This window comes from Triticum urartu, chromosome 3A (genome assembly GCF_056163025.1).
Source record: "Triticum urartu cultivar PI428250 chromosome 3A, HENAU_Tu73, whole genome shotgun sequence".
In the NCBI taxonomy this organism is placed as follows: Eukaryota; Viridiplantae; Streptophyta; class Magnoliopsida; order Poales; family Poaceae; genus Triticum; species Triticum urartu.
The window spans coordinates 519,962,822-520,034,910 of NC_141875.1; the positions used below are offsets into that span (position 1 = coordinate 519,962,822).

The window sequence follows — 72,089 nt, forward strand, 5'->3', positions numbered from 1 at the left end:
CCATGGGTTGAACTTTGGGGTGACTGGCTCTACCGCGTATACGTCCCTTAACGCGCGCTTCCGCTCCCTTTTTGGGACGTGGGTGGCGTATATCATGTTCACCGTCCGCACCTGTGGGGGGAAAACCTTCTGTCCATTGTTTTTCGGCGGCCGGGGCTCCTCGTTGTCGTCGCTATGCAGCCCCTTGTCTTCATTGTCGGCGCTTAACTTGCCTGCCTGCTTGAACACCCAACAATCCCTGTTGGTGTGATTGGCCGGCTTTTCGGGGGTTCCATGTATTTGGCACAAGCGGTCGAGTATTCGGTCCAAGCTGGACGGGCCCCTAGGATTCCTTTTGAATGGCTTTTTCCGCTGACCGGATTTAGAGCCTCTGAATCCGGCATTAACTGCCGTATTCTCAGCATTGTCACCGTTAATGCGGCGCTTCTGCTTGTTGCGATGCGACCTACCACTAATGTCCCTGGTGTCCGAACAACCAGGGTTCTTGGTCATATTGTTGCTACGAGCAAGCCAGTTGTCTTCTCCCGCGCAAAAGCGGGTCATGAGTGTCGTGAGTGCTGCCATAGATTTCGGCTTTTCCTGTCCAAGGTGCCGGGCCAGCCACTCGTCACGGATATTGTGCTTGAAGGCTGCTAGGGCCTCAGCGTTCGGACAGTCGACTATTTGATTTTTCTTTGTTAGGAACCGTGTCCAGAATTGCCTGGCCGATTCCTCTGGCTGCTAAATTACGTGACTTAGGTCATCGGCGTCTGGGGGTCTCAGATAAGTGCCCTGGAAATTGTCGAGGAATGCGGCTTCCAGGTCCTCCCAACAACTGATTGATCCTGTTGGCAAGCTGTTGAGCCAATGCCGAGCTGGTCCTTTAAGCTTGAGTGGGAGGTATTTGATGGCGTGAAAATCATTGCCGCGGGCCATGTGGATATGAAGGAGATAATCCTCGATCCATACCGCACGGTCTGTTGTGCCATCATATGATTCGATGTTTACGGGTTTGAAACCCTCGGGGATTTGATGATCCATTATTTCGTCTGTAAAGCACAGTGGGTGTGCGGCGCCTCTGTACTGGGCGATATCATGACGTAGCTCCAATGAGTTTTGTCTACTGTGTTCGGCCCTGCTGAATTTGTGGCCGGCGTGACGGTTACCGTCTCGAGCCATGGGGTGCCCACGCGATCCGTAGATCGATCGTGTTTGCCTTGCCTTGTCCTCCAACATGTCTCGTAAGTCCGATGCATATTCCCGTGCCTTGGTACAGGGTGCGGCTTGAGTGGAGGGCCGAGAGGCCTCTCTGTCGCGGCCACGAGGTGGCCGTTCGGCCGCATCAAGTGCTTCCTCCTCTAATTGGGGTAGCAACCTGCGCTTTGGGTAACTCTTGGAGGGGCGTTCGAGTTTATGCTCTACGGCCGCAAGGACTTCGGTCCATCTGTCAACCAGCAAATCTTGATCAGCTCGGAGTTGTTGCTATTTTTCTTGAGGCTTCTTGCCGTGGCCATAAGCCTGCGTTGGAAACGCTTTTGCTCAACGGGATCCTCTGGCACGACGAATTCGTCGTCATCGAGGCTTGCCTCGTCTTCGGAGGGAGGCATATAATTATCGTCCTTGACCTCTCTGTCTGCCGCTCTCTCATGAGGGCTGGTTTCTCCATCCTCCTGTGCTAAACCTTGCTAGAGGGAGTTTTCTCCGGCACTCTCCGGAGTATTATTATCTCCCGTGCTGGAATCACCATTTTTGTGTTGGCGGGAATTTGAGCGGCGCCGCTGACGCCGGTGCTTGGGCTGTTTCTTGGAGGGGTCATCCTCCGCTGTTCCATCGCCCTCTCCCTCTTTTGGGGTGTCCACCATGTATATGTCATATGACGAGGTGGCTTTCCAGGGCCTAGTAGGCGCTGGTTCTTCATCATCTCCTTCATTGGCGTCCATACCGTCGATGTCTTCGGAGTCGAAGTCGAGCATGTCGGTTAAGTCGTCGAAGTGGCTACAAAGTGGGTGGTGGGTGGGTTTTGAATTTCTTCATTGTCCGTACCCCAACCTTGCTGACCGTAGTCCGGTCAGGGCTCTCCTGATAAAGAGAGAGACTTCAGTGACTTTAGGATATCGCCGAAAGGCGAGTGCTGAAAGACGTCCGCGGCCGTGAACTCCATGATCGGCGCCCAATCGGATTCGATTGGCAGGGGCGCGGAGGGTTCGGAGTCGGGAGAAGAATACGGCTCCGTGGAGTCACGAGTCTCGCAGAGTACGGGGCTGGTGTTCGGCTCAACTGAGGTGGCGTCCAACCGCCCATCCTCGATCGGCGCGGTTGGCTCCGGACTAAGGGTCGGAGCCGATGCGGGTGCGGCCTCCAGGGCACTGTTCGGCGGCAGAGCTAGATCATGCTCGTCGTGACAGTGCGGCGCGCTTGGCGGTGGTTCGAATCCGCCGAAGATCAAGTCCCCGCGGATGTCAGCCATGTAGTTTAAATTTCCGAACCTGACCTGACGGCCAGGGGCGTAGCTTTCGATCTGCTCTAGATGGCCAAGTGATTTGGCCCGCAGTGCGAAGCCGCCAAAGACGAAGATCTGTCCGGGGAGGAAGGCCTCACCCTGGACTGCATCGCCATCGATGATCGTAGGAGCCATCGGGCCTGACGGCGACGGCACAGAGGAACTCTCAATGAAAGCACCAATGTCGGTATCAAAACCGGCGGATCTCGGGTAGGGGGTCCCGAACTGTGCGTCTAGGCCGGATGGTAACAGGAGGCAAGGGACACGAAGTTTTACCCAGGTTCGGGCCCTCTCGATGGAGGTAAAACCCTACGTCCTACTTGATTAATATTGATGATATGGGTAGTACAAGAGTAGATCTACCACGAGATCAGAGAGGCTAAACCCTAGAAGCTAGCCTATGGTATGATTGTTGATGTGTATGTTGTCCTACGGACTAAAACCCTCTAGTTTATATAGACATCGGATAGGGTTAGGGTTACATAGAGTCAGTTACAATGGTAGGAGATCTTCATATCCGTATCGCCAAGCTTGCCTTCCACGCCAAGGAAAGTCCCTTCCGGACGTGGGACGGAGTCTTCAATCTTGTATCTTCATAGTCCGGGAGTCCGGCTGAAGGTATAGTTCGGCTATCCGAACACCCCCTAATCCAGGACTCCCTCACCCCCCCCCCCCTCATAATTTTCCTACATTGGTCGTTTGACTCGTAGGATAGAATGCTATAGGATTTTTTTTCTTATGTAATCATGTTTTAATTGGAAATCTAGCATCCACTCCAACTTTTGTTTCACTTCCTTTGTTCCTATGAAGAGAGTACTTGCTCTAAATGATGTGCCGTTGCAAGAGCTGCCTATATTAATTAACCATGCTCTAAAAAGGTGGACCAGCTTTGGCTATAGTAGTACTGTACTAGGTTACTAGGTGACCTTGCGCTTGGCTCTTCTCCTCTTCCGGAAGTCGAACAATAATGATGGTACTACAGTAGTACTTCTGGCAATCTGACACCAAATGAATCGCTGCACCTCCACCGCTTGTAATCAAAAGTTTCTCCTCGTGCTGCGAGCCACCGCGCACACCTTGGCAAGGGAGAAGGCGTAGTAACCAAGCTTCTCGTTGTTCTACGAGTTGAGGGACACATCAAAGTTATTTATTAGTACTCTCTTCAAAAAGGGCCGACCATGTCCATGGCTACCATCCCGTGCTCTGTCATTGAGTACGTGCACTATTCACGTGCCATCAAGGAGAAAAAATATTGCATAGTAGTATTAGGTGCCATCTAAGTGCACGACTCACTTACGCATTGCATATCTCCATTTACTTGCATGACACGCCACCTTGATGCTAGATGTCCCGCGTGTCATGGAGGCATATAGTATGATTTTGTAAAATGGAGGCATATAGATGTCCCGCATGTCAGAAAAAGGATGAACAAAGCTCATGTCTTAGACGAAAGAGTGGAAGAACATAGATTCTCGATGACCAAGAAGGAGCAACAAACCTCGGGGTGGAGCGTCTGCACTCATAATATTTTATATTATTTAGCGATATAAAATCAACCAAATCTCTCCACGTTCCTATACCATTCTATAGTATGAGAATAACTTTGAACATAAGCCATTGATTCACTCTATCCAATGGTCATAGTTGGAAAATCCAAACAAAACCAAGCATTGGATCAACTCTTTTTTTGAGATCAACTCTTTTAGCACTTAGATTGTTGCCGCCTGCCCACCTAGCCCACCTATATATCCGCTCACGTGTGATGACCACAGGAGCTATCCACTCAGATTGTATGTTAAAAAATAAAGGTCGATAACTAATGTGGCACCTCGGGCCAACGCGACCAGATCGCATTTTGCACAAGAAATTACACACCATGTTCCGTTGACATGTGGTCTCGTCCCAACATGTCAGTGAGACGAAGGTGAGTCCTTTTGTACAATTTCCGAAAGGACGTGTTGGTCGGGGTGCCTTTTCATGTACCATGGCAAACTGGCAACCGTCCACCGAGTCTTCGCCTTTCCCTCTCAATTTGGAATTGTTGTCGCACGCTCTTCCTCCCTCCTCCATTTGCCTTCACCCTTCCTTCTGTCATTGTTCGATCGCCTTCTCCATGGAGGGAACAAGCCAGAAACGACCCCGCTATTTTTGCCCCGATCTGAAAGATGATGTGGTGCGGGAACTCATTGATCGATGCGACGTCATCACCTCAGCTAGCATGGCGTTCAAGACCATTCTCGACTCAACTAATAACATCATTACAAGGAACCCAAGGGTCCAGGAGCGGTTTGATCTCCCTTATCTTCTTCGCTATAAGCTTGTTCGCATGGGCGCAGACGACAGAGGCATCGCCTTGTGCAAGTTGATGCCGCTTGATAATGATACGTGTGATGTCAAGATGTCATCGCTTCAGGGTAAGGCCTGGGCTGGTGCAAATGGAGATTGGGTTGTTTATATTGGGTACAATTGCGAGTGCGAACATGTGAATGTGTACACTCGTCAGTGGATTCCACTTCCAAAAATCTCAGAGTGCCCTGAGGTTGAGCACACAGATGATCTACGTACATTCAAATACGATCATGGTGATTGAGGGAGTCCTGGATTCCGGGGGTATCCGGACAGCCGGACTATATCCTTTGGCCGGACTATTGGACTATGAAGATACAAGATTGAAGACTTCGTCCCGTGTCCGGATGGGACTCTCCTTGGCGTGGAAGGCAAGCTTGGCAGTACGGATATGTAGATCTCCTTCCTTGTAACCGACTCTGTGTAACCCTAGCCCCCTCCGGTGTCTATATAAACCGGAGGGTTTATTCCGTAGGATGGACAACAACAATCATACCATAGGCTAGCTTCTAGGGTTTAGCCTCTTCGATCTTGTGGTAGATCAACTCTTGTACTACTCATATTATCAAGAACAATCAAGCAGGACATAGGGTATTACCTCCATCCAGAGGGCCCGAACCTGGGTAAACATTATGTCCCATGCCTCCTGTTACCATCCGCCTAGACGCATAGTTCGAGACCCCCTACCCGAGATCCGCCGGTTTTGACACCGACATTGGTGCTTTGATTGAGAGTTCCTCTGTGTCTTCATAATTAGGCTTGATGGCTCCTTCGATCATCAATAGCGATGCAATCCAGGGTGAGCCTTTTCTCCCTGGACAGATCTTTGTATTCGGTGGCTTCACACTGCGGGCCAACTTGCTTGGCCATCTGGAGCAGATCGAGAGTTACGCCCCTGGCCACCAGGTCAGGTTTGGAAGCTTAAACTACACAGCCGACATCTGCGGAGACTTGATCTTCGACGGATTCGAGCCCTTGCCGAGTGCGCCGCACATTCACGATGAGCATGATTTAGCTCCACCATCGGACAGTGTTCGGGAAATCGCACCGGCGACCGCTCCGACCCTCAATTCGGAGCCAGTTGCGCCATCCAAGGACGGGTGGATAGACCCCGCCACGGAGACCGCATCTTCAGCGGTGATTGAGCCAAATACCGACCTTACCCTTCATGGGAGCCGTGACGCCGAACTGTCGGATTCTTCCCCGGTCACGGACTCCGAACCGCCTGCGCCCGTGCCTATCAAATCCGACTAGGCGCCGATCATGGAGTTTACCTCCGCGGATATCTTTCAGCACTCGCCGTTTGGCGACATACTGAACTCATTAAGGTCTCTCTCCTTGTCAGGAGAGTCCTGGCCGAACTATGTCCGGCAGGATCGGGATGCGGATGACGAAGAAATTCGCCGCCCACCCACCCACCACCCACTTAGTAGCCACTGTCGACAATTTGACTGACATGCTCGACTTCGACTCCGAAGACATCGACGGTATGGACGACGATGCAAGAGACGAACAAGAACCACTGCCCACATGGCACTGGACAGCCACCTCATCATATGATATATATATATATGGTGGACACACCCAAACAAGGCAATGGCGACGGGACATCGGAGGATGACCCTTCCAAGAAGCAACCCAAGCGCCGACGTCAGCGGCTCCGCTCTAAGTCTCGCCAAGGCAAAAGCGGTGATACCGGCACAGGAGATAATAGCACTCCGGACAGTGCCGAAGATGACAACAATCCCCTCCATCAAGATTTAGCGAAGGGGGACGGAGAAGCCAGCCCTCCCGAGAGAGCGGTAGATGGAGAGGTGGAGGATGATAATTACACGACTCCCTCCGAAGACGAGGCAAGCCTCGACGATGACGAATTTGTCGTCCCTAAGGATCCCATCGAGCAAGAGCGCTTCAAGCGCCGGCTTATAGCCACGGCAAATAGCCTTAAGAAAAAGCAATAGCAGCTTCAAGCTGATCAAGATTTGCTAGCTGACAGATGGACTGAAGTCCTTGCGGCCGAGGAATATGAACTCGAACGCCCCTCCAAGAGTTACCCAAAGCACAGGTTGCTACCCCGACTAGAGGAGGAAGCATTAAAACCTACATCTCCTGCATATGACGCGGCTGATCGGCCACCTCGTGGCCATGACAGAGAGGCATTTCAGCGAAAAGCTCAGCCCGCACCCCGACGCCACTCAAATAAAAATGTCAAGGCACGGGGAAATGTGCTAGACCTACGAGATGTATTGGAGGACAAAGCAAAACACGCAAGATCGATCTACGGATCACGAGGGCGCGCCACTACGCGAGACGATAACCGTCACGCCGGATACAGTAAAAGTAAATCCGGCCGGGCCGAACACAGCGGACAAGACTCATTCGAGCTGTGTCGTGATATAGTCCAGTACAGAGGCGCCGCACACCCCCTATGCTTCACAGACGAAGTAATGGATCACCAAATCCCAGAGGGTTTCAAACCCGTAAATATCGAATCATACGACGGCATGACAGATCCTGCGGTATGGATCGAGGACTTCCTCCTGCACATCCACATGGCCCGCGGTGACGATCTACACGCCATCAGATACCTCCCACTCAAACTCAAAGGACCAGCTCGGCATTGGCTCAACAGCCTGCCAGCAGAATCCATTGGCTGTTGGGAAGATCTAGAAGCCGCATTCCTTGATAACTTCCAGGGCACTTATGTGCGACCACCAGATGCCGATGACTTGAGCCACATAATTCAGCAGCCAGAGGAATCGGCCAGGCAATTCTGGACACGGTTCCTGACAAAGAAAAATCAAATCGTCGACTGTCCGGATGCAGAGGCCCTAGCAGCTTTTAAGCACAACATCCGCGATGAGTGGCTCGCCCGGCACCTTGTCCAGGAAAAGCCAAAATCTATGGCAGCCCTCACGACACTCATGACCCGCTTTTGCGCGGGAGAGGACAGCTGGCTGGCTCACAGCAACAACATATCAAAGAACCATGGTACTTCAGATACAAAGGATAGCAATGGCAGGTCACGTCACAACAAACACAAGCGCCGCATCAATAGCGACAATACCGAGGATACGGTAGTCAATGCTGGATTCAGAGGCTCTAAACCCGGTCAGCGGAAAAATCCATTCAAAAGAAGCACTCCGGGCCCGTCCAGTCTGGACCGTATACTCGATCGCTCGTGTCAAATACACGGCACCCCCGACAAGCCAGCCAACCACACCAACAGGGATTGTTGGGTGTTTAAGCAGGCCGGCAAGTTAAATGCCGAAAACAAAGATAAGGGGTTACATAGCGATGACGAGGAGGAGCCCCGGCCGCCGAACACTGGAGGAGAGAAGAAGTTCCCCCCACAAGTGCGGACGGTGAACATGATATACGCAACCCACATCCCCAAGAGGGAGCGGAAGCGTGCACTAAGGGACGTATATGCATTGGACCCAGTCGCCCCAAAGTTCAACCCATGGTCCTCCTGTTCGATCACCTTCGATCGTAGGGACCACCCCACTAGTATCCGTCATGGCGGATTCGCCACACTGGTCCTAGACCCAATCATCGACGTATTTCACCTCACTCGAGTCCTTATGGACGGCGGCAGCAGCCTGAACCTACTTTATCAGGACACAGTGCGCAAAATGGGTATAGACCCCTCAAGGATCAAACCCACAAAAATGACCTTCAAAGGCGTCATACCAGGTGTAGAGGCCCATTGCACAGGCTCAGTCACACTGGAAGTGGTCTTCGGATCCCCGGATAACTTCCGAAGCGAGGAGTTAATCTTTGATATAGTCCCGTTCCGCAGTGGCTATCACGCACTGCTCGGGCGAACCGCATTTGCGAGATTCAATGCGGTACCGCATTATGCATACCTCAAGCTCAAGATGCCAGGACCTCAGGGGGGTCATCACAGTCAATGGAAACACAGAGCACTCTCTCCGCACAAAGGAGCACACTGCAACCCTCACAGCAGAAGCACAAAGCAGCCTCTTCAGGCAATCCACCAGTTCGGTGATTAAACACCCGGACACCGTTAAGCGTGCCCGGAGTAATCTGCAACAAGACCGCCTGCCACGTTCCGAGCTCGCATAGCAATGCGGCCCCCACCCCAGTCTCAGCCAAACGGTGAAATCCGTTCCACGCATACATAATTACGCATTGAAAGTACCATGGGCATAGGTGGGGGGGCACGACTACGGCACGCCCCAAAACGCGGCTCAACCGCACTAGGGGCTTCCCGCTTTGTTATTTTTTTTCTCTCTTTCAGGACTTTACTCTCTGGAAATCCCGTCCGGCAGTACGATTGCCAGACACACGATACAACAACCAAGGAGGCAGAAAGCTACGTCGCCCCATGGAACTCCCAGGTGGTCTCTGATAACGAGTGAAATACCTGCTTTAAATACCATTCCTCAGCTTGCCCTTGGATGGGACATGTCAAATAGTCCTACTTTTTGCTTATCGCACTACTTGTATCATTCTGCTTCGACGCACCTTTTTGAATAAACAATGCATAGCACTAGACTATTACCGCATTCTCTATTCCTTATATATATATATATATATGTTCATTCATGACATTCAGCACCCGTACACTCTGGCACGGCTAATACGCCAGGGGCTTAAGCGTACCCCATAATACGGTGTGAGAAGTCCGAACACTTTCGACAGTGCGGCACCCCAAACTTATAGCATTATATGCATCAGCTCCGAATCATGTCTTGGGTCAATAGTTGGGTTTGCCCGGCTCCCATGTTTTGGTACCTTACGTTCCGCTATATCGGCTAAGGTAGCACTGGGAGAACTACTGCGATTGTGCCCCGGTTCATCTGGGCAAGCACCTCAGTAGAGAAAGCTAAAACTGGCTGTCATGATAAGGCGAGAGCTGGTCGTTGTTCGAGAGGTCTTGAGTCCCTAAAGACTTATGCCGCTTAGGGCGAGGAGTCGGCTTTGTCCGGCTTAGGCGTTTATAGCGCCCCGAATTCAGCCTTCCGAATACTAGGGGCTTCGCCAAAATTTAAAATTGTAGACTTCTATGGCTAAGTGAGAGTGATAAAGCATTATAGTCCGATTGCCTTGTTCGTTGCGCTGAGCACCTCCCTCAAAGGACCCAACAATGGGAAAAAGAGTGCTCAGATTTATCCCGAACACCCCAGCACTCGTGGCATGGGGGCAGAAGCCGACGACTGGCCATCTCTGAGATTTGATAAACAGCCGCACAGAAGGTAATATTTTAAATTCAAACAAGCCTTGCATAGCGCACATGAACAAGTTTTCATAACACGGGATCACACGAGCAAGTTCATTCAAAAATTACATCCTTCGCACACTCGTCCGCCACAAGACGGGCACCCTTCAGGACACCCTCATAATATATTTCAGGGTGGCGATGCTCCTTGCCCTACGGCGGCCCCTCCTTCACCAGCTTCTCGGCGTCCATCTTGGCCCAGTGCACCTTCGCACGGGCAAAAGCCCGGCGCGCACCTTCGATGCAGACGGACCGCTTTATGACTTCCAGCCGTGGGCAGGCATCCACAAGCCGCCTCACCAGGCCGAAGTAGCTGTTGGGAAGGGAGTCGCCAGGCCACATCCGGACTATAAGGCCCCTCATGGCCTGTTCGGCCGCCTTGTGCAGCTCGACCAGTTGCTTCAGCTGGTCGCTCACAGGTATCAGGTGTTCGGTCCCAGTATACTAAGACCAGAACAAATTCTCCGTCAAGCTTCCCTCCTCGGCCTGGTAGTACTTTGCGGCATTCGACACGCTGCAGGGCAAATTTGCGAATGCTCCTGGAGAGCTCCATACTCGGGTAAGTAACAAGTAATTTACTTTCACATGCTTGCTTTGCATAATGAATGCCTTACCCGCCGCTATCTTCCTCATCGCCTCAATTTCCTGGAGGGTCTTTTGGGCTGCAACCTTGGCATGCTTTGTGCTCTCAAGGGCCGCGGCAATCTCGGACTCTCGCGTCTTTGAGCCAAGATCCAAAGTCTCGTGCTTCTTCACGAGAGCCTCGAGCTCTTGCTGCACCTCGCCCACCCGTGCCTCTTGTTTTTCCCGCTCGGTGCGCTCCTTGGATGCTTTGTTTTCGGCCTCAGGGTCGCCACTTCGGTTGTCACTTCAGGGTCACCACTTGGCCGCTTTGTTTTCGGCCTCAGGATCACACGAGCAGGATCACATGCTTCAGGGTCGCCACTTCGGTTGTGGCCCTGGCACATCCATGATGATCCTATCATTTTGCAACCACATCGTTATATATATAGACAAGGTATTACTTACCTTTGTTCTCCTCGAGCTGCCTCTTGGCAAGGCCGAGCTCTTTCTCGGACCGCTCGAGGTTCTGCTTTAGTGCGGCGACCTCCGCAGTCAGTGCGGCAGAGGTCAGCAGCGAAGCCTGCATACGCATATAGACATACTTGTATTAGACTCCTGCAGATATTATTTGATCCTCTATTCGGCTTTTCTTTGTGAACACCAAACAGAGCATCAGGGGCTACTGTCTATGCGGTAATATTTTCGTATATTTTAAACACTTACCTCAAAGCCTGTTAGAAGGCTGGCACAGGCTTCAGTCAGTCCGCTCTTAGCGGACTGAACCTTCTTGATAACCGCACTCATAATAGTGCGGTGCTCTTCGTCGATGGAAGCGCCGCGAAGCACTCCTAGCAGGTTGTCCGGTGCCTCTGGATGGACAGAGGTCACTGGCACGGGTGGCTTGCCCCTCTTGGAAGGGGGCCGCCTGCCGAAGTCCGGAACCACTGGAGGTTCCGGCGCGGTGTTCGGCTGAGGGCCGAACTTGGAGCCCTGGGGAGTCTTGCTCCCTTTGCGCCTGGAGTCCGGAAGGTCGCCTTGAGGCGCCTCCGAGACTATCTCCCCCCGGCTCGGTGCCGCTTGAGACAATACCTCGACATTGTCCATAGGGCGAGGAGAGGAGGCGGTTGGAAGTATTCATATCCGACGAGTCCAAGGAACCGTCCGACGAGGATACATCGATACGGGCTCGGGGCGGACTGCATGATCATATTCGACGTTACGAGAAGCAGTGCAATAAAAGTATGCTATGAGTTACTCTGGTATCCGAATACTTACGACTTCGCCAGGGGCTTGGCCCTGAGTAACCACTCGTCTTCACTGTCGGCGGCGGTGGTGGAACAGTCCGGAAGGAGAGTCCTTCCCTTCTTGGACCCTTCAGCCTCCCCGGTTGGGGCGGCCTTCCTTTTCTTGTCTCCCCCAGCTGGAGGGGGAGAACCTTCATTTTCCTCCTCGTTTTCATGGGAGGAGTGTGTCTCGGAGTTATCGGACGATGAGTCCGATACCACCTGGCGCCGGGAACTCTTTCGGGTTCCCGTGGCCTTCTTCTTGATCTTCTCCGGCACCTCATAAGGAGCCGGAGTCCGCATCTCCGTTAGGAGAGCGTCTGCAGGGTCTTCGGGCAGAGGAGCCGGACAGTCAATCTGCTCCGATGTCTCCACCCAGTCCTGTCAAAGGCATGGGAGCTCAGACCCCGCACATGGTTAAGCTATGGGAAATAAATACCCTACCAGATGTACAGAACTTACCGGATTTGCAGGGCGCTTCGCTCTTAGCCCGCGGTCCTCGGTAAGGGGAGGGGGGACCTCGGCACCCTTAAACAGCACCTTCCAGACGTCCTTATGTGTCGTGTCGAAGAGCTCGCGTAGAGTCTGGTGCTGGGCTGGGTCGAACTCCCATAAGTTGAAAGCCCGTTGTTGACACGGGAGGATCCGGCGGAAGAGCATGACCTGGACTATGTTGACAAGCTTGAGTTTCTTGCCTACCATGTTCCGGATACACTTATGGAGTCCGTCCAGCTCCACCGATGAGCCCCAAGACAGGCCCTTCTCCTTCCAGGAAGTGAGCCGCGTGGGGATTCCAGATTGAAACTCAGGGGCCGCTACCCAGTTGGTGTCGCGCGGCTCGGTGATGTGGAACCACCCCGATTGCCACCCCTTTATGGTCTCCACGTAGGAGCCTTCGAGCCATGTAACGTTGGGCATTTTTCCCACCATGGCTCCGCTGCATTCCGCTTGTTGGCCGCCTACTACCTTCGGTTTGACATTAAAGGTCTTCAGCCACAGGCCGAAGTGGGGACAGATGCGGAGGAAAGCCTCGCACACGACGATGAACGCCGAGGTGTTGAGGATGAAATTCGGGGCCAGATCATGGAAGTCTAGCCTGTAATAGAACATAAGGCCGCGGACGAATGGATGGAGGGGAAACCCCAGTCCGTGGACGAAGTGGGTGAGGAAAACCACCCTTTCGTGAGGTTCTGGGGTAGGGACGATCTGCCCCGCGGCTGGCAGCCGGTGCGCGATATCCGCGGCTAAGTATCCAGCCCCGCGCAGCTTTTTGATGTCTCCCTCCATGACGGAGGAGACCATCCACTTGCCTCCCACTCCGAACATGTTTGGAGAGGGTTGAGGAGAAGGATGTGGACTTGGGCGCTGGAGCTCAAGTGCACGAGAATGGATGAGCAAGGAAGAAGAAGGCGTGGGTAGAAAAAGGTGAACCCTTATCCCTTTATAAGGGCAGACTAAACTATGCGCCCCCACCAGCCTGGTAAAACTCGCTTATCCCCCAAGCGCCGTAATTGAAGGCGCGGTTGGGTTACCCACGTCCATATTGATGGGAATCCCGTAATAAGGGGACACGATCTCTGCTTCGACAAGACGTGCCAAGGAAGCCGCCTCGCGAAACACGCTGAGGTTGGTTGTGAAAAGCGATTCGAATGGTGACCTGGCTGTGGTGTGATGTGACACTGCGAAATGCGTCGGCGGATTAGATTTGTGAAAATATTATTCTCTCTATGGTTGTATGTGGAACTTGTTTTGCAGAGCCGGGCATGATCCTCGTGTTCAAAATCTTCTATGAAGTATTCGAAGGAGGAACCCGCCTTGCAATGTCGAAGACAATCTGCGTGCCGGACTCATCGTCATTGAAGCCTGGTTCAGGGGCTACTGAGGGAGTCCTGGATTCCGGGGGCATCCGGACAGCCGGACTATCTCCTTTGGTCGGACTGTTGGACTATGAAGATACAAGATTGAAGACTTTGTCCCGTGTCCGGATGGGACTCTCTTTAGCGTGGAAGGCAAGCTTGGCAGTACGGATATGTAGATCTCCTTCCTTGTAACCGACTCTGTGTAACCCTAGCCCCCTCCGGTGTCTATATAAACCGGAGGGTTTAGTCCGTAGGACGGACAACAACAATCATACCATAGGCTAGCTTCTAGGGTTTAGCCTCTTCGATCTCGTGGTAGATCAACTCTTGTACTACTCATATTATCAAGAACAATCAAGCAGGACGTAGGGTATTACCTCCATCAAGAGGGCCCGAACCTGGGTAAACATCGTGTCCCCTGCCTCCTGTTACCATCCTCCTAGACGCACAGTTCGGGACCCCCTACCCAAGATCCGCCGGTTTTGACACCGACAGTGATTGTCGTCTACGGAAGATAGAAATTTGTCGAGTTCCCAACTGCTCTTGGAATTACAAGAACTATCAAGTTGTTGCTATCTTCGACAAGCTTGTTGCCGTCCTTTGTGGTTCAATTGGATGGATATTGCTCAAAAATCAGTTTCTATACACGGATGTGTACTGTGATGCAATTCAATACGAGGGTCTTGTGTTTGCTGCCACCACTCGTGGCACTGTTTTTGCATGGGATCCTCGTAGTTTTGGTACGTTTGTCTTTCGCCGTAATTATAATTGTTTCATCAACATGCATGCGGGTTAGCAAGTTTCCCTTTACTAATTAACCTTCTTCTTGTGTTTCCAAGGTCCTATGAACATTCCACCAGCTATACTTGAAAAAAATTATAACCAAGGGGGAGATGATGATGGTGATGATCACGAGCATGAGGATGAGCAGGGCCCATATGCTCACTGGCGGCAGGCAACTAATTCCGATGGATCACCCCTTCTTGTCTGTATACAGCCCACTACTGATGTTACTATTGAGGGAGCAGGTGTTGTCTCCCATGGTCGCACTCTCCGGACCTATTCCAACACCCGTTGCATGGTATTCGGGATGGATACTAGTGTGCTAGTGCCAACACCTTCTCCCTGGTACAGTATTGATAATCTTGGAGAAAACTCGCTCTTCCTTGGAAAAAAACTATCCAATGATGGTGAAAGGCGGTCCAACTGTTGTTGACACAACCATTTATGAGAAGCAAATCTATACGTCGGACATTGCGGTGGTTCCCTACCCTGGTCGTGATATAGTAGGCTGCTTCAGCCTGGATGCTCAATCCTGCGTTGGTCTCGAGATTGACAGTAGCTGGCTCTTCCCAAAGAATCACTTGTGGTTTAAAGCAAGCGTTTCCAACCCCGAGGTTTGGTTGAGTTGAAGTTCTTTTCATTGCTTGTTATTTGTTGTGTGATGAAAACTTTAGTATTTATAATGTATCCTCATTGTCATTGTGGGTTGATGACCTGTTGTATGTAATAAAATGATATGCCTGTGATAAACTTACTAAATTTATGAATGGCTTTCGAGTCGCTTCTCTGAGTGGGTGATGTGACAAGGCAAATCAACAATAGTACACTATTTGTACTAGCTTCACATGTTGCACTATCTCTACGTCTACGTACGTAATACAACAAGTTTTAAACTTGAGACCAGCCACCCATCCTCACAAGGAACACTTTTTAACCTAGCACAAACTCCAGGAAATTTGGCCACAGTGTGAGGTGGGCCATATGTTAATGTGTTCGTTGTACGTAACCAGCACCTCGAATCCTCGATACTACTACTAGTACTATAAGTAGTAGGAGTAGTAGGGTGGCATGGGCCAGAACAAGCATTCACGTCCAGGAGTACGACACACACCACCAGCACGACTTCCATCTGACACCATATTTCTTGGAGTCCATGATACAACAATCTCTTCAACCTCGTCGTTTATCTAACTCAGCCATCGCGCGGCGGGCGAGGTGGGGGTTTGTCATTAGTCGGTTTCCTCAGCTGCGGTCCAACTTGTAAGGCCAACTCCAATGCACGACCCCAAATGGACATCCATTTTGCCCGGATTCTGTCTGTTTCGATAGGGCAATGGGGTCGTGTCCGGGCCATTTCTCGGATGCAGTGGCCGTGCGCCGAATGCGCGGATGCATCCCGACCGTGTACATTTTTCTTTGCAAACACATATCTTTTTTTCATCATTGATTTTTTTGGTACATGGAAATACATCACCAAAATTTTGACTAGAAAAGCAAGACCAAAGAAAACAAGAACCACAAGAATACACTTTAGAAGATATCCAACTTCCATAATTGCTCCTGTAAGTTGGATTAGTGCCTTCTCGATGCATTCATTGTTGATCTGCGGAGGCTTGATCTTGCGTGCTTCTTTCATCTTCGAGTGTAAAGAAGTAGATGTGTCTAGCCTCTATTATATCAACAACTGCACTAGTCTCATCTCTAGCCTCTATGCTAGCTAAAAGTGCTAGAACATCTACTAAATTGCGCTCTATCAATATATCGTTGTACTCTTCTTCCCAATACCAAAACTTGCATCCATTCTACACAATAAAATTTTAAGTTAGCACAACTAGTCTAATCCGAGAGCACAACCGAAGATTTGGTCGAGTTCTTCCTCCTTTTGCCGACACGTGGGGCATCCATCATCCAAGTCGTGTCATGCAAGAAAATAAAGTGGTAGTTTCAGCCACGTGATGTGCATCTTGGGTTAAACTATACATAGAATCTTACTACTCTTGAGTAACTCTAAAAGCGGCCACCGAAGATCTTTATTGGATTTGTTTTTCATCACCAGCACGTCGAGGTGAAAGATGTGTAGGTTCAGTGGGTCCTCTTGCGTTTTCACTGACATGTGGGACCGCATATGAGCAAACAGACAATGGGCTCCGCGCGTCTGCTAGCTGGCTGAGAAGAGAGATAGAGGAGGGCTAAGCACGGACTCTAGGAAATTTGTTCTCCATAACCAGCACCTCGATATAGTGGGGTGGCATGGGCCATAACTAGCATTCATGTCTAGCAGTACGGCACATGCCACCCACACGAGTCCCATCCGACACCAATTTTCTTGGAGTCCGTGCTACAACCATCTCTTCTCCCTCCTGTTTTCCCAGCCATCACGCGGTGGGCGGGGTGGGGGTTTGCCGATAGTTGGTTTGCTCAACTGTGGTCCCACTTGTAAGTGAAAATGCAACACAGCACGCATTCCCCCTTGAGTGTCGAACCAACCATGTGGGGGTGCGACGCGAACACGGCAAGCTTTTCCTTTCGAACTTGTAACTTGTAAAATTTGGTTCTGCTCCATGGCACGACAGATAGATAGAAATAATGATTTTCCCTAGAGTAATGAGAAGTTTGGTTCTGACGCGGTTCATGCATGGAGTGCATACGAAAATTATGAAGTTGATGCAAAAGGTAAGATAATTACTAGTGGTACCATATACTACTACATGGATTTGACAGAAAGATAAAGATACATACGGATCCATCAACGACATCCTCACGCCCTAGTGCACCGGGTCACCAACCGACGTGTGAGGAGCAGCGGTGTTGGCGGCAAGCTCAGCATGCTTCTGAACAATGTCGTCCAAGGTTGCCCTGCGGTCTAAGAAGGCCAGCGTCCTATCGTCCTCCTCTTGCATGTAGTAGTCCTTGTGGACGAGTTGCGCGTAGATGTGGGTGATTATGTCGATGGTGTCTTGCTGCGCCAGGCGCTGCGCGGCGAGCGCGACCTCGAGGTGGACATTCTCCGGCGCGGCGGCGGGCAGTCGCAGGGCCACCAGTGCGTCTAAGAGGTTGTCACCATAGAGGCCATTGAGGGTGGCAGGCATCGCAGAGCCTGGGCACGTGGGCTGAGGCGTACGTCAAGGTCGTCCACGAGCTTCTTGACGACGGAGAACTTGTCGAGGAAGCCGACGAGGACCTCGTCGAACAAGGAGACAAAGATGTCGTCCAAGCGGCCCCTTGCCCTGGCGGCCTCGAGCACTACCTGGAGACGTTCCATGGTGCCAGGCCGCAGGCCGGCGTCGTGGACCCTCTGGCACAGCCGGCTGATGCTGGCGCTCATCGCCTCCATGGGTCTAGCTCCTAGTCAACTGATCTTGCGATTAGAGTGATCACTCTTGCCCTTGGGTGCGTAGGTGCGTAGGATTTCGTAGATTGGACTGGCGGGAGCCTTTATATGAGAAGTGCAGACTGCGTTGAATTCACGTGCGTGTTGGCCATCTACTCCTCGCCCCTCTACTGCACCTGCCTTTGGCTGTATGACAGGTTGGCCATCCACCCGTTGGGCCCATGTGTCATACACCCAAAGGCAGGTGCAGTAAGTCAATGAAGCTGCGTCCCCCTCCGTGCCGGTGCAGTATAGTCATCTCACCGGACCTCTAGTTGGGGCCAAACGAGAGAACTTTGATGTTTACTGGTTTATTGGTCCCCTCTGCATTTTGCGCCAAGTTTTGACCTTTGATTTAACTAATAAAATGTTAATGCATGTAACCAAAAATGTTGTGTAAGTCACCTTACGAAAACCAAATAATCCCAAAACACTTAGGCACGGTACATAAACCCCTCCTCGTTTCTTATTTCGTGACATATCAACCAATGAGAGATGTGGGCCATGCATGCTTTCAATGACTTGAGACTACCAAACATCACATGCGGTGGTTAGTTCATTGCATGTAATCCTATTAATAGCAAAAAGACATTAAGTTATCTCACCGATATGAATAAAACAATACACCATGTATTTAACAGAGGGAGTAGTACATTTTTTGTGACATGCATTACTAGATATTGCTAGTCAAATACTAAATCCAGATGGACGTGGTAGTACTACTAAATCCAGACGATGGTGCTAGTACTAGTAGTAGTACTACCAATGCAGTAGCACTGTACTACCCGTTGGTCAAATTATTACGTGCTACTCCTCACAGTGAAGTGACAAGACCCTACGCCAGAGATGACACCTGAATATAGGCGTTGTGTTCTGCATACCATAGTCAGCCTCACCGTCTACAGTCACTATCATCATGCTGTAGACCTAGCCTGCTAACAACTTGCCGTGTTCGACATAATTTCCCGTGCGTAGATGCCCGTGCATTGCACGGAACACCAAGATTGGAGGTGTGATACGTCCATTTTGCATCATGCTTTCATATCGATATTTATTGCATTATGGGCTGTTATTACACATTATGTCACAATACTTATGCCTATTCTCTCTTATTTTACAACGTTTACATAAAGAGGGAGAATGCCGGCAATTGGGACTCTGGGCTGGAAAAAGAGCAAATATTAGAGACCTATTCTGCACAGCTCCAAAAATCCTGAAACTTCACGGAAGTTATTTTCAGAATATATAAAAAATACTGAGCGCAAGAAGTACCAGGGGGGGCACTCACCAGCCACGAGGGTGGGGGGCGCGCCCTACCCCCGCCCCCCTGCCTCGTGGGTCCCCTGGTGGCCCTCCGATGCCCATCTTCTACTATATGGACTCTTTCGTTGAGGAAAAAAATGATAAGCAATCTTTCGGGACGAGACTCCGCCGCCACGAGGCGAAACCAATCTAGGGCTCTGGCGGAGCTATTCTGCCGGGGAAACTTCCCTCCGGGATGGGGAAATCATCACCATCATCATCACCAACGATCCTCTCATCGGGAGGGGGCCAATCTCCATCAACATCTTCACCAGCACCATCTCCTCTCAAACCCTAGTTCATCTCTTGTATCCAATTCTTGTCTCTAAGTCTGGGATTGGTACATGTAGGTTGCTAGTAGTGTTGATTACTCCTTGTAGTTGATGCTAGCCGGTTTATTTGGTGGAAGATCATATGTTCAGATCCTATATGCATATTAATACCCCTCTGATTATGAACATGCATATGCTTTGTGAGTAGTTACGTTTGTTCCTGAGGACATGGGAGAAGTCTTGCTATTAGTAGTCATGTGAATTTGGTATTCGTTCGATATTTTGATGAGATGTATGTTGTCTCTCCTCTAGTGGTGTTATGTGAACGTCGACTATAAGACACTTCACCATTATTTGGGCCTATAGGAAGACATTGGGAAGTAATAAGTAGATGATGGGTTGCTAGAGTGACAGAAGCTTAAACCCTAGTTTATGCGTTGCTTCGTAAGGGGCTGATTTGGATCCATATGTTTCATGCTATGGTTAGGTTTACCTTAATACTTTTGTTGTAGTTGCGGATGCTTGCAATAGAGGTTAATCATAAGTGGGATGCTTGTCCAATTAAGGACAGTACCCAAGCATTGGTCCACCCACATACCAAATTATCAAAGTACCGAACGCGAATCATATGAACGTGATGAAAACTAGCTTGACGATAATTTCCATGTGTCCTCGGGAGCACTTTTCTCTATATAAGAGTTTGTCTAGACTTGTCCTTTGCTACAAAAAGGATTGGGCCACCTTGCTGCACTTTATTTACTTTTTTTACTTGTTGCTCGTTACAAATTATCTTATCACAAAACTATCTATTACCTATAATTTCAGTGCTTGCAGAGAATACCTTGCTGAAAACCGCTTATCATTTCCTTCTGCTCCTCGTTGGGTTCGACACTCTTACTTATCGAAAGGACTACGATAGATCCCCTATACTTGTGGGTCATCAAGACTCTTTTCTGGCGCCGTTGCCAGGGAGTGAAGCGCCTTTGGTAGGTGGAATTTGGTAAGGAAAAATTTATATAGTGTGCTAAAATTTACTGTCACTTGTTACTATGGAAAGTAATCCTCTGAGGGGCTTGTTCGGGGTATCTTCACCTCGACCATTAGAGCAAAGAGATGCTCCTCAACCTACTGAACCTACTAAAAATGAAAATGTTTACTTTGAAATTCCTTCGGGTATGATAGAAAAACTGCTAGCTAATCCTTTTGCAGGAGATGGAACATTACATCCTGATGAGCACCTAATATATGTGGATGAAGTTTGTGGATTATTTAAGCTTGCAGGTATGCCCGATGATGTTATCAAGAAGAAGGTCTTCCCTTTATCTTTGGAGGGAGATGTATTGACATGGTATAGGCTATGTGATGATATGGGATCATGTAACTACAAACGATTGAAATTGAAATTTCATCAGAAGTTTTATCCTATGCATCTTGTTCATTGTGATCGTAATTGTATATATAATTTTTGGCCTCGCGAAGGAGAAAGCATCGCTCAAGCTTGGGGGAGGCTTAAATCAATGTTATATCCATGCCTCAATCATGAGCTCTCAAGAGAAATGATTATTCAAAATTTTTATGCTCGACTTTCTGATAACAATCGCACCATGCTCGATACTTCCTATGCTGGCTCTTTTATGATGAAGACTATTGAATTCAAATGAGATTTATTGAAAAGAATTAAACGCAACTCTGAAGATTGGGATCTCGACGAAGGTAAGGAGTCAGGTATGACACCTAAGTTTGATTGTGTTAAATCTTTTATGGGTACCGATGTTTTCCGTAAATTTAGCACTAAATATAGACTTGACTCTGAGATAGTAGCTTCTTTCCGTGAATCTTTTGCTACCCATGTTGATCTCCCTAAGGAGAAGTGGTTTAAATATCATCCTCCCATAGAAGTAAAAGTAGATGCACCTATTAAAGTTGAAGAAAAGACTATCACTTATAATGGTCCTATTGTCCCTACTGCTTATGTTGAGAAACCACCTTTTCCTGTTAGGATAAAAGATCATGCTAAAGCTTCAACTGTGGTTCGTAAAAGAAATATTAGAACATATACACCTCCTGAGCAAGTTAAAGTTGAACCTAATATTGCTATTGTTAAGGATCTCTTGGCTGATAATATTGATAGGCATGTTATTTATTTCTGTGATGAAACTGCTAGAATTGCAAAACCTTGTGCTAAAGATAAACATAGACATGTGGTAGGCATGCCTGTTATTTCTGTTAAAATAGGAGATCATTGATGGCTTGTGTGATATGGGTCCTAGTGCTAGTGCAATACCTATTGACTTATACAAAGAAATTATGCATGATATTGCATCAACTCTCTACAAATTTCTTCTCTTATTAGATGCTGGTATTTGGACTGAAGAAAATACTGAACTTAGGAGTACTCACCAATTGTGCAGAGCTACTGCAGTATGTATCCAACACCCTTTTAAGAGTCACCACATTCTGGTATTAGCTCTCATAAGAATAAGAGGATCATCGGCAAATAATAAATAAGATATTGACGGGTCATTCCTGCATACTTTTATTCCTTCTATACCTCCCACTTTCTCCTTATAAGCGAGTATACTAGACAGGCCTTCAGAACAAAGTAAAAACAGGTAGGCGATAAGGGATCTCCCCGTCTCAAACCTCAAGTGGGGAAAAACTCATCAGTCTCAATGTTATTAAATCTAACTATGTAGCTTACTGAATACACACGATCATAATAAGCTCTATCCACTGCAGGTGAAAGCCCATCTTTACCATCATTTCTCTCAAGAACCCCATTTAACTCTACCATAAGTTTTCATCATATCCAACTTGACCGGGCAGAAGCCATTAGTGCCCTGAGTCTTCTTTTTAATGGCATGAAAGCACTCATAGGTCATCAACACCTTATCAGTTATTAATCTGCTTGGCCGTTAACATGAAGTATGCACTGTGTTTAGCTTTTCAGTCGGCATGACAGTACAGGAGGTTCTGGGTGCAGTCATAATCGATCAAACTGTACATAGCAAAAAGAAAATGGGAGGAGGCCTAGTGCCAACTGATTGTCAAACTGGCGCCAGCCGCAGAAAAGAGGATCTTTCGCTGCCATTGCTGTGGCCAGTGTCTTGCTCGGCATGGGACTGACCACCAACCAAACCAAACTGAACGCACTCACGCCTCACCGAGGCAGCCGACCACGCAGTTAGTCGCCGAGCGTCACGAACCATCGCCGAGTAACCGAGAGATCCTCCTCCATATCTCTGTCCCACACAAGACCGTGGCTGTGGTGTGCGGCCACCGTCGATCCGCGCCCCACCTACAGACTATACTAAGCACGCCGTTAATTGCCCAAGGCAACACCCGGCTAGGGGCAGAGAGATCTGGAGAGTTAAAAATAAAGGAACCTACAAGATCATGGTGTATCGGCCCCGATTCGCGTCGCCATCGCTGGGTGCGAATGGCCACGTCGGAGTTTCAAATACCTGCACCGCTTTCCGCAACCACAGTGACACGACGGACATCCGAATCGGCCCCGCGCACTGGAGCGAGCTCGCGAGCTCGCTCGCCTGGGTGCACCGCTAAGGCACGCACGCACGCTCCGTCCCGCCCACGCCTGAAACCTATAAAACCCAGCCAACTGCGCCATCATTTCTCACCAGCTCCATCGCAAGGGACAATACTACCACTCTAGCCACTTACTACTGGAGCTACCAGGCGCCACCCCACCCACCAACCAACGACAAGGAGCGCGCCGCGAGCGCACGCCGGAGCGAGCATGTCGATGTCGGTGTCCATGTCCGGGAAGGCGAGCGACCCCGGTTCCGCCTGGTTCGGCGGCGGCAGAAGGAGCCCGCAACCGGGGCCGACACACAACGTGCGGCTCATCGCCATGGCCGTCGCCGCCTTCGTCTCCGTGCTCGGCCTCTCCCTGCTCCTGCACCTCTACATCTGCCGCGTCCGCCGCAGGAACCGCAGGCAAGCGGAGGCCGACGCGGCCGCGCTGGAGGCCGGCTCGGCGGCCCCCAAGCCGGCCAAGGTCGGGCTGGACCCGTCGGCCATCGCGGCGCTGCCGACCGCGGCGTACAAGGAGACGGGCGAGCCGGGCAGCGGCGCAAGCGAGTGCACCATCTGCCTCGGCGCCATGCAGGAGGGCGAGGCGGTGCGCGTGCTGCCGGCCTGCGCGCACGTGTTCCACGTCCCCTGCGTCGACACGTGGCTCGCGTCCAGCTCGTCGTGCCCGGTCTGCCGTGCCCTGGTGGAGCCGCCACCGTCGCCGGCCGCGCCAGCCTGGGTGCAGGAGAAGCAGGGCCTGGAGAAGGAGTGTGCTGCAAGTGGGAGCTCGGCGCCGCCGTGTGGGCTCGGCGCGTCGCTGATGAGGATGCTGAACAGGGAGAGGCCGCTGGCGCGGAGGCTGACGCAGGGTGACCACGCGCACCCGATGGAAATGCATGTCGAGGACCTGGAGAGTCAGCACCCCCAGCAGCAACACTCTGTGGATACCAATTAGTGTTTTTTTTTTCGTTTTGTTTTTTCTTTTGGGTTCTCGCCATTCGCTGCTCGATTGCAAATCTTGCATTCGGGTGGCCGATTCAGAGGTGTGAAATATGGAAATACACCCCTGAAGTGTCCTATGTTTTAATTAGGCACTGGTGCTTGTTTATGTGCTTGGAGCTCACCCCATATCTCTCCTATTTGTGCAAAGAAGGGATCATGGATATATAAATAGAGCTCTGTTTTCTCTGGCCATATCGCTTGTTCCCTTGATGATTTTGTTATGACCGGTTGCGCGTTTGAACGAAGGACAAGCTGTGCACATGTGCATAAGCCATGGTACAACGGACAACCCCAACAAGAATGCTTGAATGAAGGGAAAAAGAATTCAAATTTATATGGAGATTACCGGTTTATTTTGTGAGAACCGTTTCGGTACCATGTTCTATGTACGACGGTGTCTTGTGCTTGCTTAGGGATAATAGGCAATGGCATTCTTTTCTTTCTTCTTTTTACGAGAATACGCAATGGCATTCTAACCACACGGAGTGTGTGGTAACTGGTAAGCAACTTCTGAATGAAAATTAAGTTACGATGATTTAGGTCTTTAGCTCTACACTTTAGAAAAAGGTACATAATTCAGAAACGGATGGCATTCTATTTATTCACTTTTTCAATCATTGTGAAAATGAGCCTATATAAATTTACTGTGCGGGGGCTGAACATTTGCACCGATTTCTCCCGTAAAAAAACGCTAGAAAGCAACACGGTACAATTGCATGACCACGATTGCACTCATATAGCTCCCACGTAAGACCCGTAAAGCAATTCGGCCATGGAGGGACACCAGAAAAAGTTGTGCCCGGTCATTTTAGGTAGATAAAGACATAGGAAGCGGGCGATGTTACAACACGAATGTAAGCAAGCACTACTGGTGGAAGATACGCATCTGCACGCGGACCGGTCGCCGTGGGGATTCCGGTAAAACCATTTCATAATTCCGGCGTCGTCACTCCAGTCTTCTTGCTCGGTGCGATGTCAAGTGCTTCTGGTAAGTGGGAACGAGTGGGCCGGTGCAGTGCAATCGCACATGTGTGCTATTGGTAGGGGTCCTCGTTAAATAAGCACAGGAGTCAAACACCAGCCAGCTTCAACGTGAGAAATCAGTCAGAAAATATAATTGTGTAACCAAGTACGCTCCTCCTTTCCAGCATATATACGCCGACGTAGCTATCAGGCATAAAGACTTCTTATTCCATTGCACCCATGCGTAGGTTCTCGGCTCCTTTACGTCTGCTAGAAGGAAGAGCGAGAAAAGCAGGCAGTGGGAAGTGGTGTTCCGACTCAAAAGTCGAGTAAAGGCTTCTTCTCCGACTCAAAAGTTGGCAGCGGTGACTCGGAAAGTCGCCGCCTACGTCCGCCGTACCGGGCGACAAGAAAATACGACAACTGTTGAGCAGTGCCGACTGGTGGGCTCCCTCGTCCACCGAAGCAATTCGGCGCGAGTTCCATATGGTTCGAATAAGATATTTTAAGATCCTTTGTTTTTTTTGACAGTGGTATGATCTTTTACAGGTCTGAAAAAGGAAGATCTGTTTGCTGGAGCGAGGTTCACATGTGAAGGTTCACTTCACCCTACTTGGGTACTCAATGACCGGTGATCATATAGTAGATTCATAGGGACTAAACAAAATTTAGGCATCATCAGGGTAGTAGCAGAGAACCTTATCCTGTTATCCATCATGTAAAACGGACGATGCGATTAATCTGGACCGATGGAGTGGCACTAGTTTTAGAAGGAACAGATTCGTCAACTCTACACATCATAAAGCAGGATAAGGTTCGCCAGATTCGTCAACCAGAAACCAACCCTAGGATGACAGCGTCGAGGAAAATGATACACGCTATGACTAGGTTTACTCATTCTCGCTTACCTTTCCGCCGTCAAAAGGTTCTTCGTTATCCAGAGGTGGTTGAATTGTGGATAAACTTCCCCTCCCCTTTCCTCTCTCTCTCCAGACGAACAGCTCGAGAAATCGCAACCGAGGAAGCGGGCAAGAGCATGGCTGATCGGCCACAGGCATCGCGAACTGAGAAAAAGGTATGGTAGTAGTAGCGCGCCAAACAAATGTGTAACGGAGAAATTCAAAAGCCTTTGACGTTGGACACGCACTGTGCCACGGTTTCCGCCTACCTGACAGCTACGACTCAGGGCAAGGCAAGACGCAGATCGATCGTTTCGGTGGCTAAAACAGTCATGGATCTGCTTTTACTTACTTCAGGAGGCGTGCTTTATATCCAGGGAGATTGCAGCACGGTGGCTGTCGAGCTAGCCCAACACCCCGAGTTACCGAGAAGAGATGGTGCTCCCCGTAGTTCAGGGTGGGGTAATAATGTTCTGGATTGTATTTTTTTGCTTTTTTCTTTCCTTTTGAGCGATTGTGACGACTCTGCTTTTTGTGACTCGATAAATGCATCTCTATTCTTAACGGCAAAGGAATAGCAATTTTGGCTTGGCAATATCTAGCACCAGACAATGACCAAGATCGGCATGTCTCTCCTCTTTTCTTTTTGACATGGATGGGAGATCGCCCGATTTTCACAATAGAAGGCCTTGCGGATAATATTATAACATGTAGTCAGGAATATTCTAGACTGTTTGATTCCCCAACTCTGAAACGGTGGTCCGTTGCGACTTTCTACACGATAAAAAGCAAGCATACTTGGTACTTCCGATAGTCGACAAAACTGAAAGCGGATAAAAAAAAACATCGAGTATGCCGAATGTGGAAAATGGGGCCATGTAGCGGTTGCCAGAATGTAGGTCACAGATTCAGTTCTTAGTTGCAGATGGAATACAATTTAGGTTCTTGTCCACAAGGAGTCACAGAATGTAAGACTCCGTAGTTCAGGGTGGAGAGGTAATGTTCTGGATTGTATTTTTGCCTCTTTTTTTTTGTTTTCTTTTGAACGATTGTGACGACTCTGCTTTTTGTGAGTCATAAATACATCTCTCTTAACGGCGAAGCAATAGCAAATATGGCTTGGCAATATCTAGCACCAGACAATGACGAAGATCGGCATGTCTCTCCCTCTTCTTTTTCTTTTTGACATGGATGGGAGATCGCCTGATTTTTATTTTTATTTTGAAACAGAGGCAAAAGCTTTGCCTCATCTATTAATTAAGAAAAAGTTAGAGTGATATTACATTGTACCCCTTATTACAAGACTGTTACTCTCCCGTCATGATTTTACCCAAATGTTTCGCCCCTGCGACTTTCCAAAGCGTAGCCTCGTTCTTGATCGTGTTGAAAACAACGAATGAAGGTGTAGACTTGTGCCAGAAGATCCTCGCGTTTCTTTCATTCCAAATGGTCCAAAAGACTAGCATTGTCAGCGATGCCATTGCCTTGCAATGGGGCATGTGCCCTTGACCGATAGCCCGATTTCACAATTATAGGATTGGAGATAATGTTAGACAGGTAGGCATCTTCAGGAATATTCAAGACACTTGTTGTTCGTTTCCCCACCTCTGAACAAGAAGGCATCTTCAGTAGGAGTAAAACACAAACCTATAGGGATGAAAACGGAGCGGAAACGGACGGAATTGGGTGCTACCATATTTGTTTTCATATTTTTTTGCAGAAGCGCAAATGAATACGGAAACAAATACTATCGGAAACAGACATGGAGCGAATACAGAGCGGACAAGAAAACAGAACGGTGTGTTGACTGGAACTTAAAACCCCCCTTGAATCATAGAGAAATACACACAAAAACAAAGAAATTTAAGAAATTTTTAACATGGCTACATGATAATATGGTTGTGTTGGTAACATAGGGTAGTATTGTAATAGTATATGACAATTCCGTATTGTGTCTAGTTGAGAATGTGTGTGGAAGTAAAAGTTGGTCCTCAAATGATCCAGTCTGCTCATTGTGTCATTGTCTGTTGTTTAGTAATTGGGCTACAAAGCAGCCATGGGCCTATAGTAGAAACGGAAATTCCATATTCACGGAAACGGAAAGTTCTGTTTCCGCGTCTGTTCCACCGGAAAACACCGTTCCGTTTTTGTTTCCGTTTCCGCATAAAAAATTTCACTTCCATTTCCGTTTCCGTTTTCATATTTTCTCTCTGTTTCCATTTTTCCTCCGGAAAAGCGGAAACTTTCCACTCCATTTTCATTCCTACAAACCTGGTACTTCTGGGGAATCTTGTGATGCGTTTAGCAAAGCAGGAGCTTGTGGATCTGGAGCTGATTGCTGAGAAAGGAAGTGGACACTATGAACCAAATTTAGAAAACAGTGCCATGTAGGGGTTGCACGGATGCAGGTCTTGGTTGCAACTGAGAGTGCAATTGAGGTTCTTGTTCACAAGGACCAGGAATCCAGGAACCAGGATCACACCGACTTCATAATGCTACATTGCTATGCCAGTCACAGATTATATTTTGATTCTACAGACTGCCATATAAGTTCAGTATGCCGACTTATTAGGCAGCGCTGCTCTGGAAGGTTCAGAATGATACGGTACTGCAACAAAGAGCAGACAGTGGAAAGTCCCCCTTCCGCAGATTGTTTGGTCAAGAATTGTCTTGGATTTAAAACTAGCAAAATGGATATGATGAGCATGCACACTATTCGACTAATCAATTCAACCCAAGCTTATGAAAGATGCATTAAAATATTTCAGGCAGTTAGTACATACAGTTCCCATGTACAAGCGCATAATTTCTGTAAAGCTTTGTTGAAATACCAAGATCAATATCGTTGGAACTTCATAACGGTTTTCAGTCAGTCAAATATATGGCTTACGACACTTTGGAATGTCATGGAAGGTTCAGAATGATGCATTACTGGAACATAGTACAAAGTAAGATTTTGTGGAACTATGTCGCCTGTGCTAAATGAGGTGTTTGGTTCCAAAATTTGGAAATGGTAATGGGCTGTAATGAGCGATTCTCTGACTTGTTTACGTACTTACAGTAAGGGATGGTAATAGATACTCCTATACCTTATTTGTGTTTGGTTGAGGAACAGAGAAAGTGGACGGTAATAGATGGCTGGTCGCTGATCCAGGACTCTGACCAGTAATGCAGGCTCCGATGAGACGGTGAGCTTCTGCAACGGCCCGTCCTGGTTAGGCCACCGAAGAAGACGATGTCGCGCATGACCCTAGATGACGGCGTGTTCAATCTCAAATTCAGACTTGACATACAACGGCGTGGGAAATTTGTTCCACATGTTCTTTAAAGTGTCTTCGTGTTTAGTTAGGGATGTCGTGGCAGTGGGAATATTGCCTTCCCCGCCCTTCCATGTTCCGTTGGTGTGTTTTATCACCGGCGGAGGGCTGTGATTCTGTGTCTCTGACGGGTCTTCCGGGATCCGGCCGGTTTAGGTTTCCAGTTGATCCGTCCGAATTTGGCCGGCCTTCGTGGTCTATGAAGTTTCTATAGGTCCTTATCAGCGCTCTCTTCTCCAGGCTGGCCATTTGCTTCGCAGATCGTGACCATCGGCTACAAGCTCCTCGGTTTCAAAAAGTTTGCTCCGCCAAGGCGGAGGCCCATAGGCGGCACTGAGCTTTGCTCACGACACGACGACATGTCGCCTGTTGGTGCATGAGGAAGAAGACTTCAACACCCCCAAGGCTTTGATTGTAATTTTACTTCTCTATTTGGGTGTGTTTGTGAGATCTCGCGTCCCTCTCGCCTCGCCTCCTCCGCGGGCGACTCGGGAGGGCTCCGCCGCCGCTGCCTAGTCCCTCCAGCGCCCTTCTCCCCCTCTGCCGCTGTCGATGGTCGGCGCCGGGCAAAGCCCGTGCGTGCGATGGCGGCGACGGAGGGTCTCTCCTCCCGTTCCCGGATCCGTGGCGGTGCGGGCGTTCTGATCCGCGGGGTGCGGCCCTCCCGACGGTGTGGCGGATCCCGGAGGCGTCGGACTCGCGGCGGAGCACGGGTGCCCAGATCCATGGGTGTGGGACTCCCGACAGCGTGCGGGCTCCCGGCGGCGGCGAGATCGGTCGACGGCGGGCTTGGGCGATGGCGTCGGCCGCGCGGTGTCGGATCACGTAGCTCGCGGCGAATCTTGCCACTCGGGCCTTCATGGAGGAACCTGGACCGGGGGCGGCGGCGGCGGCCCCGTTAGGCATGGCGACGGCGCCCTCAGCTGGCAACGTTCGCGGGGGGTGGATGGACGACGTCTTGACCGCGTGGGCGGTGAGTCGCAGGTGGATCTCCTCCGCGTTGCAGGCTCTCTCCCGCTGCACTTGGTGGCTTACGATCACGGTCGTTGGCCTCGGTACATTCACGGGGGCTGGTAGAGGTGACATCGGACCGGAGGAAACTCTGGATGACTCGTTCGTCCCGACGGTGGCGACGACCAGGGTCGCCGTTCTCCTACTTGTAGGCGCCATCGAGGTCCCTGCCCTCCGCCCCGCCCCCATGCCCGTGTGAAAACCCTAAATCTCCTTAGATTGGGCGGCGGCAGCACTGCATGTGTCGTATCCTTCTTGGAGACGCCGCCTGGGGCGTTTAGGTGCTCAGTTTTGAAGGAAATATGTCCTAGAGGCAATAATAAAGTTGTTATTAATATTTCCTTATATCATGATAAATGTTTATTATTCATGCTAAAATTGTATTAATTGGAAACTTAGTACATGTGTGAATACATAGACAAACAGAGTGTCACTAGTATGCCTCCACTTGACTAGCTCGTTAATCAAAAATGGTTAAGTTTCCTAGCCATGGACAAAAGAGTTGTCATTTGATGAACGGGATCACATCATTAGAGAATGATGTGATTGACTTGACCCATCCATTAGCTTAGCACTTTGATCATTTAGTTTACTGCTATTGCTTTCTCCATAACTTATACATGTTCCTATGACTATGAGATTATGCAACTCCCGAATACCGGAGGAACACTTAGTGTGCTATCAAACGTCACAACGTAACTGAGTGACTATAAAGATGCTCTACAGGTGTCTCCGATGGTGTTTGTTGAGTTGGCATAGATTGAGATTAGGATTTGTCACTCCGTTTATCGGAGAGGTATCTCTGGGCCCTCTCGGTAATGCACATCACTATAAGATTTGCAAGCAATGTGACTAATGAGTTAGTTACGGGATGTTGCATTACGGAACGAGTAAAGAGATTTGCCGGTAACGAGATTGAACTAGGTATTGAGATACCGATGATCGAATCTCGGGCAAGTAACATACCGATGATAAAGGGAACAACGTATGTTGTTATGCGGTTTGACCGATAAAGATCTTCGTAGAATATGTAGGAACCAATATGAGTATCCAGGTTCCGCTATTGGTTATTGACCGGAGATGAGTCTCGGTCATGTCTACATAGTTCTCGAACCCGTAGGGTCTGCACGCTTAACGTTCAGTGACGATCGGTATTATGAGTTTATGTGTTTTGATGTACCGAAGGTAGTTCGGAGTCCCGGATATGATCACGGACATGACGAAGAGTCTCGGAATGGTCAAAACATAAAGATCAATATATTGGAAGGCTATATTTGGACATCGGAATGGTTCCGAGTGAGTTCGGGCATTTACCGGAGTACCGGGGGTTACCGAAACCCCCGGGGGGCATATGGGCCTTAATGGGCCTTAGTGGGAGAGAAGAGAAGGCCGCCTAGGAGGGGGCGCCCCTCCCCCCAGCCCAATCCGAATTGGGTGGGGGGGCCGGCCCCCCTTTCCTTTCTCCTTCTCCCTCTTCCTTCTATTCCTAGTTGGACTAGGAAAGGGGGGAGTCCTACTCCTACTAGGAGGAGGACTCCTCCCCCTGGTGTGCCTAGAGAGGCCGGCCGGCCTCCCCTCTCCCTCCTTTATATACGTGGGGAGGGGGTACCCTAGAATACACAAGTTGATCTCTTAGCCGTGTGCGGTGCCCCCCTCCACAGATTTCGACCTTGGTCATATCGTTGTAGTGCTTAGGCGAAGCCCTGCATCGGTAACTTCATCATCATCTTCATCACGCCGTCGTGCTGACGAAGCTCTCCCTCGACACTCAGCTGGATCTAGAGTTCGTGGGACGTCACCGAGCTGAACGTGTGCAGATCGCGGAGGTGCCGTACCTTCGGTGCTAGGATCGGTTGGATCGTGAAGACGTACGACTACATCAACCGCGTTGTCATAACGCTTCCGCTTACGGTCTATGACGGTACGTGGACAACACTCTCCCCTCTCGTTGCTATGCATCACCTAGATGGATCTTGCGTGTGCGTAGGAATTTTTTTGAAATTACTGCGTTCCCCAACAGGTTTGACGAACTGCATGCGAAGGGAATGGGACCAGTGGCAGCAGGTGGTGTTTCGCGTCAGAGGAGCATCGTGGCATCTGGCACGTCGACAACGGCGGGTCTCAGCGGCATGGAGCAGCGGGGTCTCGCCGGTGGGCGTGTGATGATGGACGAGCGCAGGATGGTGGCGTTGTCTGGCGTTGTGACGGCGTCGACGACAGCTAGACCGGGCAAGGTAGATGCAGCAGTACAACACTGAAGATGGATTGGTGGCAGGTGGCTGCGGCGGCCTCATACACGGCATGCGTCCTGGTTGAGGAGTGCGCTGGACTGGTGGGTGCCCCATACCCGGCAGGTGTCCTGATTGGGACCTTAGGTCTTAGATGTTAGGTTTGGTTGCGAGGTCTGTTTGGTATTAGGCCCAGACTATCAGCATCCCTACATCAACTAGATAGGAGTAGCGACAGATGTTGCCCAGACGGTGGCTTTAGTCTTACTGTTGTATGACTTTGTAAGGTCTTGTGTAAATAATTAATAAAATGACCGCATACATCGTCCAGATGCAGAGGTCAGGGGTCCCCCCCCATTTCTAAATAAAAAATAAAAAATTTGGGTGTGTTTGTAAGGTCATGTGATTCTCATGATAATATCTGGCCTTAGGCCTTTTTGCCAAAAAAAGTCTGCAGTTTACTTTAGTTACATGATCCTCATGATAATATGATAGGTAGAGAGCTCCCAACTTGGGAATAGCGGACATTTCTTAAGTGTTGCCATAACTTGAGTTTGAAGAGATTGTTTCATATGTACCATTCTTGCAGTGAAGGTTGATTGTATCTTCTATACTGAGTATAGCCGGGAAGAAGTAATTACTATTTCGCAGCTAAATAACTTGACATCCTACAGTTAGTTACACAAGTCTGGTTGCTCAATTGCAGCTCCTGGGAGAGCTTGACCGCCAAATAGACTCTCCTTCTCACTAGGAACTGAACTACTGAAGTCACTGCACAATTAGCTAAAAACATCAGTGAGCATGTTCATATGTACTCCCTCCTTCCCAAAAATAAGTGTCGCTGATTTAGTACAACTCAGCGACACTTATTTTGGGACGGAGGAGGTATAAGATAACAAGAGATGATTGGAACAACTGGAAAGATGTTAGTTCACATTTTACCATGTTAAGGTAAATCAAAACAGATATTCTCCATATATCCATTACATACTCCTTATTTCTGTATTTAGTTTTTATTTGATATTCTCTAGTAAATAAAAACTTATTAGTTTGCATATTGCACAGTGCCCTTCAATGCTGCAAATAAGATCAGGGCCACCAGATTACAAGGAAAACCTTGCCAGACTTATATATGCTTCCATTTGGCTGGCTTACTGATTCAGATAATGATTTATATATTGATTTTAGTATTAATGTATTATAATTGTGATTCCCCTCCCCCATGTGGCTGCTAATCAAGATGCTAAGTCACTTACCTTATCAGAGAGAGAAGCTGTAAATATTGTCTTAGTACGCTAAATAAGAACTGTACCATGCGGCATTACTTATGTTGCTTTTGTTTTGCACCAACTCAGCATTTAGTTGCATCTGTTGGATAGGTACTGTAGATTATGGATATCTCTGCTTGCTAGTTTTCATTGTTTGGGACTAGAATGATAAATCATATCTTAAACTTCATAAATAGACCTTGAATATGACATGTCTCATTCAATAAACACTGGTCTTAATTCCTGAACTATAACTTATAATTTATGCACCAGTTTACGTAAAAAAAAGCTTGTAAAATCACAAAATTGTGTAAATTGGAAAATATCAAGTGTGAGGCTTATATGTGGGGCCTGATGCCACATCCTAGTGACACATCGATGCTGTTTTCCAACTCATGTGATGTTTTGATATTTTCTGTGGTACTGAACAATTTGTTGATTCTGTGAAGTGGTTTTATAACTATTAATATTACCCTTTTTTTCCTTAAGACAGGTGTCAATCAGGGCTCTCATAGGCCGTGTAACCTTACATTTGATGAACAGAAAGCCGAGCTGTTGATTTTTTTTAGAGTTCCATTATGTGTATGGTGAAACGACTTCTAATACAGGACATTCTGGTCACTTGAGTTCTCGGTATCCTGTAAACCTGACAAAACATGATGGCATGGTCGTAGGCCTCACTACCTGCACCAATATCCATCCAAAATTCCCATTCACCGCAAGAATCATCCAAGTAGAATCACATCAAAGTGATGAGAGGATACCAGAAGAAAGAAGCTAGGTATATACCGTTTGATCAGTGTAAATGAACAAACAAATAAAACACTGTAATGCTATGAGATGAGATTGTAAGCTGAAAACAGTCAAAATTAGCCCAACCAAACACATTAGTATGTACAGCTCAGCAATAAAAAATGACAGAAAGATTTGCATACCATAGCAAACATCTGCAGACTAATATTTTAATCCAACACACTGTTTTGCAGGGTGATCATTTCTTGCCCATGTTTGCCATTAAAGGAGGTTGTTGACAACCTGGGTGATGCAGGATTGCAGTGTATGTTTTTGCCTAAGTGTTTAGAAAAGATTTCAGGTGAGAGAGAAGATTTCAGGTGGTGCATGCTTGTGTTCCTTGCATTTTTTTAAAGCACATTCGGGAGTGATACAGATACAGTATTAGCCTTTCATGAGTACCTTTTTAAGTTTGTAGGATGTGCATTTTAAAAAAGCACATCCAGTATACAACACTAATATTTAAAATCAGACTCCTTCTGTTCTTCACTATCCCCTGCCTTGTCAAACGAGTAGGCTTCAAAGTGCAAACCATCCTGTGCTTGTTCCTTACTTCATTATCTCTAGGAATATGTGACCATGCCTGAAAGACCTCTTTGCGGATCACTGCTACCATCTAAAGAGTCAGGGTCCACTTTTTATGTAAGTGTACTCATATCATTTTCCTCAAATCCAAACATCATTTGAAGATCGAACTTGCTCAGCCTTTTAAGAACAAAAATAAACACAATCAACTAACTGTGTGAAGTTATGAGAAAAACATCTACCACTCCACAAGCCAGTGTAACTTGCTCACAAATATCAAAAGAAAAGGAGAAGTCTCTTAGTGTTTCTTGTTTCCCTTCATAACGATCATTCCCATTTGAACTGCTGTGCTTCAATCTTTTCTTGGGAGGACTGGAGTAATCTACATCAGATATACCCATTCAAATGACGAAAATTTGTCAAAGCCTCCGTTCAGTCCAAAATCATCTCTGGTCAAATAAATAACTTGTCAGCACCTCAATAAACAATAGATATTGCACAATGACCAATCAGCTGCGAATGGTAAATAAATTTCAAGCCTAACATTCACAGGTTCTGGAAGCTAAACATCTTGTTACTCTACAGACTTCAGACACAGGCCCACTCAACAGTCAAAATAATATGAGCACGTGCCATCATCATCATACCACTTATTCCTCGAAAGTATTACAGATCAATCTTACACGGAGTAAGCCAAAAGAGCATATTGAATTCAAGAGCTCTTGGCTCGGATACCATATTGAATTCATGCTCCAGCCAACTCATCCAAAAGTCCGGACTGATGGAGGAAGGCGGGCAATATATTTCAACAACTAGAAGTCCAAAACTAAATTGAAAAGAATCTTGACTCGCAATCTCATATTATATATCAGTTAATGGTTGGAGTGAAACAGCAGTGTGTTTAGAAAATTCAACTGGCGATAATGTTAAACGGCAAAAATAAAGAAACTTTGGATATGGCAGTCAAAACAAAGCCTTCTTATAGATGGAATAATTAACATTATTGGAGACAAGGAACAGGTGAGGCTACATTTTGAGTCTTTGCTAATAGGCTTTACATCAAACAAAGTCTTGCGATGTAACGATCACTGTTTCATAGCACGGTATGCGGGTACAGGCTACAGACTACAGAACTAATAATACTTAAGGCACCATGTTGCGGCATCTTGGTTATGTAAGCAACACCAAAATATATGCGATCCTCCTCATCTTCAGTTCCCATCCTTCATGACAAAAGCTTCAATGTCCACCTGCATCACCCTTGTAGTCTGCTAAAAAAGAGCAAAAATCAGCACATCTAAGACCAGAGCTCAACTCAAACACATAAACAACAGACAAAGACTGATTGAGGGTATAAACATGAGCTGTTTGGGGAGGTTAGGAAATACCTCCAATGTAGAATTCACAGTTGAGGGCCCCCATTGTTGAGATCTGGAATTTGTATATAATCTTTCAGCCTTTGAAGTTCATTGTTGAGGTATGCAGTCCATGTTGCCAGCATTGTAATCTCTTTAGCACATGCTGCAAAGCTCAAACACACATCTCTCTGAAGCGCATTAATGTCCTCTGCGTACTTCTGCCGCATCATAAGAATACGATTTTGCTCATCAGCCACAACACCCGAAGATGACACGCCACTTCCTTCACACATCTTCTTATACTCCAGAAATGCATCAGAAGACTTCTTAAGTTTTTCTTTGTATCCCTGAAGGGTGCCACGCATCAGCTCTTTATCATGGTCGAATTGCTTGATTCTAATGTGCCTTGTCTGACGTTCCTTCTCTGAATCTTCAACGATAGATCGGATTTGCCTGTCTTTCTCATGCCCCTCCTCCCTCATCTGTTGTATTTCACCTTGAATATCCCTTAAAATCCTATCCGCGTCAGAAAATGCAGTCTCCAGGGTATGGACACGAGCTCGGAGTTTTTGTACACAGGCCTGGGAAGGACGAGCTGGGGCTGGGGCAACTTGGCTCACCGGCGGCGCGACGACGGCGTTGAGGTCGGGCCCGTCGGGTGGGGCGGGGAGGTCGTGCCGCGGGAAGCCCCCGAGGACGAGGGCGCCGGGCAGCGCCGGACCGCCGCCGCCGCCGCTGGATTGGCCCCGCCGGTCGCGCAGCGCGAAGCTCCGGGGCCAGATGTTGCCGAGCGGCGCAGCGGCTCGATCATCGCCGCCACCGCCGCCTGCGGCGGCATTGCCGCGGCTGGGCCTGCCGAGAGACATGGGAGGGCGGCGCCGGCTAGGGTTTTCGCTGGGGTTGGGTACGGGACGGGGCCTGGTTGGGTGGGGAAGGGGGGCGGCTCTGCTCGGCGTTGGGGTTTTTGCCGAAAGGGGAGGGAAAGAGTGAGAGGCGCAGAGGGGGTTGGTTTGCCCATTGATTTGAACGAATCGAGGTATTTATCGGGGATACGCGGCTCGGGAAGGCACCGCGTGGCTGAGCAGCGGGGTCACCAGAGGTGTGGCGCCCAACGGTCGGCGAGCGCATGATGGTGGGGAAAACGTCCGTGGCGTTTCGCGAACGGCCCGAGAGGCTGTGACAGGACGAAGACTAAACGAAGAGACCAGACGAGAGGCCGATTGACCGAAGCTGGGCAGATGGTGTGCATTGGCAAGCCATAGCCTGTGCGTATTCCTTTTTTTAGAGAGGAGGCGCTTGCCCGGCCTTACGAATGAGACACTTAGAGTACAAATATTCGGCAAAGTACAAAGACAAACACAGCCAAAAAAGCAGGGTTACAAGGCACAACAGCCTAGTACAGCGACGCAGCGCCGGTCGCGGGCGGTAGGAAAGAAGAAGACCGCTCCAGGAGCAGTCAGGGGGTCGGAGGAGGGCGGCACGCCGGCCGTTGCAGCCCTCTATCCGGCACGCCGGAGCTCAGCACACTTGGCCTTCAAGCGGGCGATGAGGCGCTCCACTCCGGGTCGGTAGGCGCTCCACTCCGGGTCGGTCCCGTTGTCTCGCCAACCCCTTCCAAAGTTGCAAAAGGATGACCAATTTATACACAACATCAGCCGGGTGTCTAAAGAAAATTCCCTCAATGGTAGCTTTGTTCCGCGTAGTCTAGATAGACCAAGCAAGCGCCCCAACGCCAAGCCAAGCTAGCTTATGATCCTGGGCATTGCTAGCCATGATGAGCCCATATAGTTCAGCGAAACCACTCGGGTTCCACGAGCATCCAGTCGCCTCTCGAAGGGAGCTCCACACCATCCGAGCCACAATGCATCGGAAGATAATGTGGCTGCTAGATTCTTCTTCTCCGCACCAAACACACAAGCCATCTCCCGGGCCGTGTCTTTTTTGAATCTGGTCACCGCTAGGAATCCGGTTTCGAGCCAGCTGCCATAAAAAGATTTTAATTTTTGCTGGCATTCTTGCTTTCCAAAGCGATCGCAGATCATAAACTGGGGGGGGCTTTGAAGATTTCCTTATACAGAGAGCCGGTCGAAAAGGCTCTAGATGGCTCTAATCGCCAATGGACATCGTCGCGCTCAGCAGAAAGCCGCACCGAGGCCATGGCCTCCCAAAGGTCCTCCCAATCCTGGATGTCGCTAGGCCCAAGGGGTCTCCTAAAAGATGGCCGGAAGCGCCCGTTCACCCATATATCCGCAACACGCGCTTCCTGCTGGCCCGCGATCGCAAAAAGATTGGGGTATGACATGTCAAGCGATCGCTCACCCCTCCAAACATCTTTCCAAAATAGCGTCAATTGTCCATTATGCACCACAAATTTCATCCCAAGCCGCAGCAAAGGTTGAACCTTGCGAACATCATTTGCAAACTGCGACCGTCGGACCCGAGGTCGAAAGGTCACTCCATCATCCTCAAGATATTTAGCCTTGAATATGGAGAGCCATAGCCCACCTTGTCTCGTCAAAATTTTCCAGGCCCACTTCGTCATAAGGCACCAATTCATAACTCTGGAGTTGATAATACCTAAACCACCCACCTCTTTTGGAGATGCAATCGCATCCCATTTGACCATATGGTACCTTTGTTTCCCATTTTCCTTAGCCCAAAAGAATCTGGACCGAATCTTGTCCAGTTTCTCATGGGTCCCGTCATGCAAAAGATAAAAGCCCATGACAAACATAGGAATGTTTGTTAGGCAGTCATTAATAAGCACTAGCCGGCCTCCCGAGGCTAGTAGCTTACCCTGCCACGGTTCCACTCGTTTAGCCGCCTTGTCCACCATTGGCTCAAAATCAGCCATGGATAAAGCTCGATCCGAAATGGGCATGCCCAAATATTTGAAGGGTATAGATCCCAACTCACAATTCATCATATGGGCTGCTCTAAGCTGGGACTCCAAGTCACCTCCCGTGACAAAGGCCTCACTCTTATCAAAGTTTATCTTAAGACCTGACATGGCCTCAAAGCACATGAGCAAAAACTTGAGGTTAGCAATCGCCTCTTCATTGTTCTTGATGAGGATAAGGCTGTCGTCAGCATATTGAAGGTGGCACAGCCCACCTAGTGCCACCCTTTCAGCAACACCCGAGATGTGACCGGCATCTTTGGCGCTGTCCAAAATCGAAGCCAGCGCGTCTGCCACAATATTGAACAGAAGGGGAGAGATCGGGTCACCCTGCCGCAGTCCCCTTCCGTTGCGGAAGTATGGGCCAAACGAGCCATTAATGTTAATAGCAGTTTGCCCACCCCTCACAATTTGTCGCATCCAGCTCACCCATTGCGGATCAAAGTTTTTCTTGTGTAGCACCTCCTCAATGAAGTCCCACCGGACCCGGTCATAGGCTTTCTCAAAGTCAAGCTTGAGAATGAACACCTCTTCCTTTGTATTCTTTATCTCATGAAGCACCTCATGGAGCACCGCTACATCGTCCAGGATGCTTTGACCTTTAATAAATGCGGATTGAAGATTATCAATAATCTTGTCTGCCACCGGAGCAATGCGAGAGGCAAATCCCTTAGCAATCAGCCTAAAGCTGACATTAATGAGCGTGAGGGGGCGGAAGTGTCTAATTTGGTCTGCACCCGGCATCTTCGGAATCAAAGCCAACACCCCATAATTTAGGCGTTTAATGTCTATTCGGCCACTGGTGAATTCATTCACAAGGTGGGCGAATTGTGGTCCCACTATGTTCCAAAACCGCTTATAGAAGATGACCGGGAAGCCATCAGGCCCGGGCGCCATGTTCACCCTCATCTGGTTTAGGTTAGCTGTTATCTCCTCAAGCGTGAAAGGCTTAGTGAGGATGGAATTATCATATGCAAAGACCAATCGCTCATTATCCCAGATTGAGTCGTGCAGAGATGCTGATCCCACCCCCAAAGATCCCAGAAGTTCCCGGTAAAACGCATAAATATGTGATTGAAGGGCGCCATCATCGGTGATAACATTATCTCCATCATGGAGAACACGGATCATACATCTCCGGCGTCGCCCATTTGCCACCGCATGAAAAAATTGGGTACTCGCGTCCCCCTTGAGCACCCAATTTTCCCGACCTCTCTGTTTCTAGTAAATCTCCTCACAGGTCCAGATAAATATCATTTCGTCCTCCACTGCGTACCTTCTCGCCCACTCCTCGTGCGATAGGTCGCTCAAATCTGCCTTGGTGTCCAAGGCAGCCACTTCACTCATCAGGGCCTCTTTTCTTGCTTTCATCTGGCTACCCACGTTCGCGCCCCAGCCACGAAGGTGGCGACGACTCAAGCGCACGCAATGTTGCCAAATGTCCATAGTATCGCATAAAGGGCCATACAGGTGAGGGGGGCGATCCCTAGCCGCTAACCAAATCGAAGAGACCCGCTGCACAAAGCCCGGCTGAAGTAACCATTGCTTCTCAAAGAAGAAGCGCTTGGTGGCGCGGTGGGGGGCTTCTCCAGAGTTAAGAATAAGCGGACAATGGTCGGAGCCCAGCCTTGGTTCCGCCACTAATGAGCATCCCGCGAATTGGGCCTCCCAGTCAGTGGAGACGAAGACACGGTCCAACACGCATCTAAGCGGGTCATCCTGATTATTACACCACGTAAAACGAGCTCCCAGCCTAGGCAGCTCAATGAGATCAAGGTCAGCTACCCACTCATTGAAGGTATCTACCAACCTGTGGTCTGTAATGATACCATTACTCTTGTCTATCGCAGCCTGCAGAAGATTGAAATCCCCACCGATGACAATAGGCCAGGGGGAAGCCGTGGCCTTAGCATAAATCTCGCGGAGGAAATCAATTGACCGATCATGGTCTACTGGGCCATACACCACCACTAACTCCCATCTAAAATTATTATTACGCTGGACGACATCCACAGCGAGGAAAAAGGATCCCCGCGTAAAGCCCACCACCTCAAAACTATCAGTCTTCACCCCCAACAGAATTCCCCCTGATCGGCCAGAGGCCGGAAGCCATTCCCACCGGAAGTTGAAAGTGCCACCTATGGCGTCAAGCTCATATGACTCAAACGAGGACCGAATGGTTTCCTGGAGACCCACGAAATCGAGATTTTGGTCACGGATGTATTCAATAAGTTGCCGACGGCGATCGCTTTGACCAAATCCCTTCATATTCCATATTAGGCCTTTCATTGCATATCTAAGGGGGACCGGGCCCCCGCCCCATCAAAATTCTCCTCTCTAGCAGACACAATCGATCGACCCCGCCCACGGCCGCGGCCACGGCCACGGCCACGCGTAGGCCTAGAATCCATGGAAGCCGCATCCGGAGCTGCCGATGCTGCATTCTCCCTTGCAGCATCAGCAGCCGCAGCAGCACGCCTCTCAGCCGCCACAGTACGCGCAATGTGTTGACGGGCCTTCACCTCGGCCACCGAAGCCTGAACCATCTCCTGGGCCCGTATACTATCAAGCACCTCGAGAGGGGTAGAGGTCTCGGACCCCAGAATCACATGGCTGTCTGTGGCCACCTTGAGGAGATGGCGATTCGAAGCAATAGCAAGAATCTTGAATGAAGACATAGAACGAGTTATTGGCTTATTACCTTCCAGCTCCTTGCCGGCCTTGAGGGACATCGCCTTGGTCATCATGTCGGAGGCCTTGGCCACCGCGGTGCGCCTGCTGCTACTAATCATAATGAGTATCGCCGGTGCCCTTTAAATGTTTCGCGACCTATATTTCCAGTGAAATGTACCGTGCGCGTGAGTGCAATATCAGTGACTAGTTCAAAACCATGGTACAAGAACAAATAGGGTGATAGATGGAAATGAGCAATTAGCTATCTTAAACCAAAAAGAAGTAGTGTTTCAATACTTTCTTGAAAGCGCGTTGTAATTTTTCGGTCACAAAGCGAGGAATTCGCTTGAATTCATTAAATGCACATGTCATAGCGCCCCGCTAGATGGGCCCACCCTGACTCCGCGGCGAGCGTCTAGCAGTTACTACAATCCAAAATTAGAGGAGGGCAGCGTCACTAACGGCTATTTTTTGCGAATGGACTAACGGCTATTTTTTTATGTGACTGGAGTAGAAACGTGCCTAAATTGCAGCTCCCCCTCCCCCGTGCATGAATGTTCTCTTCGCCTTTTTTTGACCCATGGTCCATTTTTCTAGAGAGAAGGCTAGAGCCCGGCTTTATAAATAAAGCCACATGGCAAGATCAAATACAAACGAGGCATAAGCAGGTCCAAACAGTTGCACATGCAGCAGAATTATAGTCTTAACAGCAAACGATGGCACGCAGGTCAGCAACCCACCAACAAAGACTAACAACAAGGACTAGAACAAGATAAATTTAGGATGGCTAGGAGACACGATCTCGGTTGATGATATTAGACGGTGTAGCTCGCTTACGAGAGGTCAGGATGTCTGTCACCTCCCTATCACTAGATTTAACCAGAGGTCTCCAGTGTTGTAAAATGGCGAGAAGTTTGAAAAGACAATCAACAGGTTTGTTAGAAAAATATGCTCAACAGAGAACTTGTTCCTAGTTGTCCAAAGGACCCAAAAACCGCAAACCAAACCAGAAAATCCTACTCATCTGCCAGGACAGGGATTTAGCAAGATCAATAAAGACCAACAAATGATGTAGATGCCCAATTAACACCCAACCACGATTGGGTGCAACTCCATAGCAAGTTAGCCATGTCACAATTGAAGAGAATCTGATTGGTATTCTCAAGAGCACCAGATAAAGCATAAAATTTTGAACCAGGGTCATTACGTTTACGAATTTGATCAACAATCAGAAGCCTACCTCTAGCAGTCGGCCAAAGGAAAATTTTAATCTTAACGGGAACACCAGCTCGCCAGATATATTTATGCATCTGGCACACGTGTGGTCCATTCATATGCAAGACATGGTTTAGTGCATGTTGCATTGCATGCGAACCGTTGGCGGGAGGATCAAGTGAAGTTGTTCATTGTTTTGAGCAATTTAACGAGGAATTTGAATCTGAAAAGGAAAGTAAATAGAAGGAAGTTAGAGTGGGTGCATGTGTCTTGTGTCTCGTTCCTCGTATGTGAACACTCTCAACATTTATTTACCAATTAACGAGGGATTTGGTTTGATGAGCGAGGGAAAGGGAGTCAAATTCTGGAAGGGGAGGGTGATATGTCTCGAACATATCTATTTTTTTATTTCATGCTATTATATTATCACCTTTGAACACTTTTTATAGCATTTTTTAGACTAACCTATTAATCTAGTGTCCAATATCAGTTCCCGTTTCTCTGAATGTTTTTGGTATTAAAAATCCATATATATGGAGGTCAAAATACCATGCGGTTTAATACGGTTTTTCATGCAACGAATGACCCAAGAAGCTTCGAAGGAGCGCAAAAGGAGGCAAGGTGGTGCCACACTGGCACCTGATGCGTCCAGGGAGGTAGGGCACACCCCTAGGCCATGTGGGCCCCACCTCCATCGCCTTTCGTCCATTCCACCGCCCTAAATTCCTATAAATACCAAAACCCTTCGAATATTTTTATCCAATTTTTTTCGCACCCGCAAGTCCTGTTTCACGAAGATCCAATTTGGAGGCTTGTTTTGGAGTCATGTTGGAGGCTTATTCATCAACCTTGCTACCTGATGACTCACAAGTATATGGGATCGCAACAGTCTTTGAGGGTAGTATTCCACCCAAATTTATTGATTCAGCAGAAGGAGAGCCAAATATTTATAAGCCTTAGCAGGTGAGTTGTCAATTCAACCACGCCTAAGAAGTATCTTCCTTGCAGCAATTTATTAGTAGCACAATAATTTGATAGCAGTGAAAAGAGTAATAGCAGTAGTGAGAGTGACAATAGCAATTTAGTAGCAATTTGAACGGCGACAGTAATAGTAACTTGAGCAAAACCAATATTATAAAAGTGTAGGCATGGAGTAGCGACAGATATTTGGATGAAATTCATTATGTAACAATCACAACTTAGAGCGATACATAATAGCTCCAATTCATCAATCATATGTAGGCATGTATTCAGTGTATAGTCATATGTGTTTGCGGTAAGAACTTGCATGCCATCTTTTGTCCCACCCTCCCATGGTAGCGGGTGATGTCTACTACGCAACGTTCTTCTTGTAGACTCGTGTTGGGACTCCAAGCGCATAGTTTTGTAGGACAGTAGCAAATTTCCCTTAAGTGGATGACCTAAGGTTTATCAATCCATGGGAGGCGTAGGATGAAGATGGTCTCTCTCAAACAACCCTGCAACGAAATAACAAAGAGTCTCTTGTGTCCCCAACACACCAAATACAATGGTAAATTGTATAGGCGCACTAGTTCGGTGAAGAGATGGTGATACAAGTGCAATATGGTAGTAGATATAGGTTTTTGTAATCTGAAAATATAAAAACAGTAAGGTAACTAGTAACAAAAGTGAGCAAAAACGGTATTGCAATGCTTAGAAACAAGGCCTAGGATTCATACTTTCACTAGTGCAAATTCTCTCAACAATGATAACATAATTAGATCATATAACAATCCCTCAACGTGCAACAAAGAGTCACTCCAAAGTCACTAATAGCGGAGAACAAACAAAGAGATTATTGTAGGGTACGAAACCACCTCAAAGTTATTCTTTCTAATCGATCTATTGGGCTAATCCTATAAGTGTCACAAACAGCCCTAGACTTCGTAAAAAAAATAACACCTTAAGATACACATCAACCAAAACCCTAATGTCACCTAGATACTCCAATGTCACCACAAGTATCGGCGGGTTTGATTATACGATATGCATCACAAAATCTCAGATTCATCTATTCAAACCAACACAAAGAACTTCAAAGAGTTCCCCAAAGTTTCTACCGGAGAGTTAAGACGAAAACGTGTGTCAACCCCTATGCATAAGTTCACAAGTCACAGAACCAGCAACTTGATCACCAAAACATACATCAAGTAGATCACGTGAATATCCCATTGTCACCACAGATAAGCACATGCAAGACATACATCAAGTGTTCTCAAATCCTTAAAGACTCAATCCGATAAGATAACTTCAAAGGGAAAAACCAATCCATTACAAGAAGGTAGAGGGGGAGAAACATCATAAGATCCAACTATAATAGCAAATCTCGCGGTACATCAAGATCGTGCCAAATCAAGAACAAGAGAGAGAGAGAGAGATCAAACACATAGCTACTGGTACATACCCTCAACCCCGAGGGTGAACTACTCCCTCCTTGTTATGGAGATTGCCGGGATGATGAAGATGGCCACCGGTGATGATTTCTACCTCCAGCAGGGTGCTGAAACAGGGTCCCGATTGGTTTTTGGTGGCTACAGAGGCTTGCGGTGGCGGAACTCCCGATCTAGGTTTATTTTTGGGTGTTTCTATATTTATAGGAATTTTTGGCGTCAAGAACAAGTCAGGGGGGTCCACGAGTCAACGACAAGAACGGGGGACGCGTCCGGGGGGGGGGGGGGGGGTAGGGCGCGCCCTCCAACCTTGTGGTTGGCTTGGGACTCTTCTGGCCCAACTCTTTTGCTTCAGGGGCTTCTTATGGTCCATAAGAAATCACTATAAATTTTCAGCTCGTTTGGACTCCGTTTGATATTCCTTTTCTGCGAAACTCAAAAACAAGGAAAAACAGAAACTGGCATTGGGCTCTAGGTTAATAGGTTAGTCCCAAAAATCATATAAAATAGCATATAAATGCATATAAAACATCCAAGATAGATAATATAATAGCATGGAACAATAAAAAATTATAGATACACTGGAGACATATCAGCGGGGTCCTAGTAGAAACCAAGGGTAATTGATAACCCACAAGTATAGGGGATCGCAACAGTTTCTGAGGGTAGAGTATTCAACCCAAATTTATTGATTTGACGGAAAGGGAGCCAAAGAATATTTGCAAGTATTAGCAGTTGAGTTGTCAATTCAACCACACCCGGAGAACTAAATATTTGCAGCAAGGTGGTCAGTATCACAGTAGTATGATAGCTTGATAGCAGTGGTAATAATAGCAATAGTAATGGTAACGGTAATAGTAGCAGTTTTTATAGTGATTATGACAGCAGCAGCAACAACAACAATAGTAACTTAGCATGATCAATATGCGAAAAGCATAGGCATTGGATTGGTGATGGATAATTATGTTGGATGACATTCATCATGTAATAGTTATAACCTGGAGTGACACAGAACTAGTTCCAATTCATCAATGTAATAGGCATGTATTCCATATATAGTCATACGTGCTTATAATAAGAACTTGCATGTCATCTTTTGTCCTACCCTCCCGTGGCAGCAATGTCCATAAGGAAATCTAAGGGATATTAAGGTCCCCTTTTAATAGAGAACCGGAACAAAGAATTAGCACTTACTGAATACATGAACTCCTCAAACTACGGTAATCACCGAAAAGAATCCCAATTATTGCCACATTAGGGTATTGCGGATCATAACACGTAATAGGTGTGTATAACTTGCAATACAGGATCAAGAACACAAATATATTCATGAAAACATAAAGGGTTCAGATCTGAAATCGTGGCACTCGGGCCCTAGTGACAAGCATTAAGCATAGTAAAGTCATAGCAACATCAATCTCAGAACATAGTGGATACTAGGGATCAAGCCCTAACAAAACTAACTTGTTTACATGATAAATCTCATCCAATTCATCATCGTCTGCTACCTCTTGAGTATTGTGTTGGTTTTCCCTTGAAGAGGAAAGGGTGGTGCAGTAAAGCAGCGTAAGTATTTCCCTCAGTTTTTGGGAACCAAGGTATCAATCCAATAGGAGACCACGCGCGAGTCACCTCGTACCTACACAAACAAATAAGAACCTCACAACCAACGCGATAAAGGGGTTGTCAATCCCTTCATGGTCACTTGCGAGAGTGAGATCTGATAGAGATGATAATAATAAGATAATTTTTTTTGGTATTTTTATGATATAGATTGAAAGTAAAGATTGCGAAATAAAATAGATTGGAAACTTGTATGATGGAAAATAGACCCGGGGGCCATAGGTTTCACTAGTGGCTTCTCTCAAGATAGCATAAGTGTTACGGTGGGTGAACAAATTACTGTCGAGCAATTGATAGAAAAGTGAATAATTATGAGAATATCTAGGCATGATCATGTATATAGGCATCATGTCCGCGACAAGTAGACCGACTCCTGCCTGCATCTACTACTATTACTCCACACATCGACCGCTATCCAGCATGCATCTAGAGTATTAAGTTCATAAGAACAGAGTAACGCCTTAAGAAAGATGACATGATGTAGAGGGATAAACTCATGCAATATGATATAAACCCCATCTTTTTATCCTCGATGGCAACAATACAATACGTGTCATTTCCCTTTCTGTCACTAGGATCGAGAGCCGCAAGATTGAACCCGAAGCTAAGCACTTCTCCCATTGCAAGAAAGATCAATCTAGTAGGCCAAACCAAACTGATAATTCGAATAGAATTGCAAAGATAAACCAATCATACATAAAAGAATTCAGAGAAGATTCAAATATTGTTCATAGATAATCTGGATCATAAACCCACAATTCATCGGATCTCGACAAACACACCACAAAAGAAGATTACATCGAATAGATATCCAAGAGAATCGAGGAGAACTTTGTATTGAGATCCAAAGAGAGAGAAGAAGCCATCTAGCTACTAGCTATGGACCCGAAGGTTTGAGGTAAACTACTCACACATCATCGGAGGGGCCATGGAGTTGATGTAGAGGCCCTCCGTGATCAATGCCCCCTCCGGCGGAGCTCTAGAAAAGGCCCCAAGATGGGATCTCTTGGGTACAGAAGGATGCGGCGGTGGAAATAGGGTTTCGTGGTGCTCCTGGATGTTTGCGGGGTATGTGAACATATATAGGAGGAAGAAGTAGGTTGGTGGAGCAACAAGGGGCCCATGAGGGGGAGGGCGTGCCCGGGGGGGGGGGGTAGGCGCGCCCCCCTGCCTCGTGGCCACCTCGTTGATTGCTTGACGTCCACTCCAAGTCCTCTGGATCACATTTGTTCCAAAAATCACGTTCCCGAAGGTTTCATTCTGTTTGGACTCCATTTGATATTCCTTTTCTATGAAACACTGAAATAGGCAAAAAAAACAACAATTTGGGCCGGGCCTCCGGTTAATAGGTTAGTCCCAAAAATAATATAAAAGTGTAAAATAAAGCCCATTAACATCCAAAAGAGATAATGTAATAGCATGGAACAATAAAAAATTATAGATACGTTGGAGACGTATCAGCATCCCCAAGCTTAATTCCTGCTCTACCTCGAGTAGGTAAATGATAAAAACAGAATTTTTGATGTGGAATGCTTTCTAGAATATTCTTCAATGTATTTTTTTCTATTGTGGCATGAATGTTCAGATCCGAAAGATTCAAGATAAAAGTTTATTGTTGACATAAAAATAGTAATACTCCAAGTATGCTAATCAAGCAATTATGTCTTATCAAAATACCATAGCCAAAGAAAACTTATCCCTACAAAGTCATATAGTTTGGCCATGCTTCATTTTCGTCACACAAAATGCTCTCATCGTGCATAACCCCGAGGACAAGCCAAGCAATTGTTTCATACTTAGCCTTTTCAAACTCTTTCAACTTTTACGCAATATATGAGCGCGAGCCATGGACATAGCACTATGGGTGGAATAGAATATGATGATTGAGGTTGTGTGAGAAGACAAAAAGGGACAAAGTCTCACATTAACGCGGCTAATCAATGGGCTATGGAGATGCCCACCGATTGATGTCAATGCAAGGAGTAGGGATTGCCATGCAACGGATGCACTAGAGCTATAAATATATGAAAGCTCATCAAATAAACTAAGTTGGAGTGCATCCAACTCGCTTGCTCACGGTCGGTGTCAAAACCGGCGGATCTCGGGTAGGGGGTCCCGAACTGTGCGTCTAAGGTGGATGGTAACAGGAGGCAGGGGACATGATGTTTTACCCAGGTTCGGGCCCTCTTGATGGAGGTAAAACCCTACGTACTGCTTGATTAATATTGATGATATGGGTAGTACAAGAGTAGATCTACCACGAGATCAGAGAGGCTAAACCCTAGAAGCTAGCCTATGGTATGATTGTATGTTCTTGTGTCCTGCGGACTAAAACCCTCCGGTTTATATAGACACCGGAAAGGGCTAGGGTTACACAAGGTCGGTTACAAAGGAGGAGATATCCATATCCGTACTGCCTAGCTTGCCTTCCACGCCAAGTAGAGTCCCATCCGGACACGAGATGAAGTCTTCAATCTTGTATCTTCATAGTCCAATAGTCCGGCAAAAGGATATAGTCCGGCTTTCCAGAGACCCCAAATCCCGGACTCCCTCAGTAGCCCCTGAACTAGGCTTCAATGACGATGAGTCTGGTGCGCAGTGTTTTCTTCGGCATTGCAAAGCGGGTTCCTCCTCCGAACATATCACAGAAGAGTTTGAATACCAGGATAGTGTCCGACCCTGCAAAATAAATTCCACATACCACCGTAGAGAGAATAATATTTCCACAAATCTTAATCTGCTGACACGCTTTGGCAACATGACATCAGGCCATGGCTCGGTGATTATTCGAATCGTTTTTCTTCAACCAGCTCCACACATAACGCGAGGCGGTTTCTTGACACGTCTTGTCAAAGCAAAGATTATGTTCCCCTAATTACGGGATTCTCATCAATACGGTCGTGGGTAACCCAACCATGCCTAGGACTCCTAGATTTTAGGCAAGTCCCAAACGGCCACTAGGAGGACGCTTGATATTCACCCTCTTTATAAAGGGGCACCATGGTCGAGGGGCAGCACGTAGCGTGCGGAGGCGCATTAATAAGTAAAATCGCTGGAGCTCCATGGCCAAAGGGTTCCTTTCCAGAGGTGTCAGGATTATGGCAGCGGGAGTGGTTTTACATCACAGCTCCCATAAGTGCCAAGTGGGTGGCCGCCCCTGCTTTCCGCTCGGGCCCTCCACCACAACTGATGTCATGGATTAGCAGAGGGCTGAGCTGGGGTCCAGCCAAGGACGTGCCTATACTGCAAAGCCGCATTCAAGATCTCTTCGACGGAGATTTCAGTCTGGTTACGGTGGTGCAAGTCATGCTGGTTCGTCGAGTCCAGCCTTGCAAACGCCGGCCCCTCCGCATGTGGGAGTTCAACCCAGAAGGGCCGCGCACTATCCAGAATCTCCTCGGCCTGACGCACGAGGAGATGTACAAATCATTCTTCAGACCCCAAAAAGAGTGTCTGAATACTACCGAGGACGTGGGCCTGAGCAGCAATCGTACCGCCGACCAAGTAAGTAATCCTCTAGCCGAACACACCGTCTTTCATTTACCATGAAGTCATTCTGAGAAATCGCTCTTTGACCAGGACTGGCTAACAAAGGCGAAGATGATTCGGTGTTCGGCCCCCCTTCCTGAGGGTTTGGAGAATCCGGTACTAGAAAAGATGCTCGAGCTAGCACCTTGCCCGGAGCCCTCAAAGGAAGATAAAGGGGGGAATAATGAGGTCGAAAGCGGGCCCCCATCGCTACCAATTCCAACCGAGGGAATGAGAGCCTCCGTGAAGGAGGATAACCAAGGGGAAGAATCTGACCTTCTCTCGCTTCGGGGAAGGAAGAGGACTGCCTCTGAAGATCCGGAAACCAAGGTTTCCAAACGGGAGAAGAAGTCTCCTCCAGAGGGTCCTGCCTCAGAGGGTGCTTTGGCTACACAAAGTCCGCGCGGGGATCAGCCCTCTAACGAGCCGTAAGTGATCAAAAAATACTTAATAGTAAAGATATTCTACCTTACTTCCGAGGAAAAATAACCGAAGCGTTTATCTCGCAGTTTGGATCTTAGCCCTTCTCAACGGAGCTCGTCCTCAGGGGACCTTCTTCCGGAGATGATGGAGAGCAAAACGCCTCCCCGGACTCCCCCGCTCAGGAAGCGGGCGACCTTGAAGTGTCGTCACGGAGGGCCTCTCCGGATCCGGTGAGGCCAGAAGATAATCCCATAGTCACCCGAAGTCCCCAGCATCCGGCTTTTGAAGAGAGCAAACAAAAGAGTCTGGTGCCGTCCGGTATGCGGTCGGACACACTGAGGGATCTGCTAAGGTGGGCGACCATCTCGGAAGAACACCGTACATTGATGGGTACGGTGATGGAAAGGATTTCATCCGCCGAAAGCGGGTTGCATGACGCCTTTATGAGTCTACTGACGGGCTTTGAGGTACATAAAATGATGTACATTTGTGATGGTACCGCGCATTTTTAGGTGTACCATATGTAGATAGTAGCCCCTGAGACTCTGGTTGTCGCCGAGAACGGCGACGAACAGAGGAACATAGTCCCAGGTAATAACCATACCGCTTTATGTGCATGTGATGGAAGCTCCGGTGGCTGGCCGGACTAATGAGTTTGCCGAACTAAAGCAGCAACTGGATGAGGCAGATGCCGACATCAAGCTTGTTAACAAGCGGCTTGACGAGGCACATGGTAAGTAATGTTTTTTCGGTCAATGTCACATAGTAAGAGCAGCGTGATGCCAGTATCTTTAATATGTTATGACTGCAGATGGAGCTGCCGCCGTGGAGACCCTTCGGGCGGAACTTGCCCGAGCCAATGAACAAAAAAGGATTAGTAATGCAGTCGCTTTAAAGGCGGCCGAAGAGTTAAGAGCCGAGAAGGCCGCGCATTGCGAGAGCAAAGAAAAGATGGCTGTGAAGTTAAAAGACACTGCCGACCGTTGCCGGTTCCTTGAAGAAAACCGAGCGAAGGCGACAGACCTTGAAAAGGCCACGATGGCGGCCAAAGTCACCCCTCTGCCATGAGGGCAAAGAAGGAAGAGCTGTGTGAAGCTGTTGATATTGTGGCTGGGAAGCCCTTTTTGCTGCGGAGGAAGTTCGGAGATCCGCGGTATGCCCCCCTGGATCGGCTGTGGTGTTCGGCAGACGCATATCTGGATTTGACGGCGAGTGCTGTCGATGCGGCCGAATACTTCCGAGATCAAACAGATCGTGAAGTGGACAAGCTATTCTAGTCGCATTTTAACGTTCCAGAGCATCCTCTTCCACTAACTGATCAACTTGCCGAATGGGCCGAACTCAATAGATTGTCCGGACTCACCATGAGGTCTGTCGTAGATCATCTGTGGCCGGAAAAGCCGAAGCCGAACAGCTATTTCAGCTTAGTGCAGCAGTTCCTTGGTGCGGTGCCGCGCATCAATGCGATGAAGAGGTCGGCGTGCATAGAAGGCTCGCGGATGGCCCTTGCCCGTGTCAAAGCATACTGGGCAGAGATGGATGCTACCACTGTTGCGGCGCAAGGTTCGGCCATAGGCCGAGCGGCTGCCGAGCACTATTTTGAAGAAGTTCTTGAGGGCGCTCGTTTGATAGAGGCCCAGTGCTCGAAGAATATTATGTTTGAGTGACATGTATTCCCATTGTAAAAACAGTGTTTATCAAATTTATTAAGGCTGTATTTATACTTTTTCCTGAAAGTAATATGATGCCTCCTGTGCGGCCGTTTATGTATATATGTATATAACCTGAAAGATTGCAGTCCTCGGCTTCAGCCCCCACGCATATAATGCGGGGGTGTTCGCAGAAGACGCGTGTTCACACTTAATCCAACGTCTTCGTCCTAATAAGGAGGTGATAGCGCAGCGAATGAGGCAACCGGACTATAATGCTTTAACACTTTCACTTAGCCATATGAGTTTGACGGTGGGGCTACTATATAGCCCCTGGTGGCTCCGCACTCTCCCGAATTCGGGGTGCGTACATGCCTGGCCGGGAAACGGCTCTTCGTTAAGGCGGAGGAATTCTAACATTCCGATGGGTCATCAAGTGGTTGACCAGTCTCACGCTATATCATGACAGTCAGTTTTCGGCTTTCTCTACTGAGGTGCTAGTCCGGATGAATCAGGGCACAATCGCAGTAGTTCCCCTTGTGCCGCCTTAGCCGATAGAGCGGAACGTAAGGCAGCAAAACACAGGAGTCGGGCAAACCCAACATTTGACCAAAGACATGATTCGGAGCTGATGCATATAAGGCCAAACTCGCGACGCCGAACACTCCCTAAGGTATTCGGTCTTTTATGGTATAAACCAGGCCTAAACAATGCCCTTTGTAAGAAGCCCCTGGTGTCCAGGTACATGCATTATTCTGACGTGGCCACATGCCAAGACGTCAACATCCTTCTCAATAGTACTGAGAATCCGAGGGATGTGTATCAACAAGAGACAGTAAGAAAGGTTTACGCAGGGTCTTAATCTAAAAAGAATCCTTGGAACGGGTCCCTGCTGCATGTCTGCGCCTGTGTCTCCGTTGTGCCATATCCTGGACAGGTGTAGCACGATGGTCATCTGTAAAAGAGAGGAACTTAGGTGAAAAGTTGTCGTGCAAAAAGGTAGGCTATATTAAAGAAACCATGTACAATTCAAGATGAGTAAAAATTGCCACTTGTCTGTGTGCGTTGAGCCCCTTGTATTTGTAATAGGGGTGTGGCCATCAAACCTGTATGAATTACATATAGCTACGTCGGACTCGTCTAACTGTGTCTGTAGTCTTGAAGACCTATCGAATGCTTTAGCTGGTGAGGCCGTTTTAGTGTGCGGCTGCCAAGGCAGCCGCACTCTCTTCGGCGCGCAGGGATCGCTCAATATTTCCATTTACTGTAATGATGCCACGTGGACCGGGCATCTTAAGTGTGAGGTAAATGTAATGCGGTATTGCATTAAAGCGAGCGAAAGCTTCGCGTCCAAGTAGTGCTTGATAGCCACTTTGGAACGGAGCAATGTGGAAGGTTAAATTTTCGCTATGGAAGTTATCGGGGAAGCCGAATATAACCTCTAGTAGCAGGGAGCCCGTGCAATGAGCCCCTGGGCCGGGCGTTACTCCTTTAAAGGTAGTATTGCTGTGGTGAATTTTCGTTGGGTCTATCCCCATTTTGCGGATTGTATCCTAATATATCAGGTTTAGACTGTTGCCACCATCCATCAGGACTCATGTGAAGTGGTATCCGTCAATTATTGGATCTAATACCAAGGCAGCCCATCTTGCATGCCGGATACTTGTTGAGTAATCCCGATGGTCGAAAGTGATCAGTTGGGATGGCCAGTGGCAGGACTCCGCGGTGATAGGCCCTTGGGCGTATTTCTATGGGAGTGCCGCTTTGTTTCTCCCCTTGATCACGTGTAACACGTTCACTGTTTTGACTTCTGGTGGAAATTTCTTTTGTTCCCCAGTGTCTTGCTTGAGAGGCTCATCCTCGTCTTCGCTTGGTGTATCCTCCCCCTTGTGTACAGCGTTGAGCTTGCCGGACTGCTTGAAGACCCAACATTCTCTGTGGGTATGATTTGCAGGTTTATCGAGGGTGCTATGGATCTGACATATTTGGTCCAGAATTTTGTTTAGGCTGGACAGTTCATCTCTGGCGCCTTTAGAGGGCGGCTTTTGCTGACCTGGCCGAGAGCTTCTGAATCCGGCGTTTACCGCCGTGCTCTTCGGGCTGTCTTCTTTATTCCGGCGCTTATCATTTTTGCTGCGTCGTGATTTCCCATTTCCATCTCTAACTTCGGATGTACTTGGGTCGCTGGTGCTGCATCTGGCTAGCCAGCTGTCCTTAGCCGCGCAAAAGCGGGTCATGAGGCTTGTTAATGCTGCCATTGTTCTCGGCTTTTCTTGGCCGAGGTGTCTGGCAAGCCATTCGTCGCGGACGCTGTGCTTAAAAGCTGCCAAGGCTTCGGCGTCCGGACAGTCGACTATTTGGTTCTTTTTAGTAAGAAACCTGTTCCAAAGCTTTCGGGCTGACTCTCTGGGCTGTTGAGTTATATGACTCAAATCGTCCGCGTCCGGAGGTCGGACATAAGTCCCTTGAAAATTTGCCCAAAAAGCGTCTTCAAGCTCTTCCCAGCTTCCAATGGAGCTTTTGGGGAGACTTTTAAGCCAGTGCCGAGCTGGCCCTTTGAGTTTGAGGGGTAAATACTTGATGGCATGGAGATCATCTCCTCAAGCCATATGGATATGGAGGATATAGTCCTCAATCCAGACCCCAGGGTCTGTTGTTCCGTCGTATGCCTCTATGTTTACGGGTTTGAATCCCTCTGGAAATTCATGGTCCAGCACCTCATCGGTGAAACATAGGGGGTGTGCGGCACCCCTGTATTTGGGTGTACCACATTGTTTGGATGTTTGTTGTGTTGTATTGCATGCTGGAGCGCGCTTGCGTGGTCCATAGATGGATCTGGTTGCGCCATCCTTTTGATGCGAGCCCTCGCGTGGATCACGTACTGGCTTGTGTGCGGCATGGGTTGCCACATTATGTTGGCCGTGAGGTCGTCTATCCGGCCAGATGGCCATTTTAATTTTTGGTTGCGGGGGATCTAAGGCCTCCTCATCGAATTCAGGTAGCAACTTCCGCTTCGGGTAGCTCTTGGTGGGGTGATTACCGCCGTACTTTGCTGCTGTGTTGAGTACTTTACTCCATCTTATTCGGAGTGTGTCTTGCGCAGCCTTGAGCCTTTGCTTCTGCTTTTTTAGACTCCTCGCGGTGGCAACAAGCCTTTGACGGGCATTATGTTGCTCCGGGTGTCTGTCTGGTGTGATGTCGTTCGGACTATTATCTTTGACAGAGTCGGGTTGTTCGGTTTGATTCTCCGTGTTGCCGTGGTTCGGCGATGGTTCACCCTGCTCTAACGCTGGGTCTATATGATCGTTGTTTCTACCGAGGCATGATTTGGAGCGGCGCTTACGCCGCCGCTTTGACTGCTTCTCGAGGGGACAACCCTTTGTTGCGTCCTTCCGTTCCTCCTCGTCGTCGTCTTTTGGTGTGTCCACCATGTATACGTCATGTGATGAAGTGGGAGTCTAGTGCCTTGTGGGCAGTGGTTCCTGTTCGTCTCCTGCATCGTCGTCCATACCGTCGATGTCTTCGGAGTCGGAGTCGAGCATGTCGGTTAAGTCATCGACAGTGGCTACTAAGTGGGTGGTGGGTGGGCGGTGAATTTCTTCGTCATCCGCATCCCAATCCTGCCGGACATAGTTTGGCCAGGACTCTCTTGACAAGGAGAGAGACTTTAATGAGTTCAGTATGTCGCCGAAGGGCGAGTGCTGAAAGATATCCGCGGAGGTAAACTCCATGATCGGCGCCCAACCGGATTCAATAGGAATGGGCGTAGGAGGTTCAGAGTCCGTGGCCGGAGAAGTATCCGACAGTTTAACAACACGGCTCTCGTGAAGGGTAAGATCGATATTCGGCTCGATCACCGTCGGGGATGCGGCCTCTGTGACGGGGTCTATCCACCCCTCCATGGGAGGCGCAACCGGCTCCGAATTAAGGGTCGGAGCGGCTGCCGGTGCGATCTCTTGAACACTGTCTGATGGTAGAGCTAAATCGTACTCATCGTGACCGCGTGATGTACAGGGCAGAGGCTCGAATCCGTCGAAGATCAAGTCTCCGCGGTATCGGCCGTGTAGTTTAAGCTTCCAAACCTGACCTGGTGGCCAGGGGCGTAACTTTTGATCTGCTCCAGATGGCCAAGCGAGTTGGCCCGCAGTGCGAAGCCGCCAAATACAAAAATCTGTCCGGGGAGAAAAGTCTCACCCTGGACTGCATTGCTAACGATGATCGTAGGAGCCATCAAGCCTAACGGCGACGACATAGAGGAACTCTCAATGAAAGCACCAATGTCGGTGTCAAAACCGACGGATCTCGGGTAGGGGGTCCCGAATTGTGCGTCTAAGGTGGATGGTAACAGGAGGCAGGGGACACGATGTTTTACCCAGGTTCGGGCCCTCTTGATGGAGGTAAAACACTACGTCCTGCTTGATTAATATTGATGATATGGGTAGTACAAGAGTAGATCTACCACGGGATCAGAGAGGCTAAACCCTAGAAGCTAGCCTATGGTATGATTGTATGTTCTTGTGTCCTGCGGACTAAAACCCTCCGGTTTATATAGACACCGGAAAGGGCTAGGGTTACACAAGGTCAGTTAGAAAGGAGGAGATATCCATATCCGTACTGCCTAGCTTGCCTTCCACGCCAAGGAGAGTCCCATCCGGACACGAGACGAAGTCTTCAATCTTGTATCTTCATAGTCCAATAGTCCGGCAAAAGGATATAGTCCGACTATCTGGAGACCCCTAATCCCGGATTCCCTCACTCACGAAGACCTAGGGCATTTGAGGAAGCCCATCATTGGAATATACAAGCCAAGTTCTATAATGAAAAATTCCCACTAGTATATGAAAGTGAAAAAATAAGAGACTCTCTATCATGAAGATCATGGTGCTACTTTGAAGCACAAGTGTGGAAAAAACATAGTAACATTGTCCCTTCTCTCTTTTTCTCTCATTTTTTATTTGGGCCTTCTTTTTTTTTCTTTTGGCCTCTTTTCTTTTTTTTCGTTCGGAGTCTCATCCCGACTTGTGGGGGAATCATAGTCTCTATCATCCTTTCCTCACATGGGACAATGCTCTAATGATGATCATCACACTTTTATTTTCTTACAACTCAAGAATTACAACTCGATACTTAGAACAAAATATGACTCTATGTGAATGCCTCCGGCGGTGTACCGGGATTGCGATGAATCAAGAGTGAAATGTATGAAAAAATTATGAACGGTGGCTTTGCCACAAATACGATGTCAACTACATGATCATGCAAAGCAATATGACAATGATGATGCGTGTCATAATAAATGGATCGGTGGAAAGTTGCATGGCAATATATCTCGGAATGGCTATGGAAATGCCATAATAGGTAGGTATGGTGCCTGTTTTGAGGAATATATAAGGAGGCTTATGTGTGATAGAGCGTATCATATCATAGGGTTGGGATGCACCGACGAAGTTTGCACCAACTCTGAAGGTGAGAAAGGGCAATGCACGGTACCGAAGAGGCTAGCAATGGTGGAAGGGTGAGAGTGCGTATAATCCATGGACTCAACATTAGTCATAAAGAACTCACATACTTATTGCAAAAAACTACAAGTCATCAAAACCAAGCACTACGCGCATGCTCCTAGGGGGATAGATTGGTAGGAAAAGACCATTGCTCGTCCCCGACCGCCACTCATAAGGAAAGCAATCAAAGAACACCACATGCTTCAAATTTGTCACATAACGTTCACCATACATGCATGCTACAGGACTTGCCAACTTCAACACAAGTATTCATCAATTTCACAATTACTCAACTAGCACACTTCTAATATTACCACCTTTATATCTCAAAACCATCTATCAAGTATCCAACTTCTCTTAGCATTTAAAATTTATAACCAAAGTGAATTACCATGCTGTTCTAAAGGACTCTCAAAATGATATAAGTGAAGCATGAGAGATCAATTATTTCTATAAAATAAAACCACCGCCGTGCTCTAAAAGATATAAGCGAAGCACTAGAGCAAAAAAAAAAACTATATAGCTCAAAAGATATAAGTGAAGCACATAGAGTATTCTAATAAACTCCAATTCATGTGTGTCTCTCCCAAAAGGTGTGTACAAAAAGGATGATTGTGGTAAACTAAAAGGCAAAGACTCAAATCATACAAGACTCTCCAAGAAAAACACATATCATGTGGCGAATAAAAATATAGCTCCAAGTAAAGTTACCGATAGACGAAGACGAAAGAGGGGATGCCTTCCGGGGCATCCACGAGCTTAGGATTTTTGGTGTCCTTGGATTTTACCTTGGGGTGCCTTGGGCATCCCCAACTTGCCACTCCTTGTTCCATAATCCATCAAATCCTTACCCAAAACTTAAAAACTTCACAACACAAAACTTAAAAGAAAATCTTTGTGAGCTCCGTTAGTAAAATAAAACAAACCACCACTTCAAGGTACTGTAATTAACTCATTCTTGATTTGTATTTGTGTTAAACCTACTGTATTTCAACTTTTCTATGGTTCATAAACTCTATTACTAGCCATAGATTCATCAAAATAAGCAAACAACACACGAAAAACAGAATCTGTCAAAAACAGAACAGTCTGTAGTAATCTGTAGGTTTCGACCACTTATGGAACCCCAAAAATTCTAAAATAAATTTATAGACGTGAGGAATTTATCTATTAATCATATGCCAAAAGAATTAACTAAATAGCACTCTCCAATAAAAAATGGAAGCAATTCTCGTGAGCGCTAAAGTTTCTGTTTTTTACAGCAAGATCAAAAAGACTTTCCCCAAGTCTTCCCAACGGTTCTACTTGGCACAAACACTAATTAAACACAAAAAACACAACCAAAACAGAGGCTAGATAAATTATTTATTACTAAACCGTAGCAAAAATCAAGGAATAAAAATAAAATTGGGTTGCCTCCCAAGAAGCGCTATCGTTTAACGCCCTTAGCTAGGCATAAAAGCAAGGATAGATCTAGGTATTGCCATCTTTGGTATTTATCTTTTTAATGGAGTTATGCTCGAATCCAGGAGGTTCCTTACGTTTCCCTTCGTATTCGGAGATTTTTAGATCTAGAGAATCCAACCGCTTATTGCAAAGTGTAATCAATGTATTCATGCGGTGAAGGTTCCCTCCAACATTTTAAGAGGTTCAATAGATTTTTGCAATTCGCATAATTTCTCTAAGATTTGGGTTCCCTCAGGAGATGGTCCCTTTTGTGGGGGAATTATTCCTACTATCCCTTCTATAACATCATAAGCAACACTAGGATCAATATCAATAAAATTCCCCTTGGCGGCAAAATTAAGGAGTTGCCTATGGGGTATGGTGAGCCCAATATAAGAATTACGAAGTAAAATCTTAGAGTCTCCCTCTATAGTGCAATTATGATAATATTTTATCATCCTATACCAAGCATCTTTTAAGTTTTCTCCTTGTCTTTGTTTGAAGTGGAGAACTTCAAAATTGGGAGACAGAGGAGTATATAAAGGACTAGCCATAACGACGAGGCAAGCGAAAAAGAGGCGAACGGAAAAGAGAGGGAGAATAAAACGGCAAGGGTGAAGTGGGGGAGATGAAAACGAGAGGCAAATGGCAAATAATGTAATGCGAAGGATAAGAGTTGTGATGGGTACTTGGTATGTCTTGACTTGGCGTAGATCTCCCCGACAACGGCACCAGAAATCCTTCTTGCTACCTCTTGAGCACTGCGTTGGTTTTCCCTTGAAGAGGAAAGGGTGGTGCAGTAAAGCAGCGCAAGTATTTCCCTCAGTTTTTGAGAACCAAGGTATCAATCTAGTAGGAGACCACACGCAAGTCACCTCGTACCTACACAAACAAATAAGAACCTCGCAACCAACGCGATAAAGGGGTTGTCAATCCCTTCATGACCACTTGCAAGAGTGAGATCTGATAGAGATGATAATAATAAGATAAATATTTTTGGTATTTTTATGATATAGATTGAAAGTAAAGATTACAAAATAAAATAGATTGGAAACTTGTATGATGGAAAATAGACCTGGGGGCCATAGGTTTCACTAGTGGCTTCTCTCAAGATAGCATAAGTATTACGGTGGGTGAACAAATTACTATCGGGCAATTAATAGAAAAGCAAATAATTATGAGAATATCTAGGCATGATCATGTATATAGGCATCACGTGCACGACAAGAAGACCGACTCCTTCCTGCATCTACTACTATTACTCCACACATCGACTACTATCCAGCATGCATGTAGAGTATTAAGTTCATAAGAATAGAGTAACGCCTTAAGCAAGATGACATGATGTAGAGGGATAAACTCATGCAATATGATATAAACCCCATCTTTTTATCCTCGATGGCAACAATACAATACGCATCGTTTCCCTTTCTGTCACTGGGATCGAGCACCGCAAGATTTAACCCAAAGCTAAGCACTTCTCCCATTGCAAGAAAGATCAATCTAGTAGGCCAAACCAAACTGATAATTCGAAGAGACTTGCAAATATAAACCAATCATACATAAAAGAATTCAGAGAAGATTCAAATATTGTTCATAGATAGTCTGGATCATAAACCCACAATTCATCGGATCTCGACAAACACACCGCAAAAGAAGATTACATCGAATAGATATCCAAGAGAACCGAGGAGAACTTTGTATTGAGATCCAAAGAGAGAGAAGAAGCCATCTAGCTACTAGCTATGGACCCAATGGTCTGAGGTAAACTACAACGCATCATCGGAGGGGACATGGAGTTGATGTAGAGGCCCTCCGTGATCAATGCCCCCTCCGGCGGAGCTCCTAAAAAGGCCCCAAGATGGGATCTCTTGGGTACAGAAGGTTGCGGCGGTGGAAATAGGGTTGCGTGGTGCTCCTGGATGTTTGTGGGGTATGTGAACATATATAGAAGGAAGAAGTAGGTCGGTGGGGCAACGAGGGGGAGGGCGCGCCCAGGGGGGTAGGCGCGGCCCCTGCCTCGTGGCCGCCTCGTTGATTGCTTGACGTCCACTCCAAGTCCTCTGGATCACGTTTGTTCCAAAAATCACATTCCCGAAGGTTTCATTCCGTTTGGACTCCGTTTGATATTCCTTTTCTACGAAACACTGAAATAGGCAAAAAACATCAATTTGGGCTGGGCCTATGGTTAATAGGTTAGTCCCAAAAATAATATAGAAGTGTAAAATAAAGCCGATTAACATCCAAAACAGATAATATAATAGAATGGAACAATCAAAAATTATAGATACGTTGGAGACGTATCATCGTCTCGCTAGCCTATGAAAGAATTCCTCACTCCCGGTGGTGAGCATCATGAAATTGGTGATGGAGGATGGTTGATGCTGACGACAACATCGAACCCCCTCTCTGAAGCCTAGAGTGGACTCTAGATAAGCCCTCCCAATGAAGAATGGGAGGTGGCGGCGGCCCCGTATCGTAAAACGTGATGATTCTTTCTCTCTAATTTTTTGGATGAATATGTACTTATGGAGTTGGAGTTAAGGTTGTAGGAGCTGCCAGGGACCCACAAGCCTGCTAGGCGTGCCCCTGGGCTTGTGGTGCCCTAGTGGCCCCCTCTGGTATTTCTCTTCGCTAGTATTTTGGATATATTCTGAAATAACTCTCCGTGAAGTTTCAACTCAATCTAAGAACTTTTATTTCTGCACAAAAGTAACACCATGGCAATTCTGCTAGAAACAACGTCAGTCCGAGTTAGTTCCATTTGAATCATGAAAATTAGAGTCCAAAATAAGAGCAAAAGTGTTTGGAAAAGTAGATACGACAGAGACGTATCAACTCCCCCAAGCTTAACGCATTCCTTGTCCTCAAGCAATTTAGTTGATAAACTGAAAGTGATAAAGAAAGACTTTTACAAACTCTTTTTGTTGTTGTTGTTGTTGCTGATGGGGAACGAAGTATGAAAATAAAAAATCCTATGAAACACCCAAGATCCAATCTAGGAGATGCATAGCTATGAGAGGGGAGTGTGTCTACATACCCTTGTAGACCGAAAGCGTTAGCGTCGTAACGTGGTTGATGTAGTCGTACTCTTCACAATCCAATCGTGATCCAATCTGATCTAGTGTCAAACGGATGGCACCTTCGATATTAGCACACGTTCTGCTCAATAGCATCCTCTCCTTATTGATCCATAAAATGAGGGAGAGGAGGTAGATGAGATCAGAACCAACATGGCGGTATGGTCGTGGTGGCAGCAACGGAATTCCGACAGGGCTTCGCCAAGCGCGTACCAAAGGGACGTGTGAGGAATTGGGAGCGGGAACAGGCCAGGATGAAGGGTGGCTGCCCCCATGCGCCTGCTCCATCTATATATAGGCTAGGGGGCAGGGGAGGGCATCCAAAACCCATCTAGGGCCGGCCAAAAGGTTGAAATCCCTTTAAACTTGGAGATAACATCTTATCTCTAGATTCAACCCTTTTACATTTAGAGATAAGACCTTATCTCTAGATTTAAACAACATGTTCCTTGGGGAATGCGGCGGCCAGCCTATGTGGGCTATAGCCCCACCCCTTGGTCCATGTGGGCCCTTCCTAGGTCGTTGGGCCCCACGGTGGAACCCCCAGAACCTTCTAGAACTTCCCGGTACAATACCGAAAAAGCCAAACTTTTTCCGGAACCCAAAATATGACTTCTTGTATATAAATCTTTACCTCTGGACCATTCTGGAGCTCCTCATGATATCATGGATCCCTTCCAGGACTCTGAACAACCTTTGTACTTTCCACTATTAATATCTTAATACTACCCTAGCACTATCGAACGTTAAGCGTGCGACCCTACGGGTTCGGAACATGCAGACATTACCGAGACTCCTCTCCGGTCAATAACCAATAGCGGGACCTAGATGCCCATATTGATTCCTACACATTCAACATAGATCTTTATTGGTTGAACCACGATGTCAAGGATTCAGTCAATCCCGTATGCAATTCCCTTTGTCCAGTGATATATTACTTGTCCGAGATTCGATCGTCAGTATCTCCATACCTAGTTCAATCTCGTTACTAGTAAGTATCTTTACTCGTTCTGTAATACATGATCCTGTGACTAAACTCATTAGTCACATGAAGCTTCTTATGATGTCGTATTACCGATAGGGCCTAGAGATATCACTACAGAAAAAGACACATTCGTGACATTATGGCGCGAACGAAAAGTTTTTCTGTCATGCTTATGGCACTTCTATGATGATAATTGTGAAAAACACTTATCATCATAGATGTGGTGGGCTCCTACTTCTATGACAAAAAATCATGATAGAAAATGAGTTTTTCGTCCTGGACGGGCCGGAGACACACGTGCATGATATTCTTTGCACTGGTACATGCCAGTGCTATACAAACGGTTTTTTAACCCCTTTCCGCGACGGTGTTCGGAACCATCGCCAAGTGAGTGACGATGATAGGGGGTCCTTCCCACACGACCCAAAAACCGTCGGGGATATGCCCTCCTGGCACACACGCTCGGCAAAATGAGGTCGTGTGTGACCGGCGAGCGCTCAAATACGGTAATACGTACAGTAGAGCTAAAAAATACAATTATACAGGCAAAACTGTTTCCGGTTGCAAGTACATCCCACACAGTTAGTCCCCGCTAAACGTTTTCGTTCGCATGTACATCCCACATAGTCGCTCCAAGGAAAACGTTTCCGTTCACAAGTACATCACACACAATTTTCCCTGTTAAATCATTTGTGATAGCGTAGCCATTGCACACGATATTAACAATTTTGTCGTTTGCATTATTGAATGCATCACACACAGTGCGTAGAAGAAACTGTGTGGCAAAGGCTGTCCATCACACATAGTTTTTATGTGGTAAACATTTGCGCAAGGTGGCCTAATGCAAACAGTTTTCAAGAGGATGTCGTGTGAAGTGGAGATTGATCGCACACGTAGTGGATCCTAGAAACGTTTCTGATCTCCACATCTATCACAGACATTTCGCTTTCACAAATCGTGTGCAGTGTAATCCCTAATTAATCCCTAATTTAAAATCACATGTTTTGAATCTGAAAGTAGGCAATCACTTCTTTCATATCCAACCATGTTTGTTACAAATATAGGTTCAACCACGAATGCATAGTTCGATGCACATGTACATATACTGAAGAACTACAGAAGCACCAAGGAAAGAATGATGAACCACAGTTATACTAAAGACTGTAAAGAGAGAGGCGAAAGAAATTCTGATTGCTGGAGAAGGTGAAGCGGAATGCCCATATTCTGCCCTCCTCCATGCGTAACGCACGCACGACTCTAGGCCAACCCCTTGTGATGGCTGCCCGTGCATCCTTCACTGTCCTCATTACGACTTCTCGATGCTCATTGTAGTCTAGATGAAATACTTTAACCTTCACTGCGTGTCCACCAATCATGTACTTTGCAAGGTAATCTTGAGTGAACTACTTCGGGAACTGTAAGTGCATCTAGTGCCACCCCTAGTTGGTTTTGGAGTATTGACAACAAACCTAGTTGAGGGACTAATGTGTTTGTGAGAATTGCAGGATAACACAGGTAGAAGTCCCCCATTGATTCGGTTTTCCTACCAGAGATGACCCCTAAAAATGTATGAAGACATTAAAGTCAAAGGTGGTAAGTGAAGACATTCACCTTGAAGACTATGACAAGAGAAGACATCGCATGAAGACTATGGAGCGCGAAGACTTAGATCTTTCGTAGTTCTTTTTCTTCTTTGTTGAGTCATAGGAACCACCGTACTATTAAGTGGGGTCCAAGAAAACCAGTCAGAATGACTATAGTGATGCTTAACCAAAATCCTATGTCTTCGAGTGAAGACTATGAGAGCGAATCTTGTTCAGAGTTGGACAAGTCAGCTTTGCTTGTAGCCCAAGTAAAGTTGTCGTGTGTGTTTGAAATCTGACCGTTGGAACACGTGTCAGTTCCTTAGTGACCCAGGGTCATTTCGGACAAATCAGGTCGGGTTGCTTAGTGGCTATAAATAGCGCACCCCCCTACAACCATAAACGGTTGGCTGCTCAGAGTTAAAGTACGGCTTTTGTCGTTTGAGAGCAACCCACCTCGAAGCCTTTGAGAGAGAATTCCTTGAGAGGATAAAGCCCTAACCACCCAGAGCCAAAGAGTGTTAGGCATCACTTAAGTCTTCTTGTCTGTGTGATCTGAAGACTTATTACACTTGAGGACTGTGTATCCTCCAGCCGGTTAGGCGTCGTGTTCTGAGCATCCAAGAGTCATTGTGGATCGCCGGTGAACGAAGTCTGTGAAGGTTTGGAAGTCTACCTTGAAGACTTACCAGAGTAATTGGGCGAGGACTGGGTGTCCTTAGCTCAAGGGGAATAAGGTGAAGACGAGGTCTTCTGAGTTGAATCTCAGCCTCCCTAACCAGACGTACAGTTGTCACAGCAACTGGAACTGGTCCAACAAATCATTATCTTCAACGAGTCACTGGTTTCATCCTTCCCTTCCCTTACTTACTGTTGGTTCTTGTGAAGTCATTGTATGATAGCATCACCATTTGACTTCACTAAGTGATTACATGTACTGATTAGCTTCTTAACATCTTCCTACCTGATCCTTACTACCTAGCTGCTATTTGTCATTGTGCTTTCACTTCATTGAATACATGACTATGGTTTGCCTAGTGTAGTCTACCTTCCGCTGCATGATAATAGGTTTATTTCTATCGTTTGTCTTCGAAACTCACATGTTTTGAAGACTTACATAAAAATCGCCTATTCACCCCCCTCTAGTCGATCACTAGCACTTTCAATTGGTATCAGAGCAAGGTACTCCCTTGTTCTGTGTGATTCGGTTTAACCACCTAGAGTTTTAGCTATGTCGACTGCAGGGATAATTAAAGTCTCCGCTGCGTGCCCCGTCTTCGATGGAACTGAATATCCCTACTGGAAGAATAAGATGCGCATGCATCTTGAAGCCATTGATGTCGACCTATGGTATGTCGTCAAGAACGGCGTTCCCAAGGCTGGGAAGGTGTCACTGCCGCTGATGTCAAGAAGTTTGGTCAACTGGACTCTACTGCCAAGAATATCATTTGTGGTCATCTGACCAAAGGACAGTATGGCCGCGTGAGTTCTTTGGAAACATCTAAGCTAGTCTGGGACTGGCTATCCAAGGTCAACGAAGGCGTCTCAACCCAGAGAGATCAGAGAATCAGTGTCGTTCGCAACCTCTTCAACCACTTTAAGAGAAATGACAATGAGAATGTCCAGCTCACGTTCGATCGACTCACTGACATCACAAATGAGCTTCAAGCCCTCGGCGCTACTGAGATCACCAAGCATGAAGTCGTCAAGACACTCCTGAGGTCACTTGACAGCTTGTTTGACACCCTAGCCCTGATGATTCAAGAACGTCCTGATTTCAAGACACTCGATCCGCCTGACATACTTGAAAGGCTCAACACACACGAGTTTCAGCTTTCTAAGAAAAGAGACATCTACGGTCCCAACTATGGGTGAACTCGTGCCTTGAAGGCAAAGGCTGTCTCCTCATCTAAAGAAGAGTCTGACAGCAGTTCTGATGATCCTGAAGACTTTGGAAGGGAGCTTGCTATGCTTGTGAAGAAGTTCCAAAAATTCACCAAGAAGAAAGGCTTCCGAAAGTCTTCACGATCAAGCTCAAGGAATGATGAAGCTTCTGCTCATGACTACAAGAAGAGAACATGTCACAAGTGCAAGAAACCTGGCCACTACATCTCTGAGTGTCCACAGTGGGACAATGAGAACAACAAGAAGAAGAAGAGCAAGGAGTATGACTCTAACGACAAGAAGAAGAAGAAATACTCAAAATCTTCTTCCAAGTCTTCCTCCAAGTCTTCATCACACAAGAAGAGTTCATCTGGCAAGGCACGTGCATTTGTTGGCAAGGAAATGGACTCTGAGGATGAGTCCACATCTGAGGAGGCAGAGGTGGAGTCTGAGGAGGAGTCCGATTCTGGCATTGCAAGTCTGGCTACAGCATACGTTGCCAAGTCCATCTTCAACACTGAAGAAAATGACTTCATCACCGACACCGATGCAAATGACAAGGACTACTCCGCTCCTTCCTACTGCTTCATGGCACGTGGTGCCAAGGTAATCACACGCACTACTCACTATCAAACATCTAGTGACGATAACTCTGATTGTGTTTCCAAAACCAGCTACAAAACACTTGCTAAAATTGCAACTGAACAACAGAAAACCATGGAACACATTCAAAAACTGTTAGACAAAAGGGATGATCTGTTAGACGCTGAAATGACTCGATCTCAGTCCTTAATTGAAGACATAAAAAATCTTCACGTTAAGTATGAGGAACTTGAAAGTCGTCATGAAACGCTCTCAACAGCTCATGAAAGGCTTTCCTATGATTATCTTCAAAGGAAGCAAGATCTTGAGAAATTGAGAGCGGCTCATGAAGATCTTCAAAAAGAAAACGAGTCACTTCGCGCCAAACAGATCAGTTCAGCTCAGGAAGGATTTGAACCACCATGTCTTAAATGTATTGAGCGTGATAACGCTACTTCTGTTGCTGAATGTTCTACTGCTGCTACTGTTGCAATATCTTCAACTGTTGATGTGGAAACTAACCCCTCTGCTGAGGACACCACTGCTATTGCTTATGAGAATGCTAGGTTGAAGACACTGCTTGAAACAGGGATGTACAAAAGTCTCAAAGGGCATCAGACACTATGTGATGTCCTCAAAAGGCAGATCCTGAACCGAAACCCTAGGAAAGAGGGTGTTGGGTTCGTAAGGAAAATGAATGCTGATGGCTCTTACTGGAAACCTGAGCAGTACCCCAAAACCACATGGGTTGCTGCAAAGGAACCTTCAGCAGATCCATCCACTCTATCTGGCTTCACTTGTGCTAACCCCATTGTTATTGATGAATCCTTTGATGCAAACTATAAACTGTTTAAGAATCAGAATGGTGAAGTGTTTGCCAGGTATATTGGTACTAACTGCAGGAATGGACCGCCTATGAAGAAGATCTGGGTGCCAAAAAGGTGTTTGGAGAATCTTCCTGTGAATGTCATCATGACACCACAGGTGAAGAAGACAAACCCCAGACCACAGGCCTCATACGGTCCAAATGCTTCATACAGACAGAGGACTCACCTGAGTCACACTAACGCAAATGTTTTGCAGGGAAGCCATACTCAGGCCTATGAATATGAGCGCGGTTCATCAAACCGCCATGTTCATAAGACCAAGAACTATTCTGCTTATTCTTATGAATACTATTGTCCACCTGCAAGACTTTTTGCTAGGGCTCCAAAGCCAAAGTTCTCAGATGCTGCACTTAGACTTATTGCTTCGAAGCCACCCCTGAAGATGTGGGTGGCTAAGAAAGCTTAACTCTCTTTTGCAGGAAAAGGTCTCCAGCCGAAAACCAAAATCGTCTGACGCTATTGCTGGGGACCTTAAACATCTTGTAGGGCGCAAGATCAAATGCCCAAATGGTCTTACTATGTACTTTGTTTCTGAATCGCTTGCAACCTGCCCTATTAGTCCTAATCTTGATCTAAGCTTTAATAATCCACTGGTTCGTCAAATGTTTTTGCTTCACAATTCTCTTCGTGAAGCCTATCCCCCTAACTGCACTGTAGGGTACGACACCAGCTGCTTCAGAATGGATTATTGATAGTGGGTGTACAAATCACATGACTGGCAAGCGAAGCCTTCTCATGGACTCAACTTTACGTCCATCAGACAAAAGTCACATCACATTTGCTGACACTGGTAAAAGCAAGGTATTGGGTCTAGGTAGAGTTGCAATCTCAAAGGATCAACACATGGATAAAGTCATGCTTGTTGAATCCCTTGGTTTCAACTTAATGTCTGTCTCAATGCTTTGTGATTTAAACATGATTGTGATGTTTGGAAAATATCGTTGCCTTGTACTAATGGAATCTGACAAGTCTCTAGTGTTTGAAGGGTATTGAAAAGATGATTTGTATGTTGTAGATTTCTCAGCAGGACCACAACTTGCAGTATGTCTTCTAGCAAAAGCTTCTGAATGCTGGCTCTGGCATCGAAGGCTAGGGCATGCTGGCATGAGGAACCTCCACACCCATGCAAGGAAAAAGCATGTCATAGGCATCGAGGGCGTCAAGTTCAAGAAGGATCACTTATGTGGTGCCTGTGAAGCAGGAAAGATGACGAGGGCCAAGCATCCCTCGAAGACAATCATGACAATGACTCAACCCTTCAAACTGCTGCACATGGATCTTTTCGGTCCCACTCATTACTCAACTCTTACTACTACTGCTTGTCTCTATGGCTTTGTCATTGTTGATGATTATTCAAGATATACTTGGGTGCATATAATCCTTTACAAGACTAAAGTGCAGGATGTCTTCAGACGCTTCGCCAATCGAGCAATGAACAACTATGGCGCCAAGATAAAGCACATCAGAAGTGACAATGGCACTGAATTCAAGAACACTGGCCTTGATACATATCTTGATACTTTGGGCATCACACATGAATTCTCAGCTCCGTACACGCCACAACAGAATGGCGTCGTCGAACGCAAGAACAGAACACTTATTGAGATGGCTCGGACGATGCTTGATGAATACAAGACTCCAAGAAAATTCTGGCCTGAAGCCATTGACACTGCATGCCATATCATCAACCGTGTTTATCTTCACAAGCTTCTGAACAAGACATCCTATGAACTCCTTACTGGCAAGAAGCCAAATGTCAGTTACTTCAGAGTATTTGGCGCCAAGTGCTGGATCAAGGATCCACATCACACTTCAAAATTTGCACCAAAAGCACATGAGGGTTTTATGCTTGGATATGGAAAGGATTCGCACTCCTACAGAGTCTTCAATCTCTTTCATTACAAAGTGGTTGAAACAGTGGATGTGCGGTTCGATGAAACTAACGGCTCACAAAGAGAGCAACTGCCAAATGTGCTAGATGAAGTTCCATCCAGTGAATCAATCAAACTTATGGGAACTAGAGAAATCATACCTTCTGAAGCTCAACCTAAAGAAGAACTTATCATCTCCGCACCTGATCAGCCTGAAGACAATGCTCAGCCTAAAGACAATCCCTCTAACAATGATAATGATCAGCAAGAGCAAAATCTTTGTCCTGTACATCCTCGTGTTGCAAATGAAGTGCAGATTGAGAGAATAATCGATAGCATCAATGCACCAGGTCCACTCACTCGTTCAAGGGCAACACAGCTAGCAAATTTTTGTGGGCACTTCGCATTCGTCTCAATAACAGAACCCAAGAAAGTTGAAGAAGCCTTCAAGGAACCTGAATGGATTCAAGCTATGCAAGAAGAGCTTCAACAGTTTGAGCTGAATAATGTATGGGAACTGGTTAAGCGTCCTGATCCCCAGAAGCACAATATAATAGGCACCAAATGGATATATCGCAACAAGCAAGATGAGCATGGTCAAGTTGTCAGAAACAAAGCTCGTCTCGTTGCTCAAGGATACACTCAAGTTGAAGGGATTGACTTCGATGAAACATTTGCTCCTGTGGCTAGACTTGAAGCCATACGCATACTGCTGGCCTATGCAAATCATCATAACATACTTCTGTATCAAATGGATGTGAAGAGCGCTTTTCTCAATGGCAGGATTGAAGAAGAAGTGTATGTCGCACAACCACCTGGCTTTGAAGATCCAAAACATCCTGACATGGTATACAAGCTCAACAAGGCACTGTATGGCCTCAAACAAGCCCCTCGGGCTTGGTATGACACACTCAAAGACTTCCTGAAGAGCAAAGGCTTCAAATCTGGTTCCCTCGACCCCACTCTCTTCACGAAGACATATGATGGTGAACTGTTTGTGTGCCAAATATATGTGGATGACATTATCTTCGGCTGCACCAATCAGAAATACAGTGAAGAGTTTGGATATATGATGCAAGAGCAATATCAGATGTCCATGATGGGCGAGCTGAAGTTCTTCCTTGGTCTTCAAATACGTCAGCAACACAATGGCATCTTTATATCTCAAGAGAAGTATCTCAAAGATTGCCTGAAGAAGTTTGGTATGCAAGACTGCAAAGGCTTCATGACGCCAATGCCAGCCAAACATCATCTGGGTCTCGATGACAATGGTAAAGAGTTCGATCAAAAGGTATACCGCTCCATGATTGGTTCTTTACTTTATCTATGTGCATCTAGGCCAGATATTATGCTTAGTGTTTGCATGTGTGCTCGATTCCAAGCAGCACCAAAGGAATCGCATCACTTAGTTGTGAAGCGAATTCTTCGATATTTGGCTTACACCCCAAC

At 47.2% G+C, this 72,089-nt stretch overlaps 2 protein-coding genes across 3 annotated transcripts; one reads left to right on the forward strand and one right to left on the reverse strand.

The window, feature by feature from the left end:
* Positions 1-23,118: 23,118 nt before the first annotated feature.
* On the forward strand, positions 23,119-24,231 carry LOC125544775 (E3 ubiquitin-protein ligase ATL41). Its single transcript, XM_048708527.2, has one exon. The coding sequence runs from the start codon at positions 23,261-23,263 to the stop codon at positions 23,990-23,992; it is 732 nt and encodes a 243-aa protein (XP_048564484.2). The 5' UTR covers positions 23,119-23,260; the 3' UTR covers positions 23,993-24,231.
* An 11,768-nt stretch (positions 24,232-35,999) lies between these two features.
* Positions 36,000-37,398, reverse strand: LOC125548621 (uncharacterized). 2 transcript variants are annotated; one of them, XM_048712187.2, is made up of 2 exons: positions 36,431-37,398; positions 36,000-36,310 (listed from the first exon to the last, which is right to left on the reverse strand). In XM_048712187.2, exon 1 carries the CDS (start codon positions 37,264-37,266, stop codon positions 36,445-36,447), a length of 822 nt encoding a protein of 273 aa, XP_048568144.1. In that variant the 5' UTR covers positions 37,267-37,398; the 3' UTR covers positions 36,000-36,310; positions 36,431-36,444. The 2 variants fall into 2 exon arrangements, with proteins under 2 accessions (XP_048568144.1, XP_087372999.1); XM_087516873.1 differs by having other exon boundaries at positions 36,000-36,313.
* Between the last annotated feature and the right edge of the window lie 34,691 nt (positions 37,399-72,089).

Bases quoted from the DNA above. Each gene is read 5' to 3' on its own strand.
- LOC125544775 (XM_048708527.2), top strand. From the start codon at position 23,261: ATGTCGATGTCGGTGTCCATGTCCGGGAAGGCGAGCGACCCCGGTTCC.
- LOC125548621 (XM_048712187.2), bottom strand. From the start codon at position 37,266: ATGTCTCTCGGCAGGCCCAGCCGCGGCAATGCCGCCGCAGGCGGCGGT.